The following is a 61,614-nucleotide window of genomic DNA, read 5'->3' on the forward strand; positions in this document are numbered from 1 at the left end:
AGTGAACGTTAATTTCACTCTTACTTGCACAGACCATGTTAAAATTTGACTGCGTGTTATGTACGATGTATGAAGATTTGCCTTGTGTCAAGGACATATAATCCTGTTAGGGACATGTTTAGGTACCGATGCGATTCGGTGTCTATCACTTGGCAATCACTTCGTATTACTAGTATCATCCTCTTCACCGCATATCAATCAATAAACATACCGATGCGGGTTTTTATTGTTTCCCATTGCCAACTGTCGTGTTCCATCCACCACCCATGTACTCGTATCACTTCGTATGAGAGTCACGGGACAATCATTTCAACCATCAGACTGCGCCCTCAGAGATAATTGATTTAGAAGACGCTTGCAGATACAATTTTGGGTTTTCTTGTGGGCACGTACTTCATATTAGCATCACGTAATGTACTAACATAACAGACGGGACTTGTAAAAATACGTTATCTCCAGTAGTCACTTATTGGTGCCTGCAATTACCACATGGGCAATCAGGAAAGCATAGCCGATACTTTGTAATATTTGTTTCCTAGCGTCTAGCTCACAGACGGTCTCTTCTGGCCGTCACATCTACCGAGTATGATTCGATCGCAAAGTGTATTGCACGTACAAACAAAGGTAACCTAGTGAGCGATGCAGCGGCATAGAAATCTAAGAGCAAACAATCAAAGGAGGCCTTCTGAGGTAATTGATAAAGCAAGTTGGGTGCTTCTTTTGATTCTTTTTATATCTCAAACGCCGTAAGCAAAGTGTATTCTACACATCAAATAAATTTAGTTCAGTCTATTTCAAATACGGGTTGCTTTTATGTGAGATTGTCGTGTCAGCGCGTGAATGTTAAAACATCAGGCAGTAAAAATCTTCTTAAGATGTTGTCTAAGCTGCGCTGGGTTGATAAGACATTTAAAGAGGAGCGGTTAGACCTAGAAATCAACTGAACACGGCCTTTGGTTTGCCATTTGAACAAGACAGCCGTCACTAAATCACATCAGCCAATAGAGCATGCGGAGCGAACGGCAGAGTATCTGAAGGTGAATCATCGGTTACAGTGCGACTGGGTTTATGAAAACCACAGGAATTAATTTCTCTAGACGCCTCCTCCTATCATCAGTCCCCGTTAGTACTATAATAAGTCATTTATCAAAACTTAATGCTTACATTATTTCATTACACTGGCATACAAACCAGTCAGTTTCAATCACATTCTCTAGCTAGCATTTGACTCTGTAATACATATATAATAGCTTTAATGATACTCAATCAAAGGCACTTACTTCGCTTCACTCTGAACAAGCAATCAAGTGAACATAAATCTCAGACAGGGGATCCCTGAACTCTTGATTGGAACAATGTATATTTCATTCACCACTCACCGCTTATTTACAAGTACCAGGCATGCAAGCCTTGTATGGACTTGAATATGCAAAGAACACCATCGTGTCAAGAATAGTACATAGCATGTCTGACAATGATAGGATTTCAGTCTACGCATTTCACAAGAAGGCCACAAGTTGTTGTCAGTATTATCCAATTCACATGAACCTATATAGCTGTACAGCATGAAAAGTACACATTATACAAGTAATATACAGTCATTGATGATGACATTTTGCATATCCTATATCCAAGGATGTTTTGCTCGGTTAAGTTGGCGATACAGACAAGATACCCATGAATAATGCACGCCGTTCCCTGTGGTGTTTTGATGAATGATCCAATTAAACTTGAAACTTTTCTCTGAAATCTGGAGCTGATCTTGTCGGACTTCGCTGTTCGTCATGTCTTGACAACAGTTCGACCCGGGCCGAGTGCGCACCCCTAATATGTAAGTTTATAGAACGTGGAGGTCGGATTGTGGATGAAGAAACGATCGCGTTTTGTGAAGTAGAGAAAGAACGTACACTTCGATGGCAGCAAATACACTCTCTGAGATCCAACAAAATCCAATTTTTGTCTTATTGAGTACATGATAGATGAGTTCAAAAGGAGCGTATTCAAAAGGGTCAGTCAAACGCCTCTGTGAGGCTGTCCCTGGGGAAAGATGGGATCAGATATGACCAAAGAAACGCAGCTTAGGAGGAAAAAGACTGGGTAATTGAATACGTGCTTTGAAAGGCCGCTGTTGCGAAACACTCCCACTCGAATGCATCATCATCCATTTCTTGATGGTGACAAGTTGGTTCTCTGGAAACTTTTAATTGCACAACACGAATGATATATACTTATCACGGAAATAATTTAGATATTAACACACGTTTTTGAGAAGCCATCAAGCCACTGTCGTACAAAACTATCAGTGATCACCAATACACCAGAAACGTCAAATTGAATGTGAAACACGGAGGGGGGGGGGCGATCATTCACAGGGTGGTTTCGCGTTATCTTGAATTCCGGGTGGCTCTATCCCAAGCAATTTCGACTGGTAAAAAGACAGATAATTTCGGCACGCTATGTCTAACCATCACCTTTTCATTCACCGGGTAATCTTTTGCTGATCCGGGGGTGTCCATGCGAGCCTGGCTGGTAATAGTATACTGAGCTGTGAGATTAACACAGTTCTGGATGTTTGCCACTGCTACATGGACAGAAAGTTTACTCGATTCAAACGGTCCGTTGAACTTCTGAAGACGGCCGTCGAAGTAGTGCATAGCGCCATCTAGCGGACAGGAATTGTTAGCACAAAGCCGTACTAGATTTTGCTTTCTACATCGGTGTGTGAAAAACGCCACCTGGCGGTTCTATGACATACTAGTATATTGGAATCATGCCATGGCACTATACAGCTACTAGTATTGACGGATAAAACTTAATGAGCAGAGTATTTGAGCATCATTATCTCATTCTTTAGTTGATTCTGATGATGACATCGCCACATCGATATTTTTTCTTTACAGAAGAAAGAAACAAGAGCAGAGAATACTGTAAGCTCCCGCCTCCCTCAACATAACGGGCGCACAAATTTGCCGGTCAGCAATTCCAATCTGGCATCAGACCAAACCCACGATGCTTAGACAGTTAACGTTGCCATGAAACATTGTAACCTACCCCTCGCCCGATATAAGTCTACCACTCACCATGAGCAAACAAACTGCCATTGGCCTACAATGTTGATCGACTATAGGGCAAATGCCATCGTTCTTCTGGTCAACTAGGTGATTTTTGACCTACACACCCGAACCTACCATCTGTTAAAACAGCAGGGGGAGTTTCCGTGATTATGATCATGAAACTACACATACCTCCATGGAAAACACTTTGATAGCCGGGTCGTCGCAATTCTCAAGGGAGTCTATTATTAACTAGCTTTGCCATAAACTCAGAATTTGCATGTGAGAGTCCAGGAACGTTTTATTCCATTACCGACAACCCCTCATGTGGGAAGTTGTGTTGATACATCCCTGTTTTCCCTATATAAGTAGCATTACAGATAGAGCGGAGCATAACAACCTTTACGAATAAAGTTGCAGTTTTTACCACTAGATCAGTACAAACGTTGCTGTCCAGAATGGCCGCTTTATTGGAGCTGATGACTATGGTCCGTTATTACGTGGATGTGCCGACGTTCCTGGTGGCCGCCTGTGTGTGCCTGCTGACTTTCCTGTACCTGCAGCGACCCAAGAACCTCCCGCCTGGACCCTGGGGCTGGCCGCTTCTCGGGAACATCCCCACTTTAGCTAAGGTGAACACTGAGATTACCTACATTTCCTTCTTCTTCGCTGTATAATTCTCGTCATATTGGTTTTCCTTGAAGACAATCATGTGTTGAGGGTAGATTGTCACCAGTTTTGTCGCAATGTTTGTGGTTCAAGATCCATGTACTGTAGCTGATACAGCGTTCTTTGTAGTGAAAATGTACCAAATGACTAGCTATATGTATACAACACGTCCTGCTAGGATTCCGGCACGTTAATATGTACATATTGCAGGGCCTAAGACAGGCATAACTTAAAATCCACATCAAATCCTTAAAATACAATAATAAGAGTGAATGAATATAGCCAGAATGCGACAACGGTCACACTTGTTTTGCCGACCGTACGGTCACACTTTTGGTGACCGTACGTACGGTCACACTTTTGCCGACCGTACGCACGGTCACACTTTTGCTGACCGTACGTACGGTCACACTTTTCACACGGTCACTTACACAAGCTTCTTTTCGCAGTGTGCCTTTGTGCCTGCCACCTTCACGGAGTGGTCCAAACAATACGGCGACGTCATTTCGGTGAGGATCGGGCTGGATGTAAACATCGTCGTCAGCGGCTACAAGACCATCCGGAATGCCCTGGTCAAGCGGGCTGATGAGTTCTCCAGTCGGAGGATCTACCATAAGGTAGCGGATCTACGTGGTGGGGAGGGAATCGCACCCACTTCAACAAAAGGTGAGATTTATTCATTTCTTTAGGCCACAGCAAGTCATTTTTGTGAATGACATCAGCGCGCGCATTAATTTTCGCCTGATTTTTTTGGGGAAAAAGTTGCCCTCTGACAGTGGTGAACATGCCGAAAATGGGCAAAGATGTACATTGCCATGTCGGAATTTGCCAAGGATGGTAGATAAATATAAAGAGAGGAGACAAGATAAGCCTCTGATTTAATGTTTTGTCGTTTACGCCCTATCGCATTAGATTTGGAGTTTACGCAGGATGCCATCCATAAAATTTACTTGTAAATAGCAAGTGGAAGGGAGGGAGAAAAGATGAAGACACCTCTCCCAGCTCCCACCCCAAATGCACACCAGTAAAGAACTAAGCCAACATCGTTAAACATTATGCATTACACATAGTGAAACTGTAAAGTGGACCTTTTACACAAATTTCCAGTCGTTGAGGCCTTAAATCTAATAATGCAGCACATCTACACGTTGATGTAAATTTGCATTGGTTGCCTGTTGGAAAATGGCAATGAAACCTTATTGTTAAAGAATGAACGGGATTGTTTTCTGTGTACCATATGTCCTACATGCGGCATAAGTCCATGCCATTTATGTTAACTTTCGAGGTAAAAACATGAAGTTTTAATAACAGCGAAAATTTTAAGGATTTTTTTTGTCTTTCCAGGTGTGCTCTTCGCCGCCTATGGCCCAGAGTGGAAACACCAGCGTAAGTTTACCCTGATGACCCTCCGTGACTTCGGCGTCGGCAAGCGGAGTTTGGAGGGTAAGATAGGAGAGGAGGCCAACATGCTAGTCCAGGAAGTTGGGTCGACAAACGGGCAACCATTTGATTTTAAAGAACTGTTGCCGAACGCCATTTCTAATGTCATTTGCTCCATTGCCTTCGGGAATCGATTTGAATATGGCGACCCTGAGTTCGTTCGGCTGATTGGCCTGATGAACGCCGCTGTGGACGCCCAGCCTTCCCGGGATGTTCTTCCAAACATACATCCCGTGTTTCGGCACCTCCCATTCGGAGCGCCAAACCATGACAAATTGGTCAAATTCGTTTTGGACATGCAAGCGTTCTGTAAAGAACAGATACAGAAACACAGGGAGAGCTTCGACCCAAACGACATCCGGGACTTCACAGACGCCTTCCTCCTTGAACAACAGCAGGCTCAGGACGAACAGGCACGGGCGCACTTCACCGACAAGCAGCTGGAAGAGGTCGGTTCAACTTTATTATGTTTACCGAAGGAAAACGTATTGTTTTGCTTATTTCTTCTTCTTCTCCAAACAAATAAGGTCAATGACTTGAACCAGACATCTGTCACCATGGTAACAAGTGCTGGGATATCACGTTGTAACCGTATATGTAATATCTTCTGTTTTGCCTCACTCAGCTACTTTTTGACTTGTTCGTCGCTGGAACAGAAACCACCTCTACCACCACTCGCTGGGCCGTGCTGTATATGGTATTAAACCCCGACATCCAGGAAAAGGCAAGCTAGCGTCTGCATATTTTATCAAGTTAACGAAAAACGCGGGCAACTATTTGACAAATATTGCCGAACGCTACGTTATCTTATCTGATATCTCCTATGACCTTCTGAAGGCAATGGATATACAATATTCTAAAATGACACTTGTGTTTCACCACAGGTTCACCGGGAGATTGACTCAATTCTGGGTCAAGCTCCTGCGTCCTACGATCAACGGAACAGCATGCCCTACACAACAGCGACCCTAGCGGAAGTCCATCGCATCAACACCATCGTGCCCCTGACTGTTCCCCACGCTGCATCCAAGGACACCATCCTCAACGGCTACACCATCCCTGCTGACGCCACTCTCCTTGTGAGATATTACGTTAAAGGCATCCAATGCGATTTCAGGGTAGCAAAACTGGAAATATTCTGAATAGGGTAATATTTGTGATATTGACACATACTGCTGTGATGTGTTTCAGTTTAACCTGTGGTCCGTCCACATGGACCCTCAGCTGTTCCCGGAACCGGACAAGTTCAACCCCGACAGGTTCCTGGATCAGGACGGGAACTTCGTCAAGCATGAGGCGCTCATCCCGTTCTCCATTGGTCAGTGTGGAAATTTAGCATCTTTCTATATAACGTTTACTTAATATACACTTGAGTCTCTGACGGTATGGACCTACTGTGTAATACCGGAAAGAAATATTAGTAAGGACACGGTTAGAGTCCATTCAGTACCCTTAGAATTATGATGACATTGTCTAAATTCACCAGTGATATGACAGTGATGGCTCTTGTAACACTATCTCCTACTGGTTTTCTTTTTGTGTTTCTAGGCCACCGAGTGTGCCTTGGAGAGCAGCTGGCAAGGATGGAGCTTTTCCTGCTGTTCGTCTCGTTGATGCAGCGTTTCACGTTCAATCTGCCAGAGGGCGCTCCATTGCCTTCCACGGTGGGAGAGTTTGGCGGGATCGTCAATGTGCCTCGGCCCTTTGACGTGCGCGCAATCCCACGCGAGTAATGAACATAGCAGGCTAGCAGGTAAAGGATATCGTTCTAATTACAGGAGTTTTCTTCTACACAACCAATAAAGTCGCTGACCTTCTTACGCTGTAAATCAGACACTTTCATCCTCAGAGCTTCTGACTAGATTGCTGCATCTCACCGCCATATCATGTAGCTGATGTAGGTGACGCTTTTGCGGCACGAACACAATCCCAAACGTGACTAAGTTTGTACCCCCCCCCTCGTCCCGGGTGGCTGGTGCATATAGCGGCGAGAAGCAGTACTCCAGACAGAGGCTCTGAGGAAGATGTCTGATAAACATTATTAAAACGTAAGCAAGTGAGAAATTTTATTGGTTGTGTATAAGACAATTGCGATATCCTTTGCTATACCTACCTGATGAAATTATTTTCGGAGCTCGAGTTTTCACAGTTTATCTGCCAATGCGATCTTCTTCTGCCTAAAACCAATGTCAGTCAGAGATTTTAGATGATATTATATTGGTTATTGGGTGGGCAAACTCTCTCCTTGCAGCCAAGGATCCCACCATAGAATTATTTTGTGATTTGTCCTATGTGTATCTGTCCTCTCTTCTCCCTAAAATCAACGTCAAAGGGACGTAAATTTCATTCAGAGATTAAGCCACGGTTTCCCCATGAGATATCACGGAAATCGAAATTAGATTATGCTTTTGTAACGCCGCGTATTTCGTCCATTGTACGTCAATAAGGGCATTGACTTTAGCCTTGTGAGTCCGTGCGCGGCTAACGAGTCCAACATAACACTTCGCATTAGCAGTAATTACCCTCTTGCGTATGCCAATGGGCAGATGTCGTCTGACCTTTGACAATTAGAGATGTCATGGGCCTTGTAAAGCTCTAAATGTGCCAGCAATTAACGTCAAACGGAAGACGGGGGTGGTTTGTACATCGCTAATACATCCCATGGAATCATAAGTTCGCAACACAAATCATTTTAACTTCCCGTGAGTCACTTTTAAACGGCTCCTCCGGTTGTCGTCCAATCCCCTGTCCCCATGTTAATCACTGCCACCAGCCGTTTACGATTGCGGTTGTCCCCTTAAGTAGTAAAGGGACATACAAATTCTCACACTTAGGTCGAGTAAAATGCTGTAGAGCCACAGTCTAAAATCCCAGTGTTAAAGTAAACTCCGGTTAACAACTTTTCTAAATGTTCAGCCTGCACATATATCTCATTGATAACCCTACTTCGTGCAATTCTGCTGTCTGGAAAAGTTTTGCAATGCATAATTCAAGTCACTAAAGTTTTCTAGTAAAAGCCAAACTTGCGAAAACTTTTCTTACATGTTATGAAAGTGGTGGACACCGTCCTCATATCGGTTCACTGATGACAAATCGACCGTTGTGCAAGACGAAATTAAATCGTACCAAGTCGAACACATATCTTGAAAGTCTACAATAGGTTGGGCACCATGACATTGTCATGATTCGATCAATACAGGTCCGATTTGCAGTAGCTGCTGAAATCTGTCAAAGCATTGGGCAGCTGAATCATGTGGAGACGAAAGAAGGCATTTCCCTGAGGAGCATGGCGGCAACAGCAATGTTCAGTAGCCGTGCATGAATTGTTGCTGCCCAGGCAAGTTGTCACGGGGAATTTATAATATGCTGAATGGTTCAAATGCATTTTCTTCTGAGTCAATGGCAACCTTTGGACGGAAATCTAAAATGTGTTGTTGTTGATACCTGATATGACTCCCAGAAAAACATTGCATTTCAGGATGAAATCGCACGCAAGGATTATCAAGGGGACATAGAAATGTCTATGTGTATCTATTCATGGCTTACTTTGTCCCTCCTCTGCACAAATTTCATTTTTTTCACATTGTCCCCTGAATTCAATTTGTCTAGGCATCTAAGCACCTATTTAAAGTGGATTAGAGCAGAGTGAAATTATATCACATTAATTTGACGTCGTTGAATGAAGTCCGACATTGAGGCGACATGCTGACAAAATGGATTTGTATTCAATGATGTTGACTGAGATGAGGTTAAGACTAGAACTTAGCGGCATTACCCAGCGTGATCCCGTTTACAGAGGATAAAGGCGTCAATTTAGGAGAAAAGTTTAGACGTGTCCTGGGACCAGCTTTAGGGATTTAAAGAAAGGTCATGCTCTTTGACTGTGTGCGTTTGAAACTTTGCCTTCGCGGCTCACAACTTTATGGTCTGCAGAGACCTTTGACGAAAGGTCATGCACATTCAATAGATTACCATGATCATTTCTGTCGTAACAGTATGTTACCGTCTGAACGCTTGGAACGTTGATGAATTTTTAATGCTGGATGAGGTTTGTGTTAAAGTTTGCATGGCAGGTTTGGGGGAGGATTTGTGCATGGCGTCATGACCCCGAGGAGGTCAAGCGAAACTGGAGCGAAAATCGATCAAATCTTATCTCAAAACCATAACCGTACTTCAGCTGGGATCGTTTTATTTTCAGCTAATCACTCTCTACGTCAATATATGGACGGTCGAATGAACAAACAGCACTCCACGATAACAACGAGTTACTAGTACTTTGCAATGTCATAATCAGTGCCACAAAAACAGTGCGTAACACTTATTTCCGAATGTTGGTGTCTTGTGTTGACTGTTGGCGTCGAAATATTTTAGTCATTCCTTACATCTCGACTATTGGTTTCAATAGGATCTTTCATTCCCGTCGCATGTTGACATGTTGGCCCTGCACCAAGGTCGTTATATGGGGCTTTGTGTTGATCCTTCAGCTAACGTGCCGGCACCTTAACGGTACAGGCTCGTGTTCAGGCTACGGCCCGATGGACAAGATGGGCAGTTTAGCGACCAAATATCTGTGGTGTATGACCAATAATGCACGCAGACAATAGATAAAGAAATGCAGGCTATATTCTATCGTAATGACACTGTGTATCAGTATAATGTCTTCAGCCAGCTGAACACATGAAAGTTTTATCTTTTCATACGTTTAGACAACACCACTGTCTGATGAATGGTCACCAAGTAAGCAAGACTTAAATTAATTTCAAGGATACCATAGCCTGCCACTGTGGAAGTGGTATACCAATGATTAATCCATTAAGCCTGAAAAATACTTTCAAAAGTGTGTGCTTACTAACTTTCATTGTACGAACATTGTGTATTTTTGATTTGATGTAAATTGAAGTTGCCCAGTGGACTTATACTATCAGAAAGCTAGATAAGTGGTGAATAACATGTATACTGGAAATAATGCCGTCAGCTCTAGAACAATTTCTCTGTATATGGCCATTTATATTCACGTTATAAAGATATGCCTCATGCACTTCTCCATTAGTATGGGTAACACTTTGGTTGGCAATGCATGAATGCAGCAATATGTCGTTTTTCTGACAGACTAAGCAGTGTAAGAAAGCACCTGCTACCGTAGTTGGATGTCAATGAGTGTTATTGAATAAAATCTGGTCAGATATTCAATGCTGTCTGTCGTTTTTAGTCAGCATCATGACCTAGTAACCTCTAATCAGCGTTATGTGATATTGAAACATATTTTTAGTACGTCTGCAGTTCCAAATCAATTTCTGCCTGCTTCTATTGCGCCGATTGCAGCTAATGGAAAAGCCGGTACTTTATTGTCACGAAACCTGATATGAAAGTGGCTGGACTTGACAGGACATAGTAAGATGTTATTTATAGTCCTAAAGTCAAGAAATGAAACTGGCTGAACCTAATGGGAAATAAGAAACACGGGTGTCCAAAGGAGGCTGTAACGTCTATGATGAAATTGACCGCAGGCGACCAGAGCCAGACAAGGTCTCAGACACTCTATGAATCAGGAAGAGAAAATGACTAAAACATGACAGAAACAAGTAAAACGAACTTCCACTTTTCCATTAAATATTTGTCGTCAACTAAAAGACCCCCTAAGGATGTCACATGTACACGTAGATCATTTTCAGGTATGCCCGATGTGGCTAAGTGTGTCCATTAATATTAGTACACAGCTTTACAGTGATAAGTTGTGCTAATAAGTTTGAACTTTCTGCTTGTGTATTTCATACAAACTCGTAGTTTCTGTTAAGTGTCTCAAATAAAATGATTCACATTTATCATATCAACAGCGACAATAGCAACTGGTAGCATAAAATGTCAAAATTGCAAATAGTGACGAAGTCATGCCAAACGGGCCCAAGACCAAGATTCGGCCGTCTAAAATCTTCTATTCAAACTTCATGTAGGGACTACTTTTCACACTATTTGTGGGAAATTCGCAACAGAATCATCTTAGTTGTTTGTACGATCCAAATAATTACAATATAAACGCATTTTCCTCCTTCATAGGAAGAATATGACTTGATAAATCGAGGCTGGCTGCTGTATAACTGTCCTGATTTACAACGCCATCGTGGTTTAATCGCGTGGGAAGGGAGAAATGTGGAACGGACCGATTTGTGGAGACTACAAAACACCGGAAGTGCGCGGATCTCTCGGGGTCTGGTCTGGTGTGTGTAGACGATGTTGCTGTATTCTCATCTCATCTTCCAAATTTTCATGTGTGACAAATTGATTTTCCAAAAGGATGGATACTTCTTCAAAACAGGCCTAGCGTTTGGTGATATTGCTGTATTAGCCATAGGGTCGAGACAGACATCTCGCGAAGTCATGTTTCAATGGATTATTTGTAAAAAAAAATCATGGTTGTATTATTCACGTAAGCTGCAGATTTACACACAGCCAGTGTTGCTGTGTGAATCTAGGTCGTCAAACATCACTAGGCTATGATCAATAGTTTCCAAAATAACACTCTTTTTCACAAATTACAAGCTGGCAGAAATTGTACCATTATCACAACAGTGTTGGGCCAATAAATCTGCCAGTGTGCACAAATTCTATTTATATAGAATGCGATAAAGAGATGATAGAGACAACCGCATGGGAAAACTCAACAAAGTGTAATACAAAGCTGATGGTAGGCTTCTCTGTAACATAATGTTCATATAGTTTTGTAGAGACTAGAGACTGTATTCTTATACCCAGATTGCGTTTATGATATAAATACATTTTCGAGCATGTTTTATCATTTGCTCATCTCAAATCTAATAAACGTTATCCTATCTATTGACAGGCATATATATTGGGTAGTGTATTCCGTTTATTTGTATGGTCTAGGTCCTTTAAACAGAATGCCTCTACTTGTTCGGTCCTGTTAAAACTCATGTAGTTCAGATGTTGTATTGTTTTGCTCTGGAGGTTTCCCTCAGACATTGTTATTCCTGCTCATAACGTACATCTGTCAACATCAGACGTTCTGTATTATCCCTCCATTCAAAATTCTAGTCATGCCCCATCCAAGCTAAACTAGAGTCAACGGAGGCGTTTCCAGACTTCTAAGAAGACTTTGAAGGCTTCATCATCGATAATCATAGGTCTTAGGTACTTCTTTTGATCCCAAATTAAATTAAATTAAATCAAATCAAATCAAACCTGCCATGTCTTGATCATAAGAGTTAAACAAAATAGAACGTCATATTAAAAACATACTAGGTAGATAGGAACCTGATCCCCCAAATAACGTTTTGTGGAAATAATTATTTACCTTGATATCATTGTCATCAACGTTACATGACGTCTGCAGTTCAGTGATTCATGTAACAAAGTCAAGTCTAGTCGAATGAAAACCTTTAAGCCTGTTGAGAGTACTCTCTATCATGTTGTGATGCCTGCCTTAGCCCGGTCCCTCAGGCAAGCTTACAGAGGAGTATATCATGTGAGGAGACTTCTAAGTCTTCTTTGTGCAGATAAGGTGGGCGAAGTGTTGCTGCCTACGCGAAGATGTGGATATTTTGTGTTCAATATGTACAAACACTTGCTGGTCGTAAGATCCTCTCCAAGTTGTCCCTGTAGCTAGCGGTGGCTGGATTCGTAACGTCATTCAGTTGTTGAAGCAGAATGTGACAGCATCTGCGGACGGATGATAACGTTCATGGAAGCGTCTTCCTCATCGGAAGATTCCCTATCTTGTCTGTGTCAGTGTTCCATTCATAGATTCGCACGTCAACCACAGGGCCTAAAATGATGTTGTCCTACAAACCTGTTTTCTAAAATACTATTTAAATTCAAAATTCATCTCTGCAAGGCCGCATTGGTGCTGGATAGTCCAATATAAGTCCCATGCATATAGAAGCAGGAGATAATGGCTCTAGTGTGGTTCATTCATCAGTGCCTTTGACGTTTTCATACTAACATCTTGTGCTCCCGCCATAAGACTTGATTTCATTTCTTTGTGAGAGTCCGTCTACATGAATAGTTTTTGAGGAGATTGTGGAACTACATATTTCATGGAGAAGTTTTCTTGCATCGTTCCCCGACTCAGGTTGTCGCCGCAACAACATGACAAATGTCTGCAAACAGATATCGCCTCTCCAGACGTTTCCTTCCAGAAGACGTCTTCGCTTTGTGCGTGTCACAAAGTCGACTGCACCAGACAACTGTTGCTGCAATCTGATTGTCGAACGTTCTTGTACTCGTAAGATAAGTAAAAATGAAATATAGTCATTTCCTGTGCAGGATCTACACACTCCGTTTCAATTTCAACAGTACCCACGCAAGTGTCTTCATGTGTCAAAATTCATTGTTGCGTTTCTTCTGGTTTTCCCGGTAAAAAAAGTTCATGTCTGCACGATATAGTTGTATGTCAGCCAGTACATGATATTGAACAACAAAAATGCTATAGGGAATCCCCATCTACAGATGTGATCGATGTTTTCTGCCGTGTTGCTTCCGCTCGCGGTGGTGACGACTGTGTCCTCTGCACTGTTCTCCGCATGTGAGTTCGAGTTCGTGGGAAGCGAATTGGCGTTGGAATTGGAGTTCCTTTTCTTCGACGATGGTCTGATGTAGCGTTTTAAGGCTTTGGCTTCCTGTAAAATTAAAGGAACAATTCTTAGTTCAGGACAATTCCTGTCATGGATAGCAAAGTAATGGTTGAGAGATTACAATTCCCCAACAGAGACCGGGGGGCGCCACAGACTTTCTGCAACCTATGATCCACTGCTCACGGAGTTACGTGTGTTATCTGCGTGACGTCACGGAAGCGGTGGATTGCTCATTCCTTGACAAAGACTGGAGTTTTGAGTCCAGTTTTGTTATGTTGGCAATTACAGTTCAATCTTCTTCATAATGCAATTCCCCAACTTTGGCCCCAACCACAACTTTTGGGGGATGACTGAATAACCGACACGCCACGTTTTCCGCGGCAATGACATGTAATATTGGGGTCGGACAATGGAACCGGTCTAACGACTGGTTTGATAGAGGACATTCCTGGAAACAAACGGGCCACGCGAATGAATCCCTGACAAAATGTACGACCTCGGTACGTATAACGACATTCAAAACACCGTGAGTGATATTCGTATTTCATCCAGAGGTTCGCCCACTTTGTATTTTCAGTAAGGATGACAAAATTATAGCTTAAGTCTTCCTTACTAGGTCTGCGGCCCCATTACTCGCCTTCGGAATTGGACCGGTAGCTAGGTTTAAACTGTAACCTTTACTCGTGTGGATTTATAGTTTCCATGAAGCGGAGGTGCAAACGTGGAGGTGTAAACGTGAGGTATTAACGTGGAGGTATTAACGTGAAGTATAAACCGTGGTGAGGGTGTAAGCGTGGAGGTGTAAATGCAGAGGTGTAATCGTGGAGGTGTAAACGTAAACGTGGAGGTGTAAATCTGTGTTATACTTTTGTTTTATTTTCCTGTTTTTTACGTTCCACGAGATGCTGCAGACATCCCGAGTGATGTGATGGCATACTTTAATTTAAGGATCTAAGCGGATCATAAACGCTACTTGCTGCTAATTCTAATTCTATTATCCCATGACCTACTAATCTGATAAAACTATCAACGGGCTCGTATCATGACTCAGTGCCTCAACACTAGAATCATGCTCTAATTAAGTCAGATGGGGTGACCGTTAATCAAAGGATTCCCCTGACGTATACCTTAAGTTAACGTTATGGAAGGAGGATGCTATTATACAGTCATGTGTCATGTCTATATACATAATATGTCTATATATCATGTAGTAATTTGCAGTTATATCAATTTTAAATCAATCAATTTTAAAGATGCTATTAAAGTTGGAGTAAGGTGTGATAATGGTAGTTTAATGAAATTTCGAAAGATCGTCAACTACCCCAAGAGAGCCTCAGCATGTGCATATGGCCCTTTTTAATGGTGAACAAGTTGATTTGACACCTCGGGCTAGTTGGTGGATATGGTTCTGCGATGATCTTCCAGTATGAGAACCCGCTTAGTATTCCACACACCTTACTCTACCCCAGCACCCGTAAAAGGTATAAAATAGCAGAAGTAGTAAAACTAGATGAAACCCATAACCTCAAAGGTCATTTCATGCAAAAAGGTTCCAAACATATTTTTGTCACGGACATGGTTTTATTAATTTTTTCCAAGGACACACTAAAAGAAGTAATTATGGACAGGGTAGAGGTAATCTAGCAGAGTTGATTCCAAGAGAGTCTGAGTCCCGGTCCAATATATGGTCGAATTCCCCAGACACTTGTCCTCATTTTTTTCTAAATTGGAACACGGCAGCCAATATAGTAGACAGCCGGGTGTGTTTTTTATCCACGGTAACGGAACCCTCGTTACATCGCCCTGCGAGGTGCTAAATAATTGGCTGAGAGCCGAGTCGTGACAAGCCCTTGTTACCCCGTCTCCACTAACCAACGGTTATATGAAGTGGGATGAACCACGCATGCGGTCCATTCCTGTCAACGCGTTCAATACAGCGAGATCAAAAATACTTGTAAATTCTCTAGTGGTCCTCTTTGTGTAATTTGAGTTCTTGACCTGGATCATAAAAAAGACCGCGTTACACAATGGAGAAGGTGTTGATGAATTCAGGTCACCTCAGGGAACGGTAAGCTTGTAATGTGCAAAGCGTCCTGCACCATATACAGTTACGTGCAATAGAAATAGCCATTTGTCTTTCTATGGATTTTGTTGTTTCTTATTGAACGTGCATGAGCTACATGTCCCGTGGACAAAAGTAACACTAGACAGGAGTGTTTCCAGGCGTCTGGGTGGTCTATAGGACGGCATTGATCTTTTAGCCTTCTTCTCGTTTATGATCAGAGCCGTTGAAAGAAAGCTGTATATTGAGGGGACTTTTAGTGCCTATTCTCACAGGGACTTGATCTGTGCCCAGCGTTGAAGGCTATAAATATCCCACAGGTGCTTCGTAGAGTTAAGAAAGCAATTGAGATGTAACAGGGGCATCAATTTGCGAAGTTGTCAGAAATTTTTATCTGACTGTGTTTGCGGCATATTTTACACAGGGTTGTGATTTTCCGGGTCAAGAAATCAAACGGGTGTGGCGGGCTTTTGGTGCAAATGAGTAACAAGGTTCACAGTATCTGACAGCACTCAGATCACATTAGGCTCATGGTCCTGCAATGGAGATTGGACATATCTAAGGGCATTACATTCCTGCTGTGTGACATTGATGGTTTTGCACATAACAGGAATCAACGAACGCCCTAGAAGTAGTCAATTAGTGACACGTGCTGTATATTGACCCGCGGTAAATTTTGAAAATGTCAAAATGCGCTAGCAGCTTTCTTCCTCAATATATATTTGCTGTCAAACATGCCCAAAGCTTGTAGCTCCCCAGTCAATTGGCTTTATACTTATACTCCGAAATATGAATTATACCCCATGTGAGGACGCGAACTTTTGAATGACCCTTGTGTATGGAATGAATGAAGGAGAAGGTTTGACTTTACTGTTTGATATCAGATCTAGACTGTATATGACATTTTAATGACCCTTGGCAAATGGCGAAGAAAAAATATTATTAAATCCGAAGAACACGGTTGACCCCTGGCTTCCAATAATGTAGACTTGAGATAATATCGTGACCTTTGAAGAAAAAAAGAAGAAATGTTTCGGAAACTGACTACTTAAACTTGCGTGACTTACTTTCAGTGTTCTTGATATGTAGTTGACGGCAGCGTATTCTATCAGGGCCAAGAACACGAAGAGTTGGCACACTAATAACCACACGTCTACAGCACGCACATATGACACCTCGGGCATTGGAATAGGTCTGCCGCTCTGAAATGAAATGAAACAAGACAATGCAGTGAGGGACAAATTCATTTTTGAAATATGAATGTCTCCTTGGAAATATAGAATTGGCCTAAGGCGACCACTTCAGGGAATAAAACGGCCGCTATATTAAACTGGCCTTCAAATATCTAGAGTTTTTCCTGTCAGGTCAAGATACCGACCAAATATTGCCTAAAGGTTTACAACGGCACTTACAAGTTGAATGGGGTGTGTATTGGGATATCCAACGAAAAGTTCTACTTGGAAGCTGAAAATTTGAATACCAGTTTCCTTCATACTTTGAAGAATCTAATATTTTTACCTATGTTCCTACTCCATGTCCATTTAATGATAAGTTTGTTTTGCAGTTTCTTTGGAACTCGTTGGGATGTGTAGAATACAAGAGGTATTTCAAGGCATCAACTATCTTGCTGTTCAAAAGTAGAATATTTTGTTGTGGCCACCTGTGTGATCATGGTGAGAACTGTGGTGACTCCCAGCGCGGTTCTGGCCGGGGAAGACTCGATGCTGATCCAGAAGGACACCCAGGACATGGCGACGATACTGATGGACGGGATGTAGATCTGCAGCATGTGGTACGACAGACGCCGCCTCAGGGTGAACCTCAGCTCTGCCGTGGTGAACACCAGGTCACCATCAGACGCTGCAGGAAAAGCCATTTCTTTCGTTTTGTTTTACAGTTTAGCATCATCTTGTTAAACCAGCACGGCCATAGCGACTCCTGTCCATGTACATGTACATGTATGTCGTAAAGCTTTTGATTAAAACTCTCAGTGTAGTGTTAAATTTAAATCTTTATTGCCATGTCATGGAGACCGATCTATGTAAAAATATATCTGTGACAATTTCTCGTTGCCAGTGCTTCATGCTCTCCATGATAAATGGCGGACTATTGGGTCATGGTCTTGTTAGGCTCGGTAAAATGGCCTACGATGTGATTATCAATGATCTAAAAGAAATAAAACCATACCCATGAGCAGACCAAAGACACAATCTTCAGGTTTTCTGACAGCCAGCTCGTCTGTGCCGTTCTTGCACTTCCCGCTGAAATAGTTACACGTCCGACACTGTTCCGTGGTAATCTTTTCTACACTGGTACACTGCGCCCGGAGACAATTTTCTGACTCCCTGTAATCACAGGTGACCCCCTGGTACACACAGATCAGTTCTGGAAGGGAGAGAAAGGGAAGAAAACTGATGACTAAGTATTGATGATCTATTCTAGCTGATTATCTACGATGTCCACGACAAAGAGGTATGTTAGCGTTGGCGTTACGTATATCATTCCTGGCAGGACTATGATTCAGACAAAGACTGTAACGATTACGTTTCGTGTTTCTTTGAAGTAGTTGCCCTTCTGCAAAGTCATTGGGGGTCAGAATGGTGCGTTGATCATTGTATTTGACGGCAGAGCACTATGTGCCATAAAACCTGAGCACAGAAATATGATCTTGCATGTCTAATAATAGAATAGTTTCTTCCAGCTACACAGTTATTGATTGCACTGAAGTGCGGGCATACTTACCGGGATAGAGTAATGAATTGACGTAGGCGAAGGATTCTACCGTTTCCAGGGACAGTTGTGAGTGTAAGCCGGATGTACGCGTTACCACGGGCGTGTCCCCGGGAAACCAGAAGGTCTCCCAGCCCCACACTATCTTCACTCCTCCGCCTCATGGAACAAAAACAAATGACATGGAATCAGGGAAACAAAATATGTATCGAAAGACTATACAAATCCGTTTAAAGATGACAGTTCTGCAGTTGACATTCTATCGATCTATTGGTATACATAAATAGCGTGCAAAGTAACGCCTTCAATCATGGTCAATGTGCCGTTATTCTCGAGCTCCATAAGTAGTGGATCTAAACGCTATGACAGGGTTATTTATTGCTGTTACTAAAGTATTAAACCACTTCCGAAAGTCGAAATGAGAGATCGAGCAATTTTAGGATCTGCCTGCCCTTTTGCCTGTGAGTAAGTGCGTCTGATGTCAAGATGCATAGCTACAATGAGACTTTCCATCCATAGGAAATTACACGTCCAGGAGCAATATGAGACTGATGCCATAGTACAGCTGGAGGAATCGCCGTACTAAATCTGATCTTTAACCAGGAACTTTCAGTAAGTCTTCGCTCCTCGTCGCATTCCTAATTTTGAGCTCCGTGACTGGTATTAATACTAAAAAAGGCAAAGTAAGCCTCGATATGATGACGGTTTTCATTGAGGCAAAAATGATCACCAAGATGACCAACGTAGTCAAATCCATGAGATTCTGATCTTATTAAATAGATGACAGCAAAGTAAAACTACAATTTCGGGAATACATGGACAAAAAGGATTCCTTTCATTCAGTGGTGTTTTATTGATGCTCTTTATGACCTGTGTAAAACGTTTGCAAAAAAATAGCCGCCTCTAGTTTTGAAGTAAATCATGTACATAGTAGCATAGTAACTAAAGGGATTATTTATGCTATTCCACAACCCCAGACCTTCGCCAATCAACAACTAGGCTGATAATTTGTAAGCAATACGTCAAACCAACGCCCCCAAGCTAAACTCTGTCAGGGAAGGCATGTCATTCGAAGGCAAAATAAAGGATTTAAGAAATGCATGAAAGCAGCTTTAAGGGACTCCTGGGGGCATCCTGCCCAGACCGATAAGAGCACACTCCATAGAATTAGACATCCCAGTACAATTAGCGCCGCACGTGACCTACATGTGGAAGCGTGATTCCGGCCGGGATATGCCTCATTAGTTCATTCCCAAACCCCGCCAGAGCAGGCATACTACCCCCGTATGTCTCGTCGGTCATGTTCAACAACTAACGAGGAGTAGGTCAAGGTTGTTATTCAACATACCACTTGATTTGAGAATCAGTGTGTATGGTACATAGTCAAGACCTAGGAAAACTTAAAAGTAAAGTTTGGAAACCTAAAGCCGATGAGATACCTCAAATCTCCGCCAGATTTAGCGTGAGGTGGACTATCATTATCAATATTAATGATGCGTCCATCCAAGATGGCGGCCATCTCTTTCGTTATTCCAAGAAGGCTGTGTGAATGAACTTGTCACCTTCTTTCTGTCACACGACCCAAACGTTTCCACCCACCACTTCCCTCGCCACTATTGGCACTAGTCCTGATGATTTCCTTTGTGTTACCCGACTCAGGTCACCTTCATGGAGGTGCCAAAGTCATCTCGCAACTAATCTTGTTTCCAGCATGTCTCTTTCCAATCAATGTGGGTTATTCTTGTATTGATGCTCTCTAAAGTCCGCTATGATGAAAGGGCGTGGGAAGTGCACTTGACTTCCACAGCGTGCGTTTTCCTTCAAGTGTGTGACTAAACAATGTACTTACGATTTTGAATGAGCAGGCTGCATTTTTGATGATCCAATGGGTAGGCGTGAAGCTGCATCAAGCATGTGGCTTTTATCGTGAACCTGTGGCATAAATGACGAAACAAATATTACACGGCAAAGAACATCTGGCAGTCACCGATGATGACTAGATTATTTGTGGGCTCAACATCAATTACTGAATAGACGGGGCAACTGCACAGTCCCGCAGGGTTACTGTCTCGAGAAAACTGCATTACCTAGCTGAACTCCCGGCGAACCTGTACTAATACAATAAAACATGTAATACCTTCTTATTTCGAACATGCACACACTAGGTAAAAGGGCTTTGAAAAGGGTTGCGTGGTGCAGTAACATTATTGCATTGATTTTGCATTAGAGCCGGGTTGCTAGCGTTGGAGCTGGAGTGGTCTTGGTTCTCGAGCAATGGGTTCAACAGATGTCATTTTAGAAGGAGGGCTTTGATCCATAACATGCACGGTTAGAAAGGTTGAAGAAGCCATGTTGTTGCATGGCTTGCTTTGTAAAAGTCATAATGATGACGAATTGACGATAGTATATCTTAACCTTTATACCTTTACGTTTTATTATTCGTTTACATGCAACCCTGGTTCAGCTGACCAGCTTCTTCAAAATGGCCACACAGTTGTTCACAGTTTTCATATAAATCACCATCATCCTATAGATAAGGCGTAAAGCTACTATATAACAATATTGAAATGAATGTAGATGGCATAGTAGTTATATGTACGAGTACCATTGCATCATAAGCACATTCCCTTCAGGTGACACGCTAAGAACAGAGGGGTAGTCTGTGCTGTCTTTTGAGACGACGTCTATCGCAGGCTTCCAAATCTCCATCCCCTCTGGCAGCGACACGTGTTCTGACGTGATGTTCGCCAGCCGTTCGTCTCTCCACTGGCACCCCAGGATAAGGCTCAGGTCAAAGTCCTGGACTCACAGGAAAAGGAAATGGTTTCAGAAACTACAACAGACACAGACAGTGATACATGCCATGTTATAATTAGCATTTATTAGCAGTTCTTCAATTTTTCACTCGCCTTGGACAGTAAGTGATCATTGGGTAGCAGCTTATACAAGCAACTTGATGGATAACATAAGCTTCTTGATCTTGTATGATTGGCTCAAAATGTCCAATTACGACCGCTAATGCATCATATGTGAATGTGAATGCATGCATTTGTTAGTATGAATGTCTGAAATTAGTTGGTCTGTGATGAAGCAAGATCGTGTCCTTGAAGATTCGTGTAACATAACCATTCTCACCATTGTTTTCTCAGAGAAGGCCCCTAAACTGTCGATGTAAATACTGCACACCACTTCAACTGCAGGACCTGGGAGAAGGGAAAGCACAGACGAAGTAAAATGGCACCTTAAGCAGGGACGAGTTGTGTTGTGCTCTGACTCCTCACATGATCCTGCATATTTACACATGGATGTGGTATTGACAAACTCAATATAGGAACGACATCGAAGGAATATTTCAGCTTCAATTGATAAATCTCTAGAGCTGTGTGTACTGGGTACATCTTTGTCTGTGAAGTTCATTTTTTGTAGAGTTAACGTCGGCTGAGGTCGTATCAGAACCCAATACATGTGCATATTTCCTTTCAACCGTCAGTCCTTACCGAAATGAAGACGGAAGATCACATTTTCATCAAGGCGCTAGATCCCATTGGGAATTTGTCTAGATTGACAACTTAACTGACTGAAGAGACTGTTGAAGCGCGGGTATTCCTTATGGAATATTGGCTTCCCGAGTAGCTTGGCAAATTGGTTTACAATATTACGACTTGATTGTTGCCACAGCAGGTTGGTGCCAACACATTTACACCGCATCCTGAGGGCTAAGCCCCAAGGCATTCGACGTACTGGCACTAATGTCCTTGGCATTCTTTTTGGAGTTGTTATTCAACGTTTTGTGACAAAGAATGTGACCGATTTGTGACATATCACTATCACTATCACATATACATTGTGTATGTCACGTATTATTACATAGGATTGCCTGACGTCACCAATCACCCACTATGTGAAAGGTAGCACATTTCATTTGGCTTTACAAATCAGGGACCTAAATCTGTTCACCTTCTTTACCATAGTCGTCGTTTTCACCCTCGTGTTAACGATTTCCCTTTCAGTTGGATTTACCTAATGCCCCATGGGCAACCCTCTCCCGTTTCATTTTCGTGACTGAATGCATTTTGGCGGCGAAACGACAGAACAAGGACTGGTCTCATCATGTCTCCACGAAACTAGGGCAACCATCTGGCCAACAGTATCCCTGATCTCATCTAAAACTTTATCGTCCCTCCGTGCTTCAAGTCATGACTTGATATTTGGTTGAGAACGTAGAGTCAGGTCATTCGTGATGAGAATGACTTCGTTGTTCTTAGACGATGACTCCACCAGGAAGATGAATGATACAATTCTAGCTACTAGTATGCAGGTTCCGTACTGGCTCCCTGCTAATCTGAACAAATTCTTCAGGGACAAACATTGGCAATGTTTTCATTCCACCAAATAGGAGATCGTCCGGTACTTTTGATTGTTTGCCAACAGTAGTGGCGCCAGCAATGAAGCATATAACAAGGAAGGAATGGATATCTTATAATGGTGAGTGATTCTAGTTCATCGAGCTCATAATTAGTACCGAACTTCGTGTCTCTGTGGGCATGACCAACATGCTCGGGTGGTGATTAAAACTAATTACCTTATTTCCTCCAGTACAAAGTTTGCCATTAACATCATCACGCTTGGTTACCAATACCACGCATCACCAATGACACGCATCGCTTACGACGCTTCTTTCCTGTACCAATAACCATTGGCTAGTCTCGGAACAACCGTTTGTATCCAAGGGGAATTTGATAGAGAAGAATATCCACCCCACTGGACGATCCAATGGTAAGCCATTAATTGGAAGTCTTCTCTGCATCAGCCTGAAAGATGCGGTTTGACCAACTGAGTTACATCGTGTTTCAATCACTACAAAGCAATGGTGATGTCCTACATCTCCAGTCAAGTGGTCGACAATTGGGTTAATGGACCTGAAACGGCCCGCATGTTACCCTCTGCGTAGGTATGTTTTGGTATAGAAACACACGACAAAATTGGCATCGTAACAGTAGATTGTTTTTCTATGCATTATAGATTAATCGATTCTCAACTGTATCATGTTTTTTTTCATAGGATCATATTAGTCGTAGCCACTACTTGTAAATAAAGCTGCTTCATCATCACACTGTGTTGTTTTTGGCTGCTGCAATGTATTTATATACCCCTACATGTTCATTATCAGGCATATACATGCAGTGTACGTAAGCCAATCACAACTGACGGTTGGATTTGCACATTCAATCTCTATCGGACTTATTTCCTTAACTCCTAATAGCAGATCAATTGAGGGTCTCGTAGCTGCGTACCCAACCCAAGGAGGTTAAAAAGATGCAGAATAAAGCAAGCACATCCGTGACACTTTCCTTCCGTTATGTGAACCGTATAATGCGGTAGACTATATGGGAAACAAGCAGGATATAAATGACATAGCAAACAATTTATGTTCAGAAGATACATCAAAACCGTTCGTCGGTAGATTCATCTTAAGTTCAGCTCACTTTGTATATCCTTACTGCCTGTTGTTGAATGGGGACACGTAGGCACTGAGAGCCGTGTGCTGTATATGATAACGACGCCTTAGGCCATATTGTTGATGAAGAACCTGGGCCGAGGAAAGATACCGAAGAACATTACACCATCATTATGTCGTCAATAGGCAGGTAAATTCGAAGGTAATTCTCCTAATTCTCAACGCAGACTTTCTGACGACTGTAGCATTAAATCTGATATTGTTGCAATAGGCCGCCTCAGTTTATGAAGGATTTTGCGGTTGCATTGATGTACTTTGGCATCATAACCTCTTACAATAGTGCAGTGACTTGAAAATCAAAACAGCGGTGTTTTTATGTTGCTTTAAAACTTATAAAAGCACAATTATTTGAATTAATTGAACAAGTTACAATAATTTGAGCAGCCTGCATCTATGAACCCAACTGGATATAACGCGACCCAATATCAATGTAAACACATGCCCTCAAAAGACATTGAACTGACGCTTTTTCCATTGTAATAACGTCTGCAAAATGTTTCAGTCATAAGAGATATTCCACGAAACACATATACCAGCCTCCTAAAGCATGGTAACTGTTCCTCCATGCCTCACTAACATTCTGGCAATGATGATACATTAAGGCAGACACTAGGTTCAGGGTTAAGTATGCCTGATTCAATAGTCTCCATGATGACTTTTGGGGTGAATTAGATCTCCTCAATGGTAGGAAACGTTGTTAGGAAACTTTACTCCTTTGTAATATCTACATTATCATCTGCTGCACGTTGTGTTAAGAAATAAACTTAGAGCATACTTTGCACATATTGCACTGCATGTGTAATAAATCGGAAACGTTGCCCGTCGTAGCCAATATCATAAAAGCAAATGGTTGGTCAAATGAAGGGATCTCCTTTTTTCACGATCCACCTGAATGCTTTCGTGAATCATATTGCCAGAATGTTAGTGAGGCACGGAGAAACAGTCACCACGCTTTAAGAGGTTATGGTATATGTGTTTCGTGGAATATCTCTTATGACTGAAACATTTTGCAGACGTTATTACAATGGAAAAAGCGTCCGTTCAATGTCTTTTGAGGGCATGTGTTTACATTGATATTGGGTCGCGTTATATCCAGCCGGGTTAATGGATACATGACGCTGCAAAAGCTGCAAAATGTTCTATTCAACATACATGTGACATGACAAGGTGCATGTGTAATACAATTCTGTTGACGAAAGGAAAGTTATTCTATGTTTACTGTATCTCTCCTGGGGCAAGCAAACATGGCAATTATAAAACGAGTGATTATGTTCTGATGAAATTGTTTACTATTGTCGCTATAATCAAGTATGTCGCCGTAGTGATTACATAATGAGTATTCAGGAAGACTCGGAGAGTCGCAGAGCGACAAAGATTTTTTACGGCGTGCCAAAATCAACTTCATACACCATTGACTCACCAAAGTAGTTACAAGGAACTACAGAGTACAGCTTTGGCAATTACAGCAGTAAAAGTTGAAGGCCATTATTTGGCGTCGGTAAAATGCAATATTCCCCAACGGAGTCACCACAGTACAACGACAACGATATTGCTTGATTTCATTTGTGCCTAGGGAGGACTTCTTCAATTTAGCGGACAGTGCCAGAAAAATGTCGAACGTGCACAGGTCAAATGATAGTATTGGTTGACATAAGGGCTGCTGCTGTGGTACAATAGGTTTTCCTCATGTATTGCTCAGGGACAGCCTTCTTTAGATTGCTATGGTGCAGTTGTGCCGCAGGGTGCGTCAACACAGATTTACCACAAACAACAGAAAGGTCGATTATTCCAGTCATGTAACATTTCCAGTGAGTAATTTGTTTCTCTTCCGTACTGTGCCAACAATTGTCTCGTTTCCAACCACTCATATACATGCCACAAACGTACGCCAGGTTGAATTGTTCAGCGGTGAAGCGCCTGTCTATCATAGTGGTAAAAGACTTTTTGTGAAGAACAATGCTGATTCAGACGTTAAAGTAAAGCGCTCTAACGATAATTCGAGTCTTTGACCAACAAGTTTTGTACAAACGTGCTTAATGACGTTGAGCAAACTCAGTTATGTAAACTTAACTATGCAGCAGGAGCTGTCATCGGAAAATGTCACCGGTGCTGATGTCTCTAAAATAACCTATTCAAGTCTCTCCTAGAAGACGCGGTTTGACATACACGAATTCTCAATTGGCATCGTCTTTCAAGTGTCGTCAACTAGGAAGTTACAAGAACAGTAGTTGACTGCAGTGGTATTTTGCAATCTGTTATCCAATGAGTGCTTTTCAAGTGCGATAGCCCTGACGTCGACAACCAAAACTCGCTTACCATGACAGGCACAACGCTCTTTGTGTATAATCATTGAGGCAAAAGTGTCCTTCGCGGAGGCTGAGGAGCCGATCTGGCGTCTGGAGTCATTTTGTATTACGTTTGTTGTACTGGATGTGAATTTTGCATGAGCTTACAAAAATTCTGCAACATTCACTGACTCTTTTAACTTCCCTCAGGGAGCCATGTCGGAGTGTGAGGTGACCCTTCAATGCTGGCTTTTTTATGGTCACCTGACTTCAATTCACCATGGTCAGGAACAGGTTTAACTTCGTGCTATGTTGGCACTTCATTCTACATTTCAAGTAAAATAGCCAAACCCAACATTGACAGAAGTAAGACGTTACACTGCAGACTAGTTTCCACTGATTACACGATTTCCATGGTATTTCCCCTGCCTATATTATCGTACAGAAGACAGGAAAATACAACAATCCCATTGGGAAGGGAATCATACATAAGCAGGATAGGATGCAATACTCATGAAGCAAAACGATATTCACACTAGAATCTAGTCTTCCGACTAGAATCCAGTCCGCTAGAATCTAGTCTTCCGTCTAGTCTTCTGTCGTACAGATCCATCACAGAAATGGGTCAGTCTGTCTACATGTATGACCTTGGTCTTTATGATGAATGTCGCTGAGATCAACCTGCTCACCTTGCGCATACAAAGCACAGAACTCATAAATTGTTCTCGTACAAAGCCTAAAGATTCTTTCAGAGTCCCCCTGACAATATACGGTAGCTTTAGAGATAATACTAGTACAGCTTGCTTATACAAGACAGCTTGCTTATTCCGCAAAGTATGTTATTCAAATCCTTTCCGGGCATACCATATGCTCTGCTAGATTTGACATGAAACAAGTGGCCCACGGAAAGAAAGGCTGGTAGCTGACTTGACAGCCTTGCCCTTGCAAACACTGTCATTAATCTTCTTGTCATGCTCAAAGGGCAGAACAGAGGTTTTTTCAGTTGCAAACTGTGATGTCTTTCGGCTGATAAGCAAACGTATTTTTTATTAAAAAACACTCATTTGGCTGCGGTGGTCTGATTACATGCATTGGTTGTGGGAAACAACTTTGGAAAACAGAGGCCAAAAACAACCACTGATTCCGTTACCATATGTGTCTCTGGTAACTATATGAGATTTATCAAACCATCCGTAACTTGTGCAATGTTACAATGTCATAATGTTACAATGTCTTAGTGAGAGAATCATTTCCACGTCTCTGGGGACAGATTCTCCAAATACTCCAGAGCTATTCAATTGTGCGTTATATACTGGCGAACATCATTGCATCTCTTGAGAGATAAAATTCCCCATGACACTTTCCTGATGTATGTACACTCCCGATGATTTACTGAAAGTGGGACACGCAGACCTAGCCAAACCTCGATGACAGTGATAGATCATGTAGTAAAATTTCCCTTGAGACAAATCACTCATAATTTCTAGGTTCAGGTAAAAGTCTGAGCAAACGTCTTTTAAATTTTTATTGTAGTTATGGGTTGTCAACTCTACACGTTGAATCATGAAATAGAGGCCACATGTGGCAGACTAATGAATAGAAATTAAGGACTGTAAGCTAACAGCACCTGCAAACCACCATCGGAAACGCTATTCATGACCTGTACATGCGCGCATAGAAAACTACAACCTCCCACGGCAACTGATGAATAGTAGAACGCAGATGACTCATTCCAGCTCTTTGAGAATGAACAAAAGAGAGCAAATTAAATCTGACTTAATGTACTGACCTCTTGTATCGGACGACGATGATTTAAAGTTGGATTGCGTCATCGCTGAATCGTTAAATGCCCCTAGTTTGACTGAAGTTCCGGTGGGAGAGAACCTTAGGAGATGGAATTCTACGGTGTGTAAATTTTGAGATGAAAAATTTGCTTCACCTTTAAACTTGATCGTAAATTGCAGCTACCTATTGTGAGGATAATGGGCCATAATCATATCATACTTTTGGGTATTTTAACAGCTGACATAATACAAGATACATGATTATATCTGGTATATTGGATACGATGTTCAATAGCTTTGCGCTGATGTGGCAAAGTACACAAAACACTGTTCATCACATTTCATATTACAATTACTATGCTGCAAAAGGATAAACAGTCATGTTCATACTTGCTGTTTTTCAAAAAGCTATATTCGCGTATGGACGATTCCGTCTGCAATGACGGAAGACATTCTACCTGTCTTACATACAGAGACTGCTGGGGGACACAACAGGGGCGGGCTGAAACCAGAGTCAATTGCTGACATGGCTTCTGACCGACAGGCCGGGATGAATGTGGTCAACTCATGATGCTCTTCGAATGAACTACAAATCCGTAAGACACAGTTATGTAGGTAAGGGAAGTCAAGGTCGGAAGGCCAAGGACAGGGTCAAATGAAGCAGTACGCAAGATAGGAGACAATAAATTCTGTCTCAGCTTTCTTAGAGGTTAATAGTCGAGGTGAACAGTTGGATGGCGTTAAAGGAGTCAAACACTAACGTGATGAAAGAAACGGCCCAGTGGCGTGAGAAGAGGTTCAATCGGAAGAGGAATGGGAGGGAAGGATTAGGGACAAACAAGACTGCTGGAGGCGAGGCGGTAAGCTAGTGGCTGGGACTGGCCTCTCGCCAGAAAACATTTGGTTCACGCTGTGAGTGTGATGAGATGAAGTTTCTGGGTAGTGCAAGGCGACTTCTTTTCACAGGTGGTATCGATAATTTCGCGTACGCAAGCTGTGACAGATGATAATGTTTTCACTGGCACTACCAGTAATGAGGACTAAAAGCTGACGGAAGTAGATGTGGTCTCTGTGCACGGCCAAGCATATCCCAAATGGAGCGATTCGCTGAATGTGGAAGATTCAACAGCAATTTGGAATATCGTTGCCGCACTTACCTACACGACATCAACACTTGCACGGCATGCACAGCACAGTCACAGACATCATGGATAACGACATCAGTACTGAAGCCATCACAGTCACATGTATTTCAGTAGACATCAGACACAGAGATAAGAAACAGTTGCCTTTAATTTACAATCTGTTTTAAAGGATTCTGCATTGCCACAGAAAGCTGTCAGCTATTTCAGGATAAAAGTGGGAAAGGCCGGGCGATAAATTGCACGTGAAGTTATTATCTGTAGTTTCTGTCAGTACGTTCTTTTTGATGTCGACTGCACAGCATCCATTTGCTGGATTGCCTGAACCCCTGGTCCCCTCGTGATGCATACTATTACACACGTCCTCCCTGGACTGTAAACCCGTTGGCACTATCTGCTATCTTCCGGTAAGTAAGGCAGTGCGTTTGGGATGTGCAGGCACGAATCGTGTTAAGGAAGTTTGTCTGAATCGCACGTTTTTCATCAGAATTTCAAGTTCAAGGTTGACAGTCTTGTATATGACTTTGAGACTCATTGTTTTTCGCAATTTCCGTGTTTCGTAAGAAACTGCGTCATAGCGGGAAGACTTCAACATATAATAACAGAAATAAATGCAGACACCTGTATTGTACATGTAACTCTGACGCATCTACCAAATTACCCCATACGCAAATGAACTATGATTAAAACTTTGCTCTTTGAGGTTCTCTCCGATTTCGACAACCGTTTAGATTCATTCATGCTGTCCTGCATTCTCTAGGATTTCCCTTCACGAAAGCCACCCAAGCGGTGTCCACGGCTGTGGACGGTGGTGCACACAGGTTGATTTACAGGCCAATATTTAGAGTCTTCCCTGAAAGCCGTGTATTTTATGCTATGGCTCAGACATACTGATGTGATAGTCGCAGAGAAAAGCCCTGAAGTAGCCATGCGGTGCTTCAATGTGGTGGGAAGAGACAGGTTAACCCTGGCTGCAATGTCTTGCGTCCAGCTAATTTCCGTGGAGGATTTCCTCACTTCCTGTGCGATCCTTCAAAATCAATATCATTACCGTTACAGAAACTAAACATGCCAAGAATAAAACCACCTGTGCGAGCGACACGATGTCTACTGCATGCTGACGACATTAACAAGCATAGATGTTATACCGTTTCCTAACTGTTGTGTGTGACGTTTATTTGGGCTTCTGCTGTTCCACCTTGTCATAAAAACGCGCCTGTTGCTCCTAAATCACCCATTCAGCACTACTTTAACGTTAATTATCATCATCCTATCAGTTATGGATAATATATCAAGACTTAACGACATTAACGGGAGGCAGGTCTACGCTAGATGTGTGTCAAACTATGGGTTTTTAGTGCCTCGTTGACAATTATATGCTTCAATTCATATGATTTCGGATAAAGCAATATCATAATTGGTGGCATGCATTTTAATGTACGACCAGCTCCTCGCAATGGCATAGGCCCAACATTCGATATCGTTTTATGGAAGAGTAGGTCACGTTTTCACTTCCGCACGAATTACCCTAAATCTTGACGTGTTGACGAACAAGCTAAGCCTTTAATCTTCCAGCTTTAGCATAAGTGGACGAACTGGCGTACCGAAATTGTCCGTTGGGTCCATGTTTTAGAGGATGTTGGGCAACTTGACATGAATGCGAATAAGAAAAAAGGTTAGGCTAAGCCGCTTCTAAGGAAGCACTGATATGTAGGGACGCCATGCTCACACAACACTAGCTTTGTCCTACAAAATGCGGTAGCACAGAAATATCATCCTTGTTTTTACAAAAATGAGTAGATTTTGAGGCCTAGTCTTTTACGCAAGATGAACTAGGTGTATCGAGACGTTTTTCTTCTCGCTTCTGCTTGGTGAAATAAGACGCGTGGTAGGGCCGTTTTTCACTCAGCTCTCCTAAATTGGCAAATCAAACACAAGCGCAGCTGACAGGTCATGACCAATGTGACCCTAGATCGGTCCAATTAACCACCAAGGTCAGCAGACCGTATGTCCGGTTCCCTGTGAAAAACGACTCCTACTACCGACATTTCTGGACCCGGTCTTTGGGGCCCCTACAGACACGGAGCCTTGTACATGTGTGTAAACCGGGAGAAGCGAATCTGTTCGGGTACTTTCATACTTCAATGAGAACGGATTTCCATGGTTTCTCGTGGCGGCTAGAGAACAAAATGTTAATTTTTTAACATAATATATACGTATTCCAGCGATTTTGCGAAAAAAAAAACAAGATAGTTGTGAACATGATGTAGTAGAACAGTAATAAAGAGAGAGAGTCTATGACTGATGCCACTCTATCTAATTTGTTTCAGACTATATGATAATCCGGGATGATGTATTGTGCTAGCTATGTATCAGCAATCTGTATGTTAATATGGCTAAGTTTTTCCAATTGGCTCAATTGCAATAACTTTGCAGGTCTTCAAATCAGAAAAATTACCCACTAATCCTGCGAATTCTGACAGCAATTTAATCAACTTCATTCACAATCGACCTCAGTATAATTAGAAGAGGAGCCACATGATAGGCGGTTGCTTTGTTAGTGATGTGCTGTACAAATTAGTGGCGTCCATGTTAATTAATATCCGTTTCGCAACTTGCATTACCGACTACGTTTAAAGTCAGCATCTGGTAAGGCACCTTACGGTGAATGCCAACAGTCTAGACGACGTATTGGCTGCTTGTCAAAATTTGTAATCTACTTCTTTCAGCTGGGTCATGATGTGACAATTTAAACTGTGATCAGAAGGGCATATCTTTGATTAGGCACTCATCGTGCGCTCTAAATTGAATTGAACACAACTCTCCAGGTTTGGAAGACGTGATATTTCTATGCGTTACGAAGCCACGACTTGAGATATGTAGGCTCATAGCCAGTATGCAAAAACAGTACCACAAATAGCCGGAAAACTGAATCGTTTACAAGCTGGAAAACATGAAGATGGTAATAAAAAATGACAGCTTCAGTCCGCTACGTATATAAAAGTTCTATGATCTATAAAACAACCTCAACATCACGTCAAATGAGTACATTAGTACCAGATAAGAATTTGAGAGAGGAAAATTATTTGTGGAAAAGTCACCTACCTTCCCAGTTAGGTCTCAGCCAGTAAAAGTAGCCTTCCGGGAGGAAAAACATTGGCTCCTCGATATTGTTCTGCAGTGAGGACGGCCCCATGGTCGGGTTGTAACCCATGGTGCGATTAGCTCCCGGAAAGGGCGGTAGGGTTGGCATGTATTTGATGTAGTTTCTAGAAGAACGGAGACGTGTAAAAATCAAGAGCAAAATAAAACTCAAACAAAATATCTGATATCTGTAAAATTGCCACATGGTATTTGCACAGTAGAAGAGGGGTCCTGGGTGAAATATAACGGGGAAAAATTTATTCTTTATCTTTGTAGACCGTCAGAAGGAGAGTATCAAACAATGAGCATACGTTTGAGAAATACAGTGCGCCCTTTTCATTGTTTGAGGATAGAAATTGGCCAGATGAAAACATCTTTGATTCAACCTTCTAACAGTGGTGGTAGACACTGTTGAATAACTATGAGATGCCGAGCAGATATTCCTGACCCAGACAATATTGGTGATAATAAAGTTAGGAAAGGATTTCAGAAGGACACGCCAAACGCGCACGTCATTGTTATGTATTAAAAGAATAAGGTTTTTCACTCACGTTCTGTTGTTATTCTCGGCCTGGTACTGTTCGGAAGTCCTGGTGTGAACGGAAAGCAAAGCAGCGAGGATTGGCAAGGCAGCTCGGATGGCTCCGTCCATGGTGCTGAACAAAGAGGAGTGCTTATCTTCAGAAGATGCCCGATTGGAAAATTCCACAGAACTCGTCGGAAGGTTGGCAGACCAGCATCCCTACGTCGCAAATGGAAGGGAGACAGAAAAACAGACAAAAGCCCATCAAACACGTCGATGGAGTGAGCTATAGGGACGTCGCTTCAGATTGGCACCTACCCGTGACTACACAGTATGACTTACAGGAACATGCCTCCTCCAGAGCACCTGTCTTGCTATCATTTCCTCTGTCGAATGGCCTGACGGGATCAACTACTCCGAGGAGTGCGGGGAGGATGCATAATCATGCAAATGAGCACGACGACGGTTTAGAATTGAACTGCATGATTACAGTTAGTGAGCAAAGCGCTTGTGTGGATTATGACTTGGTAGTTCTTAGTCAGGCGTACGCGTAGTAAGATCTAGATGATATAAGGGCTGCGTCTCTGCAAATAAAAACCGCTTATTATTTCAAAAGCTTTCTTACCTCCTTCACTCAACTGAAATTAATGAAAAACCTTTCTCGAAACCCTTGTTACCTTTTAGTCAAATTGGTTGTGGATTTGGGCGCAGACACAGTGACATCTATTTTCCTGACATCAAGGTACAGTGATGTATTTCTCAAATGGGAAATTCTTGTTCTGTCCTGGGAAGGGCACAGCACAACAGAGGCCAGTGCATAAAAAGAGGGGAGTGGTAAATATGTGGCGGTTTATTTCCCGTCACACAACCTTAACCGCACTGAAGTGACACCGTGTTTAACGACACAGACATTTGAATATCACGTGACTGCACCACAGTAATAGGTAAGTGTGGGACAGACAGGGCCTGTTTAGTTGCTCCAGGATGTTTCTCTCATTCTGTGTTCAGGTCATCGATCCAAGACATTACACCCTCCGGAAATCACATCCAATAAGGAACGAGGTATCGCCTGCTGAGATCATTCCCCTGACAGGAAAATGATTAACATGGCGTCATATTGACATCCGATGTACAGTATAATATGAAGGCTGCGCCCATAACTCAAGCATACCGTGAGTTATAAATGTTGACATCCTTGTACATGTCCTGCTTAATTTCCTTGAAATTCGGAGATTCGGCTGACCGGCATGTGCTGACAACAGCTTGCAGACTATCACGTGAATGTGAAACACAGACAACCTCATATGTGTTCGGCTTTTTTGTTGTCAAATATACTAATATCGTCTCCCTTCAAATTAATATTATAGTTCCATTTTCCATTTATCATGCGTTATTCTAATTACAAAGGATGGTAAAATGGCTGAAGCAAATAAGAGCCCCAACTACTTCTTCACGGATGGTCTCAATCCATTTGTTTTTGACTGGAATGTGCCAGAGATAGATTTTTTATTTTGTTTTGTTTTGTTTTATTATAAAAGTTGTTTTGGTAGAGATAGCCTGCGGACAATAAATCTGCTGATCGAATTGCAAATCGCTAATCATGCGTGGTAGATTTGATTGCTTGACAAATATTTTTGCATTGATTCTTTTCTACAAGAACCTAACGCTTCATTCGTGAACTGCTGCAAACTGCTCTGAAAACCATAGAACTCGTAGCACCTGCGATTCTGAAGTTCTAACGAATGACTAGCCACTTTATGTCCATCTTATCCATTCCTTTCCTATTACATCATCGCCGACCTTTGTGGTGAATGAGGAATTCCAGAAAGGGTAACGACTTTAATTAACCTCCTTCCCGTGATTACCATTTATATTTGGGAGGTAGACGCCCTCTAGCTGTTACGTTTGTATCCTTCAATGACCTCCTCGTGGAGACGATGGAAGGAAAGGGCTTTCTGGACAGGTCAAAGTCTGTTTTATAGAATACTCTTAAACCTAGGCCAATAGAGTTTTTCAATGAATTCAGGTAATGATCAGTGACGCTAATTATACCTTTGGGGAATTTATTGTACAAGTATGCTTATATATCTGGAGATATGTAAGAGCTACCTGCTTCCTTTATGGCGCCACCTTTGAAGTAGAGATATGCTAGGTCAACTGCAATGCTGATTGTCCACTAGAGCGCAAGTTGCTGTACAGGGAAGGCATCATGCAAAGTACAAATCTTAAACATATGGGAATACGGGTGTTCTGGAAGACTCCTAGTGTATGCAGTTTGAAAGGTAGGGTTTATTTCAGTCCGGCTGATGACATGGAGTTTGAGTTTATCGGCCATAACAGGTACTTTCATCACCAGCACAAAACGCGCGCTCGATGGACCGTGCAATGCGGAGTGTTTGTCGATAAGATAAACATCACCACATATTCTCTCACCAGAGTGACTGATCACTGATAAACTTCGAGAGGCTGTTACCGAAACGAAATAACTCATTACTGTCCCTTTGATCGTTTGTATTCATGCAGCCACGCGCCAACGTGACTATGATTTATTTTGATCCTCAGCCGAATGTTCCGTTAAATGCTGCACCCAATTAAAAGTCACTATCGCTTGCGCGTGTACATGCCAAAAATTGGTACTTAATGAGTGCACATGGGACGTTAATTACGGAGAACCAAAGCTTCCCTGATGATCGTTGTCGCTCCAAACTTAAATTCTTAAAGGATGATGACAGGTCATTTCCATAAGATAGACTCTGCAATAGCGAATTCTTCGTCAGGGGTAATGTTTGAAGTATGTAACTTCAATATGACATTTGTTTCATAGCGAAAAAAATTCACTCTCTTCAGAAGTGACCAAAATATCAAAGTTAGCCTCAGGATGCTGAGGTTACCCAAACTGCAGTCTAATAGCTAGTAAATCATTTATAAGAGTAATTAGACTTTTACCTCAATACTTAATATAGGAGGACATGCCTTAGGTCTCAGTCTAGCCATTTGCAATAACCATAAGCGCTAATGCCCCCTGCGCTATAACAGAGCATAGTATAGACATAAACATGAAGGATGGTCACATCGTTGAGTAACCTTTGCTCTGCCACCAAGACCTCCTCATCGTGAAATAAGGCAACCTCGTACAATCCTTGACGCCCACTTCCAGCACAATGTTTAGACCATTAAGACTTTCAGCGTGCCTCTGCAACAAAACGATTTTTAAACTCAGCTTAACGGCTTTAGTGCCCCCAAGCGGGCTTCAGCGTAGTATATGATGCATTACGTGTATTATGAGCCTGTGGTAACATCAGTCATCTACGAAGAACTGACTCATACATCATACCGGCTTCCAACCATTGATGGCAACTCTCTAGGAACCTTCACGTGCTCATCATGAGTACATGAAGCTATGAAGCTTCATGTTAAAAGTTAAGATCAAAGTCAACGTCACGTTAAATCAAATAGTGTTGTGTATACTGATTAGATGTGATATCATGTGACCACGGTGAATTTTCAGCATGGAATATTTGCCATCATTGAACCGCTGTTGTTGAGGTAGCCACGAAAGTATTGTTGATTTATTTTGATGGCATCCATGGTTGGTCTTCACTAATGCATTAACCTGTTATGTGGGCGTGGTAACATTGGACGCACACCTCAAAACTAGTATTCAAGCATGCAGGGCTTTTCTAATTGCAAAATGCGTGTAAACAATCTACAACATGATATACAATACAGCTGCCTTGTTCCATGTTGATCTCAATGATTTATTTGGGCAGAAATTCTCTTTATGTTTTATTGCTAATTGGCGTCATCTTACTACATTATGATCCGAAGTGAAAAACGGTAATTTGGCGAAATCAAGCATATCACTATGTCAAATCCTTCATACCCATGAATATATTAATTTATGGGTACGTGTAATGAGATGTTTTGTATAGAGTGCTATGATATGTAGCCGCTAGATTAATAAGGGTGCCGCGACTCATCAAAGTCATCATCGCATGTAAACATTCATGATGTATATGATTTCATGTACAACATTGTTGATGGATTGGCTAACTTCACAACCGCTTCTGTATGTCAACAACAATTATCATACATGGAAACTCAAAACGCCGACTATGCGTTATCGTCACTATCAATTTTGTAGTACGTACGTGTTTACATTTGCGTGTTTACATACTACTTGCATACTACTGGTATTCTATTTCATTTATTACGAAGCGCTGGTGTTTTTTTTTTTTCAATTCCGGTATGATCTTGCATTGGATGTTTGTTGGGCGGTAGTTTGGTTTCAATCAATATGGTTCCATATAGGAAGTTTGAGCAGCATTGGGCTTCCTACATGGAAATCCAATTCATTAATTCATTATGATTTTGCCTTCTGAGACGACCAAAACAAGCTCATTGCTCAACAGATGTCAGGGATAATCAATGTTAGTTTTTATGTTGTTCAAACGTAGACGCGTCAATGTGGAACTGGTATTGTCTTCGTCCAACCGAGGTTGACGTTTGCAAACATGACTAATCGCTGTCGCAGCATCATAATTGTCTTAAAGGCAAGGCGTGCTTGTGAGAGTGACAGTTCTATTGTTGTCACATGAAAGGTACGGAAATAATATCCATATACAGCGATACATGCATTGTCAACGTAACACAATAGTTTTCTACCATGAGACTAGACTGAATAACATTGGAGTTCAGCAGGCTGATAAATGTGCTGCCATCACTTTCAGAAAAACAAACTGAGTCATTTCAATATTTTACCCAAATTCAAACTGCCATTTAGAATAGGATTCAGTTTTCATTATTTGCATGAATCAGTCTCATTGTTCTCATATGGCACAGCCGCTCCTTCGTAAAGGACGACAACCTCAACAAAAGATCATTGCTATTTCTTACGTACGTTTATGACCTACAAAGACTAGACTACCTGTGCTCTGGAGAAGACTAGACGACTCTTTTGCTATATATATTGTGGTGACAGACAATCTTGTTACAATGAAAAGACAATTAAGCAGGAATACCATATCTTCGTGATAAGGAACGTGTGCGTAAGTCCTCAAGTTACAACTTAGGAGTACTGATGTATCTGTTGCCTGCGCGCACATGGGACAGTAATCTGTAAAATATTTTTCATCCATCACAAGGGAGGAGCGGACTGGATCGATAAGTTCCCTTCACTAATTACTGTAATACCTGGTGGATAGCTAATTCCCATATCGTTCTGACTACGATGTAGCCAGGGAAAAGCTAATAATCAGTCTTAAATCATGCAGTATCTATTAAATTATACGGCAGCTTTCGCCGTTTCTCATGTCACGTCAGATTCATCATAGTGTCGAATTAATCCGTAAATGGGCGTTTTTATTGCCAATTTTTGGCTTCGCCAGAAGGTTATATTTTTGGAAGCGCTTTTTTGATATCTCGTGGTATCTTGACATGCTAGTTTTACTAATTTTAAGTGGAACATGTACATAACTCTTGCGCTCGGGAAGAAGGGACGTAAGTTTTGGCCCCCTAACTGCTCGGTCTGGATCTGCAGGAGCGTTTGTTTAAAAATGCTTCATGTTAACGTTGTTTCAATGACTTCCATGTTGTGATGGTACACTATGGGGAAACCCTTAATCACTGAATGATACAGGGGATATGGTCAGCTAATGGTACGTTTCAGTCAGCGAAAAAACAGCAAGTCATGAATTTATATAGTTTTGTTTTCAAGTAGCTGTCGATGCGCTATCAATAATTATTTATCAATTATCCACATCAGGGTTTACCTTCCCAGATGGATGGCCTAACTATTTCGTTGTCAGCAGTTTCCCCGCATGATGGTGTTATCGGCTGTACCACACATCCGAAACGCACTGAGCAGAGACACATGATTCACGTGTAATGTTTCATCCCATATTAAAAATTAAATCTCATGAAGAATCGAGGTATTTATGAAACCGTGCCTACGTCAGCATGGAAACCGGAAAGTTGACCTAAATGATGGCAATCAACATATTGGATGGTACGATCGATAAAAGAGCAGAAATTGTATTTGTCACTAATTTACATCACTTCTCTAACGAACACACTTCTATGATATTATAACAAAGTAGCAAAAGACGTGTATGCTGGTCATTGAGAGGTTGTAAAATGTACTCTTAGTCTTCCTCCCTGTCCTTAAACAGATAGAAGAAATTAGAGCCTAAACTTTGGTTGACATTACAGTGGTGCGTATGCAGTTGGATGCACGTATCTCCAATACTCGCCATGCATTTTATATGCTCCACATTGGACTGTTATTTGTTTATATTGTGATATTAAGTCGTTAATGGAACATATACCAAGTAAAACCCGTACCTTTTTGTCACCTAAGAAAATTACGAACTACCGCAAGATTAAAAGAAATAAAGGTGACCTTTAATGGAATGTACTGTAACCCACTGTAACATTTGAGGACCGTATGCATGTGTTAAGCGGATGCACGCGTCAAATCACAAGTAATAACATTTGGATTAGCCCTGTTGATTACCTAGATAGCTCCGCGTCACCAGACCCGTTAGTTCCCAGTTACAGGTAGTGATGAACGACATAAAATCATTAAGAATTGATTGGAGTTTAATGGTGAAGTGACAAGGATAAATATTTATGAAGGTGACAATCCGCCCTACGGTGGTGTCCAATTCGGTAGAAAGTTTTCTGTTGAAATTCATCACCAAAAACTTCCAAGTTAGGAAAGGCAATACTTTCAAAGTTTCATTTCCATGGTCTATTCCGCCTTTAAATAATTCTATCTCTACTTGATTCTTCGTCTCTATTACAAAGTAAGTTGATAAAGAAACACGCGTTTGTAGTTGATATGAATCGACGCGTGCACAAAGATGACATTGTCTGTGAACTAGAATAACGAAGTGCTGTCCACTACATCAGTCCATTTTTCTGACAATGTAATAATCGGTGATTCAGAGTGACCTTGTGAGGGGGTTAATTCAAATTTGCATGTCTCTAGGTCATCAGTGTCTCGGGAATTCTCCTAAGTGTATGACCTCTGCACGTTAAACACGGTATAGATACGGTAAGTAATATAGGATAGGTTTGGTAATCCCCAAAATTTGATGTCAGACAGTTACAGTGATCGATCGTTTAATCATGGAGAGACCTTAGGTCCAGTAATACGACTGTAAGAGGGCCATAGACATTGATGTAATGAGACGAATAATACATGGAACACTTTAGATTTAGAAAATAACCTGACCCTGCACATCCACTCATTCTAATACTTATAGTCGTGGTCAGATTTTCCAATAGAATATGTTTACCACTGTACTTCGTTATACTGCATTACACGTCACTTGCTATGTATCGACGTATTTCTCGTGTTGTTTATGACATAGAGAGTATTACCACAAACGACAAAATGACCCATCAGAGACAAACAAGCAATCGGACAGTCGTTTGAAAATAAGATTCCTGCCCATTGTACCCTGGTAATTGTCATACAGCACTTTGGCTGATCCCTCATCAGGGTTCACCGCTGTAACGTTGATTAATGAGCCCTGGAACACGAGGTCATATATTTTTCTCTTCCCCCTGAGACTTTCTATACCGCTATCAGTAACAAGTCTTCACGAATGACCAGTGTGCCCTGGAGCATCAGGTGTTATGTCTCTTCCTCATTAATCATGGACGCGACTCTACATCAACCGGGAGCCTCTGACCTACACAAGGGCAGGAGAAACTGACTATCGCAGGGATATATATGTGCCGGAGTACCTGTTACAACATAACGTCTTTGTGCTGTAGTTCATGTTCACGGAGATAGATGTCCTATTTCAGAGCATCCAAATGTAATTTTACTTCCTTTAACTTTTCCTTCTTCAACCGTACGTACTGATTTAATATACCACCATTTTACTAGATGTACGTGCAGCGATTTATACGGCCGGTAATGCACCTGACACATTATGCACCAGACAGGAAGAATTTTGGTACGTAACTAAATCGGATGTGTTTCAAGATAAACAACGTTCGCCTTAACATTTTGCAATCGAAATGGTGTCAATCGCCCGTTCAGTCTCATGAACTCATGAACTTCCCTACTGAGTTTAAGTTTTATAAGATCATGGTGCACCGTGCACATATTCAGTACAATAGAATTAACTTAATGCTGTGCTGGCAAACGATGGATTACGCCGACGATGAAGTAATCCTTTTAGCACTGGTGAAATGGGACGGCTTATGTTGATTGACATTGTGATTGGTTAGGGAAATTATTCGGAGTGACTGATTCAGCTTTTTTTTCGAAACCGGTTGGCACTAAATGGAATGACCAATGCGTACAATGAGGAATTTGCGCTTAGCACTGCAGTATCAAAATAAATGATATAAACGCAGACGTTTCTACATGGATCTAGGTCACCATGTACTTATATATCAATTCCATACGCATACTAGTATCAGGTTTTAAGTACAAAAATGATTTATATATACGTTTGCCACAGAAGCTATCATCTATTGTCTGTCATGTCATAGTGATAGGCCATCTACTCCCGTGTCTTAGAAATTCTTATCAGTGGTGGAATCAGTTGCAACCCTCAAAAACCGTGCTTGGTGCTCATGTGTATACATGTATGAATGACTTTCAATAATTACGCTAAATCTTGCTCTTTGAAATGGTTGTCAATTCTAATTGTAAGTTTTCAAATACCAAGTAATCAGTTCCACAGCGCCAGTTTAGACTGGTGGGTGTAGCTATTCTTTTTGATCAATGACGTTGAATGTTTTAATGGCGTTGAAGATTGTACGGCTCTGCCATCAAGAACGAAATCAAACAGAATGCATCTAACGTACTCTTAGTATTCTGCCACAACAAACTGATTGCCGAAAGCCCACTTAACTACGCTGCGGTACACCCGTCTGCATGCAAACTGCCGTTTGTTCGGCTGGAAGGAGGAATGAAGTGTGAACACGCTGCACGCAAGGTTGAACATTTCCTGACCAGGAGACCTGGTCATCAAACCTGCAGTAATGATCCTCTGGATAAAGAATTGATTGTAGCTGTGATTTGTTTAAGGTCGCTCATGTGCTAACATTACAATCGTTTTCAGTCTGGTAAACACAACTTCTCATAACTAACAGCTGAAATCTGTCCAAGAGTGGCACAATATCTCACTTTTAAAATTTAATGTACTTACCAACATGTGTGCAAAGCAAACTGGTAACGTGCGACTGTAGTAATGACTAGAATCAGTGGATCGGTGAAAGCAATAGGGCAATGAAATATTGTCAACCACGCCCGACCAAGAGGTTCTAAGTTACACTCCTTGGCATTCAAAGACTGCAGGAAGATCCTATAAGTATACGTCTTGTTTTTGTTACTATGGATCGAAAGGTTCCTCACCTTGTAATGTGCCAGCCGCGCCGTTAGACAGATGCCTCCTACAGCTCGCTGATCAGTATGTACATTATTGTTACTATCAGAAACATCTTCCAAGATCCAGAGGATCGATCTGCGGCTGGTGTGGCAATGTCTATTTGCAACTACAACAGCAATCGAAGCTGCCCCATACCAGATTCTCCAAATAATATACATGCATCGATTTGACGACTACTCTGTCGAATCAGACTGGAGGAGCATCCAACTCTATTGTGAGAAAAAAAAACAGCTTGACGAAAAGGTTTGTCTCTATGTACCAATCTTATCCTACCATGTAATTTTTTGGCGACGCCTTTGGGGCGGAGGCATTTGTGCAAGTACTACGATCGCTTTGAAAGAATTTCAAAAATTGCACGAATGCGTTCCCCAGGGAATTGGTTTGGAGGAAACCTTTGGCCATGTGGTTTTTGGACCAAGCAGGTAACTTACCCCGAGTGCCCACGTGCCACCCATCCAGATGCCTGGCATGATTAATTACTGGTCATCAGTCTTCTCCCCACACCATGGACAGAGAGCACAGCTGTCTTTGGCCAAAGACCATATTCAAACAGGTCACAGAGAGAAAAGAAATTATCCGTCCTTTTGGAACCCACAAAAGGTAAAAAAAAGTCAAAGGAGTAACAACTTCAGACCAGACATAAAATCCAGTCTCTGGTGGAAGATAGAGTGAAGTGGAGGATGGTTTTAAGTTTGGTTCTAGCGGGAACTCGACCAAAGTAAAGTAAGTAAGTATGTCATCATAAAATCTATATTGCTGGGGAAGAACGGCTGATTCCTCCTATACGTGTATTTGGTATATTGCCCCACACCTCCTCCACCCAGCCTGTAAATTTCACTACGTGCATGTCTTTATAACATAGGGAAATATGTTTTTCTGATAATTGTTGATTGCTAGCTCCACCATATGAAATAATATATATATATCATTCAGTCGTCGCCTTGGCATTGTTGAAAAATTACTCAATTTACAAACAGTTCAAATCTTAAACTTTGCCTACTCCATTTACAATGATTCTTTACAGATTAAATTTACAATTCACTACATGTACATGTCACATGATACCACAGACTATACCTCAAGGTTGTGGTGGAATCTTCAGAGAAAACCCACAAAAGCAAAGCATGGTCATCATATTATTGATAGTTCTCTAAAGTCCTTCAAATTTTAAAATTTTTCTACTTCAGAATTTTGTTCCACCATCTCTTCCAAAGTCATTGTTGTTATCCTGTTGCTATTTTTAAGCAAGGAACAAATGTCAAATCATGATCTGTCCTGGAGTATAAAATCTTGTTGGTTTGTACATGTACTGCTGCTTCTGCAGAAAAATGCAGCCTACCATATGTACAGGTTGTGTGAGAAGTCAGGTACATAAGGAGGAAATTAAAGGAGAAGACTTACCCTTGTGGCAGAGGTTTTAGAGCATGTTGATTGGTGTTACGGTGGCCCCCAATGCTACACCCTATAGGGCGTCCTGTGCTCAACCTATACGTGGTATGTGTGGGCTCCAAAGGGTGTTTGAATATACGGATATATTTGGCCGTCGGGTGATAAAAAACAGTCAGGCTGCAACCTCGGCCACCCTAAAAAAAAACATTTCAATGGGAAAAAATTGCCAAAATTGAGAAAATTAAGTGTCCCAAAACAAATGATTTTGACATCAGTTCCAACGTCTGAATCTGGAATTCAACTTTTTGAAAGCAGCAAACTCAGGGCACGCAAAACGCATTCAAATCTTTCTAAGGACCTTTTGGAATCCTGAGTAATAACCGTTAGAACCCTGGGTGATTCTGTGTATCATATGGGTCAGAACACCTGTATCCATCATGAAGAAGCTATATAATACAAAAATGCAACTTAACAGTTTCTATATTGAGATCATTTATGTTTTTGAAAGCTGGTGTGTTTTGACTTAAGATTGTTTAAACTAAAAAGGTTATGCAATGTAAACAAAACAAAACAAAAACGTGATAGCGATATCCCCTATCCAGACCCTCCAAATTCAGCCAGGTTGTCCCAAAATAGCCCGTATCATTCCTCCCTTATCTATTTTAGCCCTACAGGCAGCTGTCATGCCATGTATGTCAAAGTCAAAGTTTATTGCACAACGATTGTCACGGGTACAATGTATGGCAAATAATAAGATTACTAGTTGGTATGAGTCTATCATAATGCTACATATATGGTCAACGGACATTGTATCTGACAGAGTATTATAAAGAACTACTGGCTAGAGAATATTTCGACTCTACATGTACATTCTACATTACGCTAGACTATACACATGAAGGGTACAGTGAGCAGTTGTACCTAATTATACTAAACATGATCTATGGCTACTAAACAGTGTATACTAAGTTACTTGCCAGGAATGTTAAGATTCTACATATGTCAGTAGGGCTGGACAACCCTTCTGACCCAAGGATCATGTTTTTTACTTCAGGATTTGTGTCCATAAAACCATCCCCAAGTGCAACCTATCGTCCTGGGGACCAAGTCCAAGTTCTAATTTTAGGCTGTGTCGAAGGAAAGGCAGTGTTGTGACATTGCTTACCATTAAGCCAATTTCCATCTATGGTTCAAGAATAACATTTTGTAAGATAATCCATTCTCTCAAGAGCTGTGTATTTGTCTTGTATCAATGATAGCTGTAAACTAATGTCCTCACTCCTCCATAAATTGAAAGATAGGACACCATGCTAGCTAGCTCTCATTATCCGTCAATTAATCCCACCCCCCTATACCCATCTCATCAGTATCACAGTGCTCATATTTGGGGATGCGTACCTACCCATATGCAAATGATTGCTAATAAGGTGGTGACTTTTGGCTTGAGACTTGACGGGTCCCTGACAACAGGGGTACATGTCTTCATCTCTATGTGGATTGTAGCAGTTTCCTGGGAAGTTGTAGGGCTTGTTCTGGTGGTTTCAACGTTTTTCAGCCTGACATACATGACACAATGTTACGTCAAACAAAATTGAAATGACGGAAAAACATTCACACTGTGGAATACCGTTGACATGTTCCCCAAGGCTGTTGTAACATGGCATGTAGGTATATATCACTGGTAACAGTTTCCTGGGAAGTTGTAGGGCTTGTTCTGGTGGTTATGATTCTTGTTGGGATTGGCATTTAGACCTGACATGAAGCACGTACATGTAGATTACACCTAGATATCCTTTGATATTTCGCCGGTAAGGTATCGTGTTGGCAAAATGCCATACAAACGTCTCTGACTCCCATTACTCAGCTAGATGCACATCATTTGATAGCAAGATAAGGGTGCTTTATTCTGAATCTCAATCTGTATTTCTGGTTACACTGTCTGGACTTGTGCATCAAAACATCTCTTTAACGGTGGGCGTCGTGAGTACGTTGAGCTTTATTTCAATCCGCTTTCATTTAGCAGGTTGATCTTCCATTGACGGGATGTGATACACATGAGCCATTGGATTCATACTTCATAAGCACACAAATATGTAGTGAGACTGGATAATGCCCTGAGGCACTCTGGTAACATTTCATGTAATGTCGTGACCCCAGAACATTGAATCTAACACGGTATGGAATTGACCTCAGTATCACTCACAAATCCTAGGCAAAGTACAAGATATAAAGTGCATCTTTGAAATGCCACTATCGGGTACAAAACATCAAGAGGACGACAGATATGCATCATTGCTAATAACATTGGGAGACGCGCTGCACTTCTCATACTGCCAATGTTAACCACGTGGTGGTTCAACTCCCAACCAAGATGTCAAACTAGATTAGAGACTAACCCCGTCATTACCGACAGAGACTACTTCATCCATCATTCATCATGCTCTTGTGATGTGCAACCCCCCGCTTGTCGTGACGCAAAACAGTCTCCTTTACAGCTTCCCTCCAGCGCAGAATGTCGAAAGGGCATAGAGCTGCATTAACCGATAATGACATTCCCATCACTGCTAAAGCCTTTCCGACAAAACATTTCGTGCTGTGGGTGATCAGAAATTAATGCCTGTCATATACCGTCTTTATACATTTGTATATCTTTGTGGAAGAACAAAGTCAAGAAAGTAATATCGAGATTCTTTACGAGCAATCTAGCGACATATGTCTTTTGTGTTCCACACAATATGATTAGAATGCAACCCACATTTGCTGAAATATGGCATCATTGATTTCTTTTTGTATATTTTGGCGTGACTGTTGCATACTAAAGTGGAAATTTATCTGCTTGCTAGAGCGTCAAAGTTCACCCTCATCAGAAACCTACGGACTTGACAATTTGCGCGGATTATGACACATTCATCCCTAAATCGATCCGACGTAAATCCCAAGATAAGCCTCAGCAGATGCAATTCCATGCCACCTCCCACGCTAGTTACATTGTTATCTGGATCAATGCGAACATCAGACGTTAATGCAAAGAGTAGTTGAAGCAATGAGCTGTATAACTTGGTCGTGTTCTAGGACTAGGGAACGTAATGAATACCGTAAGACCAGATGAATATGCGGCCATTGATCTATAAGGAGCCTGCCACATGTAGCGTCTTCGCTGTATAATTCCTGGAAGGAATAGGACAATTATTTGATTAAGTGACACTTACAGGTACTTGTTAGACCTTACCAAAACTTGACAGAACGATGCCTCCGACACTCAAGCTATTCAGCAGCTTGAGGCAAATCACCACTCTAAGTTACAAATAGAGCATTCAGGGCACGCCTTTGATTTAAACTGTTGGAACTACTTCAAGAAAATCACGTTCTATAGTCAGAAACAGTGAGTTTTAATATTTCCAGTTGAGTTACTGCTGATATCGAAAGATTGAGACAATCTGGTTGCAAATTGGACGTTGATGGCTGTCCAATTGGTTTGTTGGAGCAGCGGCAATCCGTTTGACACAGGTCATAAGCGTCTGCAAATTCGCTCGTTTGATATGTTACTAGTGTGATAGATCAGCTTACACTGAATGGGATATGGGTGGAGTTGATTAGATGAGTTTCATTCCTTGTAAATCGCTGGAAGAAATACTAAATTTATAAGTAGATAGTCGCTACGTGCAGCTTCAGCAGTGGCAAGTAGTTAGTTTTCTATAAACGGACATATTTTAGGACTACGCCTAAAGCAGTTAAGAATCTGTGGAGCTTTCTAATGTAGGAGTGAATTGTGTACGTGTTAGATATTTTGCATACTTCATTTAGATTTCTACTAGATATCTCTCTACTAGGTACACTCGTTTCCGGAAGAAGCATATTATCCTCCAAAACAGTGGCTCTGAAAAATTTGTTTCACCTTTTACTTCTAAAACTTTCCAACTGACTTGCATCAGACTGAAATGTCAATTGCATTAACTTTCACTCCTGGTCAGCAGATTCAACCGTTATAGCTGGAATAACTGAAACTCATCATCGACTTGCGTCAGAAATGTGATAGTCTACTTTTACGAGGATCTGAATCACCATATTCGGTCGGAGATACATGAATGATTGTTAAGAGTCTACACGCACGTTATACAGAGTATGATTCCTTTATGAGTAAGCCTTAAATGGATAGTAAGGAATACTTACAACAAGCACACTGCCGATATGGTGGCACGCCTGTTGATATGTTTTACTGTAGGATTTCAATGCACGCAAAACTAAATCTTGACAGAATCTTACTGTACTTTGTGGTTAGGCATCATAAATGGTGTCTGGGCAGTAACCATAAAATCAACCTTGTGTTATGTTATTTCTTGTACTGAATACCTTCTAGATGTTGTAATAACGACCATCATTCTCAAGACGGTAACGGGCTCCTTCCCGCAGGCTATAGCCATATTGGTGATCATAGGCATGATATTTTGTGTGGACAAAAGTTTCTTTCCCATTGTGGAAGTGAAAATGAGCACATAAAACATTTATTGAGATACCTGCGTGGTGCGATTGTGGGAACAGGGAAACTTTTTAACGACCACGAGGAAAGTATCTGTACTGCAATATCGTAGAACATAATCCAATGTTGTTTATCATACAGTCTAATTTCCAGATATTCTCATTTATAGTTCGCCACAAAACGCAATAAACCTGGGTATATAAGAAGTGATGCGCCGTGAAGCATGAATCAGACAGCTAATGAAAGCAACGAATCATGGGGAGAACTCGTGCTGGTGCACAATAATCAACGACAGTATTTTATATTGTCCTACTTGGCGAGAATTTACAACCTCTATGACGAAACCATGAAAATTGCTTGAAAATTGTCTGTGTGTAACATACCCTACATTGTTAATCTATTAAACAGGGAACAGATATAACTCGGAAAATGATTTTCCAGTCATATTTGTACCATTATAGTGTCACATTAGTAATACTGTAATAGTGTCACATTCTGCAATACTGTAACTTTTAGAAGTTCAATAAAAAGACAGAATGATATGACGGCGCCACTGCTCAATGTACATGTATGATGAACATGCCGTTATAGATACAAGGTTGGGGACATTTCCCTTGCTCACTTTCTACCAAGATCCTCTGATAGTTATGCCAATTGTACAGCAGTGCATGGAAGGAACGTGGATTATGGTGAGTGTGTGAAGAGCAATTCTTCCGAGTGTCAGACTAATTTTCAAGACATTTACCTTCTTAGTTGGAACTTATTACGGCATTTACATACCAACATACTATTGCACGGGAGTGGATACATTCTAAATGCCATAACCTTTATTCCTAATTATCCGAGTATTCATCATAAAGTAGTTGTTATCTGCTGAGTGAGAAGCCGCTATCAGCATACCTGATTGGAATGTCATAATACACAAGGTCATATATCATCTTTGATCATGAGATAACAGATATAAGCCTACATCGTAAGGCACATACGAGTATATATTAAAACTATCACCAATGTTTTTATTAGGAAGTTCGAGACTTTTAATTTCGTTGCCAAATCTTGTGATTTATGGCATATTTGGTAATTTTGCATTTCAGATAAAAGGATCGTCACGGATGCCTAATTTATTATTTTGTCGATAGACAGCACGTGCAACGAACAAAGGCCTTGACTGGAAAATCTGAAATGCTTCATTACACAATTAAAAGTAATTTACACTGCTTACTAAATCATAGATTGTAATACCCCCATTAATCATAATTTCACTCCAATTCCAATTTCGACAAAACAAACTTTTGGATAGCTGTCGTATCCGTGTATTTCTATTGTGCAATGTTTTGGTACGGGAATAGAACACGTATTACCAAACGGTACTCGTTAGTTAATACAGGAACGTACCAGCCATCCTACTTCCTACAAACATGCGGTTATGTGACGCATGTGGAATTAGCAAGTCATATTTTTCTGCGACAGTACTCGCGGTAACTCATAGTTGTGGTGTGTGGGTGGGCGGCCGCCAAATTACATGTCATCCGTTTCATGCATTAATAGGAATGAGTTCACATAACTTTGACATTTACATTTCCATGCGTCGGTTGCAATTTACCACTAGTTGATTATAGGGGATACGTGCAAACCTTACATCGCATTTAATTTCTGCGAAAATACTGCTCACAACGCGAATAAATGTCTCTGCTGAATGTGTTCATTTTATAGCTGTGAATTAAGCATTCCTTAACGAGCTCTAGGCACGGGTTTTCTAAATAGGTAGATCATAAACTTTGATAAAGGCACTTCATCATTAACCCTATCATGTCAAATCGCCATTGTGAGCATTGCATTCATGAATAGGATTCTACGGTTTGCTCTTCCGGATAGAAGGATAAAAGATGAAGATGAAAGAACACATGTGGTCATTTGTGCCTGATGTACATATTAGAAATAAATCGATTAATATACCAACACCGATAATGTTTGTGACTCTTTTTGTTGACTTAAACTTCAAGCTGTGGTCTGATTGGCTTGAAGTTTAATGTGTTCAGTAGAAGATTAAATGTCTGTACCACCCACCCCGAAAACTTCACTCTCAACCAGACGGTCGTTGTGCACGAATACTGTGTATTACACGACATCAGAACTTCAGCCAAAGTAAATACGAGTCGCTATGCCAAGTTCAAAAGTTACTCTTTTCATTTTCCAACGGCAATTGCATAGGAGACAGTCAGCCTGGCTGAACTATAACATATAGTGTGATCTCGGGACAGGAAATGTACAGCACAGATGACATGTGTTCCATGACCACGTCCGTGACAACTGTGCTGATCCAAATATATTTCCAACGCAATGAGCCACTTGTTGCATGAGTTACTCGTGATTACGTTGGCGACTGCTAGCCTCAGTCAGATATGAGAGAAGTGACATAAAGTAGAGTGAAATATACGTCAACGTGTTGTGGTTGTACAATGTATTAGAATAGGGTTTTGTCAAGTGTTAATCTGTTCCATCGCACATGATATCAATGATGACTCGTCTGAAGACTATTGATTCTTAATATTGATTCAAGGCTTTTGTAGATATTCATATATTCCCAAGGAAATATTTCTGGTGGACTTGCTTATAAACGATAACAACATTTGCTGAACATCTGTTGATAATAAGTAAGACGACCAGACGTAGAACATGTATAACAAGGCCGGCTCATCTTGATATACAAATCAACATACTAGCTTCTGTCCCCAACGTGTAAGATGTATTAGAACTGCATACTAGTATTCAAATGTGATTTCGTTTCCTTTCACAGACGGAACTCAAGTGTGACAGTGTTGATAAATCTCTTGTGAATCAAAAGTGCACTACTAGGTGCCAAGTTCTTGTCACTCAGCGGGAACTAACGAAGTTTGCAATTAGACCGAGTCGCTGCGTTGTATCTTTCTGGACGCGTGCGTCATTGGCTGCCACATTGACGTAAGATATAAGCTTCCAAATTGGAAGTTAAGAAGACCAAATCAAGTGGAAAATGGGATACAAATCTGTTTTAACGAAGTCGTAAATTTTGTCGATTGAAGTATAGCATAATTTGACATATCCGAAAATAAGGTTAATGGCTTCATACATTTTACGGTATTAATAATGCAATGTAATTCAAAATGTCTCCCGTATCAACGCACGACAGGCTCACTGCTTCATTCTGATTACTCAAGTTTGTTATGTGTCTGACGCCTTGTTCACTTCTGAACATGACATATCGGGCCAAGGGTCTGTCTAGCGTCTCCGTGCATTCATGCAACATACACTGAACTACTTGAGCGAAAAATTGTCTATTCATAATGTACACGTCAATCTTCAACGATGAAATTAATGAATTAATGCAGACATACCACCTGAATACATTTGTAGAGAATTCGTCACTTAACGACCTCTCTCCTCAAAATAACAATTGGGTGACATTTCCTTGAATTCAGCTGACATTTCAGTATGCACAACTTTTCCCGAGTTGGGTGCTCGACTTCAATGTGGCTTTTGCTACCAACGTCCTTGTTTTTACATCATATTATACTTTTTCTTCTTCAGTCGGCTTCTTCTTCCTCCTACATAACATGCAACACAACCAGGAAGATATGTCGAAAACTAGACATGTTTGAAACTACATGTTTGTCTGTGACTCAACTTTATACTTTATGGAGTGTGGCAATGGCCTGAGAAAGTAATTGAAAGATATTGAAGATATTTCCTACATTAGCTTCAAATATACCCATACATGCATACTAAGCCAGTGGGATTTCGTATCTATTGATCATGTTGAGATAACGAAGTTGGCCGCGTCCCAACGCACTAAATCTGTTTGGTAACGAGGTGTCCGGTCTGCGGATGTTCTGGATATGCTCCAATGTCAGTAGACCGTTAACCTTCAATTTCACCTTGACATTGCCCCCCCCCCATGCGTCCGTGGTCTTCACTCAGTAAGGTTTACAAATGAAAATAAAGCTACCATACGAGATTGAGGTTGTTATGCGTATGCTTCATCAATTTTAAGCATCAACTCGGGAAACCGGTGGTCAGAAGGGTCAGGGTTACTGCACTAACGATTCGTGATTGTAGTGCGTCAATCTTAATTTTAAAATCCCCGGAGAAATATTTTTGACCTTTGGCGCTAGTAAGTACATACTATGTTTGAGATGGAGTGTGTGGTCAATCGTGTGGAACATCTGACCAATATTGCCATATCATGACAATCTCGTATCATCTAGATGCATTGCAATGCAATACCCTTATGTCCAGGTATATCAGAAGACCGTGGATTGTTGAACTCCACGGCCGTGCTCTTCATCACTATAATGATGAACTCCACGGCCGTTGAGTTCATCGATATGGTGATGAGATCAACGGCGATTCCGTCACTAATAGCGGCGATTGGCCGTTGAGTTCATCGATATGGTGATGAAATCAACGGCGATTCCGTCACTAATAGCGGCGATTGGCCGTTGAGTTCATCGATATGGTGATGAAATCAACGGCATTTCCGACACTAATAGCGGCGATTGGCCGTTGAGTTCATCGATATGGTGACGAAATCAACGGCATTTCCGACACTATAGCGGCGATTGGCCGTTGAGTTCATCGATATGGTGATGAATCAACGGCATTTCCCGACACTAATAGCGGCGATTGGCCGTTGGCCGTTGAGTTCATCGATTTGGTGATGAAATCAACGGCATTTCCGACACTAATAGCGGCGATTGGCCGTTGAGTTCATCGATATGGTGATGAAATCAACGGCATTTCCGACACTAATACAGTTCATTAATTCATACGGCATTTGTCTACACTTCAAGGGTCGCACGGTATTTTGGCAGTATATTCGCGTTTTAATACGTCTTTTTACTTTTACGGTTTTTGTTTGGTCGGAGGAGTAATATTTGCCACTTTGTACGACTCTTTCCTGCGCGGATGCCATCTGGCCTGGTTATCAAGGTTACATATGTTATTGTTACTAACGACCCTTTACTAACACTTCTCACGCATTTCTAACTGTCCTCACGCGTTTGTTTACGTTTTGAACCGAGACATAATGATAATCTTTGTTTCAGATGCGTTCGTGTTGAAATATGCCATGCTTTATCAAGCCGTTTTGGTTATTGTTAAACGAGCGGTCTTTACTAACAATTTATGTTTTGTTAATGTTTTGATGCGTTTTGTTTTCAACCGAGGCATTTATATCTTGGACGATTGCATTACTTAACTAACACGATCAAACTACCGTTACTAACTGACTTGCATCAACCAACTCACACGAAACTTATATCAACCAACTGCATTTTATTTACATTGTAGACACAGAGCAATATCCGTTCAAAAAAGTACAAGTTATTTATCAACCAACTCACACCAAGCTTACATCAATCAACTGTAACTTATTTACAGTGTAGACACAGATCAATATCCGTTCAAAAAAGTGCAAGTTATTCATAAAAAAAGTACGTTATTTATCAACCAACTCAGTCTCGCACGAAACTTACATCAACCAACTGTATCTAATTTACAGTGTAGACACAGAGCAATATCCGTTCAAAAAGTGCAAGTTATTCATAAAAAAAGTACAAGTTATTCATCAACCAACTCACACGAAACTTACATCAATCAACTGTATCTAGTGTAGACACAGAGCTATATCCGTTTAAATTGTGCAAGTTATTCATAAAAAAAGTACAAGCTATTCATCAACCAACTCACACGAAACTTACATCATTCAACTGTATCTAATTTACATAGCTATATCCGTTCAAAGTTACATCCATGTAATTACATTTCAAACGTGAAATTGCAAAATACTTTACAACAGGTGGGGAAAATGGGAACATCACACTACGCCAAATGTTACCTACGCATACTTGGATATGTTAACTGATGAACACTATTGCATAGAGAGCCTTGAGAATAGCAGGAAGTATCTAAGAGAGTTTAGCGATAGCATCTAAGTTACGAACAGCCAGGAAGAGTGAAGCATGGAAAACAAAGTTGGAGGGGGTCATATAAGAAAGCTGAGGCTGGATACGGATGAGACCAGCATTGGCTTGCTCGTTCACCTGGGAATTGATGGTAGCGATATCTACAGATTGCCTGTACTCGTCCATACAATACCCCAGGGAACAGCCAATGTGGCCTCGGAAGTGAAAGCGGTCTACAAGGAAGAGAGTTTTACGGAAAAAGTGCGGCTCTCTATTCAGTGAGTACTGGTGTAGCTTACAGGCATTGTCATACACAATGACATCAGGAGGTGTGTTGAATCGGGTTCGGAAAATCTCGAAGGGGTGTCTAGGTGACTCGCAACTCGTCATGCAGTCAAAGCCGTAGCAGACACCGTGCCGACAGAACATGGTGAAGATACCAGGAGTCAGTGACGGGTGCCCGTATGACTCCTTGCGGCAGCTCGATGTACTGTTACCGGATGGCTTGGTGTCTGCTACGTACTTTGGCAGTCCGACCTTTTGAGGCAACCCGGGGAAGAAGGAGAGTCTGGATGGTGCTGGGGGTAAGGGATATGAAGCACTAGATGGAATGGTAACGTTCTCAAAGGTCTGATCCAGGATGGCGTGGATGTGATGTAGCAAGTGCTGAACGTCTTCGGGGATGTCTCCCCCCTTTGCAATGTCCCGTAAACTTCTGAAGAGGACTGGGGTCAGCTTCTGCAGAGTCGCTGCAGCATCTGGACAGCCGAGTGTGGTCTCTCCTCTAGACAGCTTCAGCACTAGGTCTACTGCCTCCGTGCTGCCGGCAGTCTGCAGCATGCCGCAAACTGGGGTGTTCTTGGCAAGTTCAGAGAAGAGCCTCCTGTATGGTGATGGGCACGTGCGACTGCCACCCTCCGACTTCACCCGTCGCAAAACAGTTACGAGCTCGCTGTGCCCTTCTTTGGACAGGACAGAAACGAGGGTTTTAAACTCGGTGTCGCTGAGTCCGTTTTTGCTCCCCGCCTTCTGTCCGCGTTTTTCCCCGCTGTACCGCAACAGCAGCTCCCTTGCCTGCTTGGACTTGATGAAGACGCGGTCAGCATGCTTTGAGCCGGCGACACTTGGCCCGTCCTGGGTGCTCTCCTCGGGTGCCTCCATCGCCGCCAGGAAGTCCCGCCTGAAGCCGATTGCAGTCCCATCGCATATGATGACTGGTGGTTCTGGTCCACACAAAGGACAGCAGAAGACCTGAAATGAACAAATTCCACATACATGGCGAATTAAACACTGCTCTGTTATTATATTTGCACTAAGGCCACGGCATGTAATTTTTATGGATGACATCCTCAGCAGACTCCAAATCTAATGCGCGTGGGCAAAAACAAAACAAGGCGGACCCCAAAAAACAAACCTACAACTAGACAACAACCCCTCTGGTCTCAGGGCTACCCAACGCACGACTGAAGAGGAACCACATGTGTGAGACCACCCCTGTGTTGGAATTCAGTGTCCGACTCACATCCAATCAGGGACCGGCGGCTTCTTCCTGTCACCGATCCTTATCTAACAATGGGGCCTTGTAAACAACAAACATCTGGGCTCAGGGATAACAAAGCCAAGAATTTGCTCCACTAAAAACCCGCTTTTATGTCAGTAGTGTACACTTACTTGTTGTCCAGGTTGTGCAGCAGATCGTCGCAACCGTCGTACTCTCGGCGACAACTGCACCCACCAACTGTGGGCCTGTAGTACACGATCCGTGGGACCTCACTGCCGTCGCACTCCTTGAAGCTCGTGATGATCATCTCTTCCATGTGTATCTTCACCCCGTCGTGACGAACCCACCCCTGTTCGATGGGATCCCTGCCATCCCAGTTGTTTCCATGGATGCAGGGGTCTGTTGGGCAGTCGGGGATCAGGTGCCGTGGAAACTGCTGAAGACCTGGTTCGGTCAAACTAAAAAACACAGAAAGTAGAAACAAGTGTTATTTAGACAGTGTCATGTATTGTCGGGGATGAGACTTAGATCTTGTACAATTAGCAATTGTAGTGATAGAGATCCCGATTGGAATTTCTACTGGCAGAAACTATGAACTGAGTCAGAGTTGATTTGATACTTTATATGAAATCCTCTGCTTGTAGAACTTGAGATTCATATTCAGTGTCATGTCATACATGTACAGTATTGAAATATATTCAGTGTTTATGGAAAGCACATACATCAATGCATGTTTATAGCACACAACAGTTCCGCCATTGCAAATACCATGTCAAAAGGGTAGAAGATTTTGTTAAGTGAACCAGTGGGCGTTACAAGTTATAGTGAGATTTATTTGTTAAGAATTATCTTTTGCACCTTTCATACGTTTCCTTCATCTCCTTCGAAAATGGATATGGTATTGGAGTGAATGAAACACTTTCGAAGTCTTCTGTCGTTTCCGAAGAGAGTTGTAGAACTACTTCAGGGTCCACATCCCTCTCCCGGCACCAGTCACGGTAGGCTTGGACATGGCCGCAGCTGTTCCGCTGGTACGGGCATTGCTGACAAGTCAACTTTGCCGACCGCCCCAGACGCTTCAATAGGCCTAAAACGATATAGATTAACTTTTACCAGAAATCGAAAACAAACAGTACTGAACTTGATTTGGATTTATGTCTAAACAATCAATGACTTTTTGTCAACTCTACTGTGAGTCTACAAATGTAAGAAAGCTGGTGTGTTGCGCCGAAGGGCGTATATACCGGCTATACGGATACAGAACTAACCGTATCTATCCCCATCATGCGCTGCGGCTAGAAAGGGTACAGTTGAAATCTGCTGCACGACGTCTGCATCCTCCTCATCTTCAAAGGAATGGAGCTTCAGTTGTGCAGCGGCCTTGGCATGGAGACAGTAGTTGGCTTCCTCGCACTGCTTTAACCTTGATAGATCTTCCACCTGGAACATGGTTTTTCATGATACACTGTCAGTGTGTGTGCAAGCATGACCTAAAAGCATTAACTATAACCCAGGATTTTGTATAGTCAGGGTTGGACAATCCCATTGCCCAAAATTTTCCCATAATATATCCCCATAATATCATATTGATGTCAGTCAAAATCATGCCTTTCTGTCAGAGAATCATTTGCAAGTCTGAAACCTAGTGAGACGTATTCTTGACGATTTCCCGGCTCCTTTTTTGAATCTCACTAATTCCGGCGCCGGACTCGTTACGTTGACCCGGGAGGTCACGGAAAGATCTCATTCATAGGAGGGTCGTCGGTGGCCGTGTAAAAAGTTTATTCCTTACAGCTAGAAATTATGGGTATACGCAATCAAACTAGAATAGTACTTCAATATTTCTAATTTTATAAGAAAACGTTTATTTTTCGCTCATAATTTGTAATCATTTCCATAGACAGCGCATAATGAGCCCTCAGTATCCCCACAATCGGAGTGGGTTAGTTGTTTGTATTTTTTCTTTCCAGAACAACTGAGTTTAAAAAAAAAAAGATAAAACAGGCCGTTGTTTCGAACCGCTGATTCGCAGGTATAGTGCGAAACGATACAAACATGTGGCAACAAAGTTACTATTATATCTATAATTTCATTTCACTTACTGTATCAATTTGAATCAAGCGTTCTCGGTGAACTTCGCCCTCTGCACAGTTGCACAGATACAGGATGTCGCAGCTGTCTTCACTTGTCGTGCTGTAGCGTTTTGCCTCCACAAGCACATAGTTGTGCAGCAGATGCATCAGTTCCTCGTTCCAGTTGGGAAAGGCGTAGCACGAGTCCGTTGCGAGCTTGAAGCAGCGCTTATTCAGTCTGATGTTTCGAGCATACGCATATGCCTGGTCAACTCCCCCAGGAAGTCTGAAACGATACGCACCAAGTTTAGGTTACATACCCATATCATATATCATATAACATGGCCATATACTTAGTAAAACGGTGGTCATGCCGGGTTCGCCTATTTACAGGAAAGGACCGGAAAGCACATATAGGAGGCTTAAATCTACCGGAATACACCCTGCATTGATGGAGCCTGATTGATGAGATAACAGCCCAAATCGCTGTATTTTGGCATAAGATAACTTATACGTAGCCCAGGGAACAAGAAATCACTTAAATACTGAATCGGCAAACGGAGGCGGCCCGACCAGTCGACATGTTTGTTTACATAGCGTAACGCAATATGTTTGTTTAGCGCGATCACAGAAGAGAAGTGAAATGTACCAAAATAAAAGTTCTTTTGCACTTCAGTATCGCAGTTTGCTTTATTTTGACCATGGTATAACGTACATGTATGCGTGGCACAGAGAACAAAAAATCACTATGAATCGGCAACTATCGGGTCCCGACAGTCGGCAGAGCCGACAAACGCGGCCAGTCGCCATGTTGTTTACATAGCGTATGTTTCTTAAGTGCTAATGTCCAAGCAGATCTTTTGGTGGCTAAAGATAGTACTAGTATCCAACACGCGGACAGTATCCAGCCGGCCGACAGTAGCCGGCAGCCAGAAAAAAAACAGGGCATAGAAAAAGGTCACAATCTTCCCATTCAACCTCTGCTTGGAGAGTACTTTAGTGCAATTACGGCAGAGAAGTGAAATGTATCGAAATAAAAAGTTCTTTTATACTTCAACATCGCAGTTTGCTGTACTAAAATTTACCCATAACATATTAAACTTATACGTGCTTTCCGGTCCTTTCCGGTAAATAGGTTGACCGGTCATGCCTGTTACGCCGTAAATCATTGTGATTTGATCAAGAACAATAACTAAGAACAAGACTGTCATATATCCTACTGCTGAATATTACTAAACAAGCTACCAAAACCTTGTGCAATAAATATATTTTAACTTAGCCGACATACGACCGGTCCGCCGGCGAATCCAGTGTGCGCCCGCTTGCTGTAGTCTCAAACATGTCTGACAACTGGCCTACTGAGAAACTACATTCTAATCTGATTGATCGTTGCAAACACATTTAGCTTTCTGTTGTATTTCAAGTAATAAAGCATGCCACAAATTTGGTGTTTTCACATTTAACACAGCACTGCCGACAAGGCCGGAAAAATCAACAACAAATCGGGCGCCCGTAAGCGAGCGCATGTTACACGCGACACGGCCCGCCGGCGATTCATTATATAAACTTAAAAGTTGAGAGTTACCTTAAAATGTTGGAAGTCTGGGAAGGCTTGAACATCTCAGCGGGTCTGGCCCCAATGGCGAGGTTTTCCATACGGTTTGTGGCTTCAATAGTAGCGTCGTTGTCATTTTGCTCTTCTGGTTTCGTTCGCGTGGACCTTTTCTTCAAATGGTATAAGGAGCTTCGCTGTCCCGAAGTTGCTGACTCATTCGAGGCTGACTTCTTCTTCTGGACACGCTTTCCTCTGATCATGTTGACAGTCTTCTGAGCGCCTCAACCGGCATCCAAATCTTAAATGGGTCCTTCCCCAGTTGCAAGACATGAATTATTAACTAATGTCAATCTTATTGGCCAATCACACCAAGGAGGTTATAGGGAGACACACTTGTCACCATAGGCCGCAGTCTGGTGATTGGTTGAAATATTTACATATTTTCCTGCTCTGACTCTGTGGCTTTTGTGCAAGCCCTTGCTCCGCCTCTATTGTTGAGTTTGATACTCATTGTTCTCACCCCGGCCGCGGCCGGAATCATATGCATAGACAAACAAAAATATTCAGGGGTCAAATACATTTTGTATATGGTTGCTTGACTCTCATTTTTATCTGTATGTCTAAACAGCCGGTAGTTTGCTATATTCCTATGACATCAATAGCTAATAAACGGTCACCCTTTCAATCACAAGGACAAACTATAAACTTATATACGGATAAAATTAATGTTATATATCCCTCTGCTAAACTCTAATGTAAACGCCAGCTTCGCTTCAGTAAACTTGAGACATACTCAAGTCAAGAAAACCTTTAAAATGGAGAATTACTTCTCGATCATTTAAAACACATCATTTACAACTAGTATACATGTAACAAGACTGAGAATTGGTGCACATTGCTTGCTCTAAAAATCGAAAAGGGTCGTAACAGTATATTTTCATACAACGCAATAAATTGAAAGTTTATTGCAAATTCATGCCCGAGGGCTAATTGCAAGAACATGATAACAACAGTAAACAGTAGAATGATAGTAAGTGATGCTAATGCTACTTTATATATACATTTGTAGTTATTGTTGGGTTCTTTTCCGTGTGCAGTGGAGTATGAAATGGCCGACATTTTGCGAGATATATGAATTGGGAAAAATAAAAGGGAGCCGTGGTCTTCCATCATAGACCAGAGGAAATTATCGACTTTCCAACACACGCGAAGCGCGGCTTTGCTCAAACAGTACAAAATAAACAGTGGCCATATCAAATTATCATTATAAAAAAATAAAAACAATTGACATTATCGCCTTTCCAACACACGCCGCTACCAGCGAAGCGCGGCTTTGCTCAAACAGTACAAAATAAACAGTGGCCATATCAAATTATCATTATAAAAAAATAAAAACAATTGACATTATCGCCTTTCCAACACACGCCGCTACCAGCGAAGCGCGGCTTTGCTCAAACAGTACAAAATAAACAGTGGCCATATCAAATTATCATAATACATTTCACCATAGATTGCCCCTTGTATAGTAGAGATAGACTCATATTTTTAGCCATGTATTAAGTATATTTCCCCACTTCAGATATTTGACTAGTAAAGAGAAATTTGTATTCCTTTTAACTTTTGATAAACCTACTCTAAGTAATCTCACAGCCGCATATATTCATACAATCACTACTAAGCGAGATGAAGCCGAAAATAATAGAAATTAGGCATTTATTTAGTATATGTTCATATGTATGTAATGTATATATGTTTATGTTCATGTTCTGTACCCATGCGACCTGTACTTAGTTCTGTAGAACACAAATGTACAATAAAGGTCTTCATTCTATCATTCTATAAAAAATAAAAACAATTGAAATTATCGCCTATCTTGTAATACCCGAGAATGAAAGCGTGAACATTAAACTGTCCATATTTGTATACGTACATGTATATAATTTCAGTACACTCAAGGACATTATGTCCTTGGCATTACAGTTTGTGTACGTTTTACGGAGAAACCTTCAATCGTAATGTAAAGAAAGGTTTGTAAATACCTGGATAGAAATAAGCTATAAAAGGTTCCAAATCGTAAATGGCGTCTTTGCCCAAAATTTATGTCGAAATACTTAGTATTCCCTAGTAATACGCACGCACTTCATTTGTAAAAAAAATGAACAGATTTTTTGTCTGCATGATAAACTTTTTTAAAATGTTTTCTGGCAATCATTAGTTTTTTCTTGCACTTGTGTGAGTTACTAGACTAAAGAATTACGTATGTGCATGTTGTGATCATTGTGTCTAACCATAACGTAATCTTGTGCCGGGGCATAAGAGGGGGG

General features: G+C 41.6%; 2 protein-coding genes and 1 pseudogene across 2 annotated transcripts; 1 reads left to right on the forward strand and 2 right to left on the reverse strand.

Annotated features, from left to right (window-relative positions):
* Positions 1–3,400: 3,400 nt before the first annotated feature.
* LOC109474037 (cytochrome P450 2U1-like) lies at positions 3,401–7,117 on the forward strand. The gene is made up of 7 exons (XM_019774250.1): positions 3,401–3,685; positions 4,172–4,388; positions 5,067–5,611; positions 5,788–5,886; positions 6,047–6,241; positions 6,354–6,480; positions 6,711–7,117. The coding sequence occupies exons 1-7, from the start codon at positions 3,512–3,514 to the stop codon at positions 6,893–6,895; spliced, it is 1,542 nt and encodes a 513-aa protein (XP_019629809.1). The 5' UTR covers positions 3,401–3,511; the 3' UTR covers positions 6,896–7,117.
* Positions 7,118–13,160: 6,043 nt separating this feature from the next.
* On the reverse strand, positions 13,161–43,831 carry LOC109473902 (glycine receptor subunit alpha-4-like). The gene is made up of 11 exons (XM_019774052.1): positions 43,756–43,831; positions 32,967–33,157; positions 32,377–32,540; positions 21,678–21,745; positions 21,148–21,341; positions 20,392–20,474; positions 18,555–18,701; positions 18,000–18,197; positions 17,473–17,672; positions 16,880–17,014; positions 13,161–13,795 (listed from the first exon to the last, which is right to left on the reverse strand). Exons 2-11 carry the CDS (start codon positions 33,065–33,067, stop codon positions 13,544–13,546), a joined length of 1,542 nt encoding a protein of 513 aa, XP_019629611.1. The 5' UTR covers positions 33,068–33,157; positions 43,756–43,831; the 3' UTR covers positions 13,161–13,543.
* Positions 43,832–53,568: 9,737 nt separating this feature from the next.
* On the reverse strand, positions 53,569–59,641 carry LOC109473335 (annotated as a pseudogene).
* Between the last annotated feature and the right edge of the window lie 1,973 nt (positions 59,642–61,614).

This window comes from Branchiostoma belcheri, unplaced genomic scaffold (assembly GCF_001625305.1).
Source record: "Branchiostoma belcheri isolate BF01 breed outbred unplaced genomic scaffold, Haploidv18h27 scaffold3, whole genome shotgun sequence".
Lineage (NCBI taxonomy): Eukaryota > Metazoa > Chordata > Leptocardii > Amphioxiformes > Branchiostomatidae > Branchiostoma > Branchiostoma belcheri.

Coding starts and splice junctions, on each gene's coding strand:
- LOC109473902 (XM_019774052.1), bottom strand. CDS start 33,067: ATGGACGGAGCCATCCGAGCTGCCTTGCCAATCCTCGCTGCTTTGCTT. Junction 32,541..32,966: donor GCCGAGAATAACAACAGAAC/GTGAGTGAAAAA, acceptor CCGTTCTTCTAG/AAACTACATCAAATACATGC. Junction 21,342..21,677: donor CCTTCTCTGAGAAAACAATG/GTGAGAATGGTT, acceptor CTGTGAGTCCAG/GACTTTGACCTGAGCCTTAT.
- LOC109474037 (XM_019774250.1), top strand. CDS start 3,512: ATGGCCGCTTTATTGGAGCTGATGACTATGGTCCGTTATTACGTGGAT. Junction 4,389..5,066: donor CGCACCCACTTCAACAAAAG/GTGAGATTTATT, acceptor TTGTCTTTCCAG/GTGTGCTCTTCGCCGCCTAT. Junction 5,612..5,787: donor CCGACAAGCAGCTGGAAGAG/GTCGGTTCAACT, acceptor TGCCTCACTCAG/CTACTTTTTGACTTGTTCGT.